The sequence below is a fragment of the Camelus ferus genome, chromosome 21 (assembly GCF_009834535.1).
Source record: "Camelus ferus isolate YT-003-E chromosome 21, BCGSAC_Cfer_1.0, whole genome shotgun sequence".
NCBI classification, from domain to species: domain Eukaryota; kingdom Metazoa; phylum Chordata; class Mammalia; order Artiodactyla; family Camelidae; genus Camelus; species Camelus ferus.
This window is the reverse complement of record NC_045716.1, coordinates 14,654,681-14,726,769: the sequence shown is the minus strand read 5'-3', so window position 1 is coordinate 14,726,769 and position 72,089 is coordinate 14,654,681. Positions and strand designations below refer to the sequence as shown.

The following is a 72,089-nucleotide window of genomic DNA, read 5'->3' as shown; positions in this document are numbered from 1 at the left end:
GGAGAAGTCTTCCAGGGTGGCCAACATGGAGAAGCCGTCACAGGAGCACAGCATCCCGGCGCGTACGGGGGCAGGGGACGTGAGCACGCACGTGGCAGAGGAAGAAGGGCCAGCAGTGCACGGCTGGGGCTCACGGGGTGCGAAGAGGGGAGGAGATGAGGTGGAGACGAGGGTTGGTCCTGAAGGGCCTGACGGGCCGTGTAATGGAAGGGGAGGGCCAGGATCAGAGGTGCACTTCCAGGCAGACCCTCAGGGGGCACGAGGATGACCACCTCACCCAGGTAGAGCTGGAGGCAAGTGCATAATCCACACACACGATCGTTCCTGCACGTAAATGGTGTTACCATAGTTTCAAATAACATTTTCTCTCTTCTTTTAAGCCAAGTAACAGCTACTTTCATTAGGAGACTCCAACTGAGAAATGACTAGAGCCTACCAGTAAGATTTATGATCTGGTAAAAAGCACCAAAGATTCACTGTGAAAGGGGGAACATAAGACTCACAAACATACCAAAACACGTTCATTTCACTAGGAGTCAGGAGGCTTCTGGCTCCGGTGGAGTAACAGGAACCAGACTTAGACTCCGTCGTAAGCAACTAAAAACACCAATTAAGATACACGTACAACAACTTTCAGATACTGGGCATCAGGCAGCTCACGACAGTGACCCCGAGAGAGAGAAACAAATGAGATGAGTCCTGCACCTGCTCCTGCCCGCTGCCTGGGGAGAGCTCTCCATCACAGCGCCAGGAGGAGGGGCCTGGGGACAGATACTCTGCGTTGAGGAGACAGGTTGGGAGCTCGGGGAGTCTGTGATGGCTACAGTCTGCAGTCTGAGGACGGCAGAGAAAAGAGCTGCACAGAAGGACGACCCCAGAAATCTGCAGAGTCCCCCTAAGTCTTCACCTGAGAACTGATGAGAGTGAGGAAACCACCCAAGGCTGGGGAAAAAACTGAGAAGGTGAAAAAATCCCCAGAACTCACACAGGGCCAGAAGTAGTTCATGTTCCTACCAGCCGGGGGGAGTAAAACCTCACTAACACACAGAGCATCAGGCCAGGTGTTCAGAAGGGTACTCGGCAGTGGGGCAAAATGAGCTGCTCTGGCCACACCTAACAAAGGATAAAAGCAAGCCTTGCAAAGGTTAAACTGATTCCAAGTAACTTCATTGTGTCCCAAAACAAAGCTCTTCAGTATTTTTTTAAGTACAAGAATATTCAGCATCCGACAACATAAAGTTCACAATATCTGGTGATAACAAATTATCAGGCATACAAAACAAAGGAACGTTATATAAACACCCAACCAGGAGGGAAAACCAGTCAACAGGAACAGATCAGAAAATGACAGATGACAGAATTAGGAGACAAGGATGTTGAATGTTATCCTAACTAGTCACGTGTTCCAGAAGGCAGAAGAAAACATGAGCATGTTAAGGATAAAGGAAAAAAAGTCATTTTATAATGATAAATGAGCCAATTCTTTTTTTGCTTCTTTTTTAAAATTTTTATTTACTTATTATTAGTTTTTTGTCTTTTTTTTTTTAAGTCTTTTTTTTTTTAATGGAGGTACTGGGGATTGAACCCAGGACCTTGTGCATGCTAAGCATGCACCCTACCACTGAGCTATACCCACCCCCTAAATGAGCCAATTCTTAGGAAGACATAAGAACCCTAAATGCTCATGCATAAGGAAAAAGTGAGGGACAAATTAGAATAATAAATTATCAGCTTTGAGTTACCACTTTTGGTTTATCAAATTAAAAATAAATTTTAATAGCAGAAAATATTTTGTTGGGAAAAAACTCTCCCTGAGTGTTCTGACATTACTGCATCAGGCTTTCTGAGCAAAGGACACTAGCAAGCTGACCGAAAAGCAAAGGCCTTGGAAGGCAGAGACAGTGTCTCCCTAAAGACAGAAGTCTCTGGAGAGATGTGGAGATACAAAGTTCTCTACTTCTGGTTCCTGGAGACATCTGCTTACATACCAAGGTAATAAATCTGGTGACACCGGAAGGTGTCCCCTTAACCCTGGAGATCTGTTTAATGAGGAACCTGTCTCTCTCCAGAGGAGAGGACGGGCAGATGTGCCAGCAGCCCAATTTTAGGGCTCCTCTCCTGTGGTGCAGCCCACTGTGTGCAACAGGGTAACATCTGGCTCTCACGGCATCACCCCAAGGGGACTGGAGCTCAGAAAACTAGTGCTAACATATTGCTCTGGCTGCTGCATTTCGCTATAATAAACTGTCACTTTCCCTAATCCAGAAAGCCTCCTGTCACTTGTCAGGATACACATAAAACCTTGCAAGTAGAGGAACTCTCCCACCCTGTTTCCGATGTAACACAATGAGGAAAAAACCACCACAGTCCTATCACTGAGAGATATCCTTGATTCAAATTTTGGGGTATAGTCTCTGAATTTTCTAATTTTCTGTAATGAGCATCTAGTAATTTTGCTTTTTAAGACTGTAAAAAAGCTGAACTTTGCATTCTCAGATGGGAGCATCTATGAATCTATGAAATCTTCCCAGGCAATTATAGTAGAAAATAAACCAGAAAAAAGAAAACTCAACTTTAAAAAAACAAACAAACAAAAAAACCAGAAACAAAAAAGAAACGTGAATTTTAAGAGTCATCAGAGGAAAAAGTAAAAAGAAACAAGTCCACAGGGTTAAAATGGAAAAGAGGCAGGCTCTAAAGAATACCTTACCGCTCCAACAAAGAAGGAAAAGAAAACCTTTCAAGGGAGATGTTACAAGGAGCCAAGAGCCAGAAGGGAATTACCGAGTGAAAGCTTGCCGTACATGCCAAGGTGAGCATATGGAAATGTTTCTCAATTTCGTTATAAAGGTAGAACCTAGTAGTGCATCCAAGTCTAACTGCAAATCATCAGAAAGAACTTGCAGAGCAATGCAAGAGGACTTCTCTGGAAGAGAGTACATTAAAACATACCCTTATTATCCTGGCAGCCTCCAAAAGGATTCGGCCACGCTCCATGCCAGATTTTTTACTCCATATTTTAAAGGCAGCCTTTGCATCCTGAACAGCCAAATTTACTTCCTTTTCTCCTGAACATGTGAAAGTAGCTATCACTCGGCCTATGAATACAGGGGAAAGTCGGTGTTATTGCAAATGGTTGCCACACATTTTTTTTAAAGTACTGTGTATCCAATTTTCCTTTTAGTGATCCACTTCTTAAGAAGGGTTTGAACTTTTGAACTAGTGACCACCCCTGCACCAGCAGTTCTGAACTCTTTTTAGGGGGTCACTGGCCCTTTTAAGAATCTAATCAAAGTTGCAGGCTTCCCTCCAGAAAAATGAACTTAACCACCTTACAGAATTACAGAGACCGTGCATCCCTTGCCTAACACACCAAGAACTATGGGCATGTCCTCAATTGGGCAAACCTCTATTTGAGTTTACTGACATTAACTTCTATCAGTTATTTCACAATTCTCCTTAACAATGTTTGAGAATCTCAGTGATCTTGCAAAACCAAAGTTGAAGTGCTCTGTCTCCTGGGTTATGAACTGATTTTAAATCATTGGCTTTTCTTCTATACAAGTCATATAATACTAGTAGTATTTGATGAGTATGGTTAATAAACAGAACATCAAGAAAAAACAGTTCAAAAAGCAAGAATTTTTTTTTCTCCAACATAGGAAAAAACCCAACCTCCTTTTTTTTTTACTTCACTGTTATTCTCTATCCCAGGCAAAATATGAAATGATGTTTTTCTAGACCTTAATCCCAAGGGTTGTGACTGACTCTACCAACAAGAATTCTCTAAAATAACAAGTCAGCAGTTTCTTTTCCCCTCCCACAAGAACATGTGAAACGGCTTTTTCCAGAGACTTTCACAAACCTTCAATTTCTGTTTCAAGTTTGAATAGCTAATTGGTAGAGGCAGTGGCTAAGGTCCGCACACTGCAGGCAATTGAAATAAAGGGCAGTGTTTTTTTCTTTTGTATCAATATCGGGGGGGGGGGGGGGGGTCAAGAGCTGTTTCCTCCTACCTAAAGGAGAGCCTGATCATGCCTGTGACCCCTTCCTGCCCTGAAAAGTCGCTGCTCTGTGATTTAGTGCAATTGGTCAAACCTAAATTCTCCAGTCCCTTGCAATCCCGTTTTATCCCTTTGGCTACACGCCATTCTGGCTTGCACAACAATTTACATTTTTCTCCCCTACAAATACTGCATTAAAGCTCAGCAAAATAAACATAAAACAAAAACAAAACAAAAAACCTTTTCCTCATTTGCTTCGTGATCTTCTGAGTTCCCAGGGCAGACCCAGAGCTTGGCACACATTAAGCACTGGATAAAGGCAGGAATTTTCTTCCCTCCCCCTGTTCTGATTCGTGTCTAGAAATACTTTAACACCAGGGGCTGGTAACAAAGTCCTCATTCTCGCTCATTAGGATCATCTGGGCGCGCTCCTCCATTTTGGCACAAGTGTTTCTTTTCACCCCCGTCCTTCTTAGAACTCTTCTACGTGCACGGTTGAAGACCTTACTGCAGTCCTAGCTTTAAAAATCAGTAATAACAACAACAGAACCTCACACATTGGGCTTTGTGGACTCTCCGTTCAGGCCGTTGTAAAAGTACTTCAGACGCCACCACGCAATTCGCCAGCTTTTTCAGGTTCCTACGACTCCCTTCCCTCCCGGTCCCGCTGCATTCGTGTTTGCAGAGCACCGTTAGCTGCCTACACAAACAACTTTACAGTCTACACGGCCACCTGCCCCCGTTCAATAAGCGTCTGCTGAACGCACTAAATGAAGGTTGAGGGCGGTAAAATAGGTGCACCGCTGCGGCGGCGGGGCGTCCCCCCGCGCCCGAGCCTCACCCCAACCGCGGCCCCCGCCCCACCGCCCGCGGCCTGCCGCCGGGTCCCCGTCGCGTTACCCGTTGCTGGCTCGAACGCCTTCTCGGTGCCGGAGGCGTCCGCCGGATCCACGCGGGCCCCGCCGCGGTAATTAAGCGGCTGCGACACGACAAAAGTGCCAGTGCTCATGGTGGCGACCGGAGCAGGCCCGAGAGCGCGGAGAAGCAGAGAGCGCGCCGCCCTGACTGCTCCGAGAAACATGGGGGCGGGCGCAGCGCGGGGACGGATGTTGAGGGCGGCGGGGAGGGGCGGGGCCGAGGGTAGGGGGCGGGACCTGTGGTGGGAGCGGGGCCGCGGGTGGGAGGGGCCGCGGGGAGGATGGGGCGGGGCCGCGGGAGGGCCCCCTGGAGGCCCCTTAACCGGAAGGACGGGCGACACACCAGAGTCTTGCGCACACGCACACACACGTGCGCGCGCGTTTTATCTCTCTTTTCCAGATCAATATTTAGTAATTTGCAAGAATTTTCGGGTACATCACTGCCTGTAATTAGCCAAGGATCCTACTCTTGATCCTTCCGCCTAAAGGAAGCGGAAGGTTGGAGTGCTAGGAATTATACTTTGGCGATTACTTCACTCCCAAGACTGTTTCTTTATCTGTATAATAATACGTTTTAAAAGTTATTGTAAAGACCAAGGGGAGGACTGTCAAGGAAACATACGACATTGTGATGTCAAGCTGATTTTTAAAGTCTGAAAGCGCTGTGTAAGTGCTATTACCGACAGGGGCGCGAGCAGAAGCCTAATACCAGGGTGTAAAGAACAAAGCGCTGGTGAAAGGGTGTGAGAAAAAAGGCTCTCTCTGCACGGCCACTTGGAGGCACTCCCAAGGGCCCATCGGCTAAGGGATCTTACACAAAAGCAGCCTTGTTCGTTCTTCATACTGAACTCCCAAGCATCCGCCGCAGAGACTCTCATGAACAGAAATTAACTGGCAGTTTAGACATTCCATTATTTCCTGCAGGCTTGTTTCTCTTCTCGGGACTGCAGTCTTTCTCCATGTTCTTTCCCTTACCTACCAGCACAATATTAGGGAGGGTGATTTTCAGGTTTGAAATAGAAATAAATTACGCTGGTCAACTTTTTCCAGAACTCTATGCCAATTTGTTAACCCTCTCAATTCTACTGACATTTGCAGGTCTTTGTCCTCAAATAGAAACACTCAAACATAGAGCAGTGTTCAAACATAGAAGACCTTGGAGCCAAACTCAGCTACTACCTTTATTATTGGCCACTGGAAACAGAACTGAAAGATATTAGGATTCCTGTAGATTTCTAGGATCATTGGAGCAAGGATGGTCATTTGTGTGTACAGAGACCATACATCTCAAGGGATTTGGGGGGGGGGGGTAGGCAATTCCTATTTATAATGTTCTGCCCCAACAAATGCATTTTGACACATCAGATCATGATTCTTGATATTTTAGACACAGGGCCATGACATCTGTTGATATCATTCACAGATTATAAAAATGACAAACCTTTGCCAAAGTATCTAGCTGTTCCCCTTACCTACCGGTGCTTTTATTATTAGTGTTATTAATATATTACTGTTCACACAACCCAACACATAGAGCTTTATAAGTTGCAAAGCCCTTTCACATTTACTTTTGCACTTAATGTGTTTCATAACTCTGGGAAAGAAAAGGAGACTAACACAGATTGAGCTAGGAACTCATACAGGGTACTCGCATGAATATCTCAGTGGCAATTCTGCAAGACAGGGTTTATCATCCTTTGTGTAGATGAGGCAACTAGCTCAGAAAAGTTGTAGTGCCCCCCACACACACCTCCCCGGAAGGAGCTAGGATGGGAGTCCAGCGCTGTGCAAGTCCAAAGCACATTTCCTCTCACTACACCAGATCCATATGTTGTCCCATGAAGACTGCCATCAAAATCCACTCTTATTCGGGTGGTCATTTATCAAAAAAGAAAAAAGAGGATTTTGAAACCCAGCAAGCTGGCCCTGGGGAAAAGATTTAAAGGACCTGTTAAGTTTCCTGGGAGGAGCTTGTTATTGTTAGCAATTCTCCTAAAGCAGCTGAGAAGCCACAGAGGGTGTTGGCCAGTTGTATAGGGTCAGGGGGGAAATATAAAGAGAAAGAGGGGAGCACATGGAGCGAGAGGAGTGCACACTCTGAAATGGGTGTGCAATGGAGGGCAGCAGTAGAGGGAGAAAGGCCTGAAGAGGGAGGGATGGGACCCTGCGAAAGAGGGAGGAGAAAATGCCTACCTCACTATTTGCTTACAGCCAGACCTTGGGTACCACAAAGACGCCTCCATAGCCTTATTTCCTTCCCCAGAGAACTGGAGGTGAAGAAAAGCAACTCGATCCTCTTCCCCCATCTTCAGGACTCCCTCAGGAGGGAGCCTGTGGAATCCCATGCAGAGTCCCTCACTCCCCACTCACTCCCCACGTCATCCAGCTTCCAGGCTTTTGCTTTGGTCGAGTTTCATCATTAGTAGCAGTCAATTCTTGGGCACACCCTCCAGAAGGAAAAGAGAATGCCTTTAGGGAGTAGCCAGTGCTTAGCCCATCATCTAGAACTACATTAAAAAGAAACGTACACACTATTTTTCCCTGGATACAATAATATGTCTGTGACTCTATTCATTCTGTCAGTGAAGAACTAGAAAATCATCTACACAAACAGATAGAAAGCGGAAAAAATGATTCAGTGCTTGCCCACATTTACAGGGACTTTCTCTTATAGTAGTTTACAGATTGAATTCCATCTTAAGCCTTGAGTCCACACATTCTTCATATGATTTTCCCACTCAAGAGTTAATAGGTTTCCTGATCTAGGTACACTGACACTATGATTAGGTCCTTAATGAATATTTGTTGAATGAGGAAATGAACAGTAATTCAGTCAGAAGTGTTGCAGATCTGGACTTTGACATACCACCCTGATAAGGATGTTATGGGATGTTAGGCATCTCTACTTGGAGAATCCAGTCTTTTCCATTTTCAGCATATTTTTCAGGCTATAATAGTCATATGTTCAAACATAGGTCTACCTTGTAAATCTCAGGTAGTATGAAAGAGGGTGTGTGAAGTTGGTCTAAAATTGGAAAGTGCTATAAAATTGCTTTTATATTATCATATTACATGCTTTTATATTATCATATTACATGCTTTTATATAATCATATTACAGTCATAGTTTACAATGCCTTTCTGGTTTGTTTCTTTTTTTTTTCCCCAAATGAAAATCAGAGTCATTGACTTTACAGTTTGTTCCTAGAGTTAATAATCCCAGAACACGGAAGACCATGGACCTTACAGAAAAATTTAGAATCCACCTGTATCTGAGAATGCAGAGTTATACAGGAATTATTTCAACTCTTTGAAATGTATAAGACACATCAGTGGTTGTGTTAGTGGGTTTTTTTTTCCTAGAACATAATAGAACTTTGATTATTTGCATGTATATAATATGTAGTCAGTTAAAAACAAACTTTAAAAACCTAAACAAGGACCTCTCTGTACTATTCTTCCAATTTCTTGACTCTCGTATTTCAAAATAAATGGTTTAAAAATTAAACAAGGAATACAGGCTCATTAATAGAAAAAAAATTCAGAGATGTTTTTAAGACTATTAAAGCAATTTTTTTCACCACCTAGAAACAATGTTAATAGTTAACCCCCCACTAAATACTATCAGACTTTACAATGTTTTACTTTATACTATCTCGTTTATTCCTCAGAATGACACTATAGGGTAGGAACTATTATCCCCATTTTACAAGCGAGGAACCTGAGGTTTGGCAAAATTGAGTAATTTATCAGATATTAGTAAGAGATAGAGCTGAATCTGTCACTGGCTTAACTATTTTCTGAGGACAGACCTAGAAGTAGAATTTCTAGGTCTAAGGGTATAATTGTTATTAAAGCTTTTGATACCAATTTGCAGGAAACCTGTTTTAAAGTTAGAGGTACTGAGGTATATGGTTTTACAATAAAATGCATTCATTTCAAAGGGACAGGTCAGTGAGTTTTGACAAAGGTGCACACCCATGTAACCATCACCCCACTCAAGATAGGTTAAGCCGTTCATTTTTTTACTATATGAGTGTGTAGATTTTAATCACCATTGAGCCATGTAGTATATTTTAATTACATTCACTTTCTTGAGCAATTTTTTTGTTTTTCCCGGAGTTCATAATTGTTCTAATTTCTATTTGTTTAGTTTTTTGTGAATCCTTGACTGAATCCTTCCACACCCTCTAGCAGCTCTGTAAAACCATGCTCCACACACTTTCTTCATGGTCAGACCTATTAGATAATGTGTTTTGTTTCCCTTGAAGAGATCTGTGTTGAAGCCTTTTGACTTCCTCGTCTACCCTGGACTGGCTGCGGTCTCAGCCTGCTGCCCAGCTGGGGCCCCGGGGCTTCCCTTTGCTGTCATCTTCAGCATCCATTCCCTGTGCATCCGCCCCGTGGCATCCTCTGCTTCCTGTCTATCATGGCTTCTTTTTTCCTCAGTGTACTTCCTTATTTTAACAAAGCCACTTTCTGGTAGTAACTTTTTGAGAAAGGATACAAGGAAGGTAAGTCTTTGAACATTGCCTGATTGAAAAATGTTCATTCTCATCTCATACATGATTCATCAATGATCTAGGTGGGGTTAAGGTAAGTACAGAATTCTAAGTTGAAAATAAATTTCATTTAGAATTTTGAAGATAACCCCCTTAGCATCTTCTAGTTTACAACGTTGCTGTTGAGAAGTCTGGTCTGTAGGCAGTTTTTCACCTATAGGCAATTTTTCAACAAGCATTTTTTTTTTTTTTGAGGACCTGTTCTGCACCAGGTATTGAATTAGATGTTGGAAAGTACACATATAAAAACAAACAAACGGCGGGAGGGATATAGCTCAGTGGCAGAGTGCATGCTTAAGCATGCACGAGGTCCTGGGTACAATCGCCAGTACCTCCATTAAAATAAATAAATATATATATAAACAAACAAACAAACAAACTTAATTACTTCTCCCCCCCTAAAAAAATTTTAAAAACTGTGAACAAACTAAACTAAACTAAATAATTAAGAAAAAGACACACACAAAAAAAGATGTTAGAAATATACAAACCTGAGTAAGCCTCGCACACAGTAAGAACTTATAAATAGCTGTTTGTGTAGCCAGCATCCAAGGTGGCCTCAAACAATCCCTGCCTCAAGGTGTTCACACTTTTATGTAGTCTCCCCTCAAACCATACTGGAGTTGGTCTCTGACCAGTAGAAAATGGCAGAAGTCATTCCAGGATTAGGTTATAAAAAAACACTGCAGCTTTCTTCTTGGCCACTTTCTCCCTCTGATCACTTGTTCTAGGGGATGCCAGCTGACATGTCACGAGATGGCTGTGGAGAGGCCCACGTGGTGAGGGACTGAGGCCTGTTTCTAACAGCCGCGCCAGTGGGATTGGAAGCAGACCCCCCAGCCCCAGTCTGCAGATGATGCCAGCTCCAGCCGATGGCTTGACTACAACCTCACGAGAGACCCCAAGCCAGAACCACCCAAAGAAGCTGCTCCTGGATTTCTGACCCTCTGAAACGGTGTAAAATAAAAATGTTTGTTGTCCTCAGCTGCTAAATCTTGGGGTAATTTTTTATGCAGCAATAGATAACAAAGACACTATTGAATTAATTGAGGAGGTTACGGTTCTCTTGCCCTCCAAAAAATTGGAGCCTTGGCTTTTTTACTGGGCCAGTGTCCCCTCCTCCTTCACTGTGTCACGTGCACCCCACCTGAAGCTGCAGGCTCAGTGGAAAGGGATGACCTTCCCCCATAGAGAAGGGCCATTCTTCCATCAAGGGTCTATGAGTACTCAGCCATAAAAAAGAATGAAATAATGCCATTTGCAGCAACATGGATGGACCTGGAGATCATCACTTCTAAGTGAAGTAAGCCAGAAAGAGAAAGAAAAATGCCATATGATATTGCTTATATGTGGATTCTAAAAAAAAAAAAAAAAAGGACACAAATCAACTTACCTATAAAACAGAAACAGACTCACAGATAGAGAACAAACTTATGGTTACCACGGGATACAGCAGGTGGGAAGGGATAAATTGGGAATTTGAAAATTGCACCTCTTGGGGAGAGATGGAAATGTTAGGTATCTCGACTGTGGTGGTGGTTTCATTGGTGTATGTATCTATCAAAATTCATCAAAGTGTACATCCAAAATATGTGTAGTTTACCATACAGGAACCATACCACAATGAAGGTGTTTTTTGAAAAAGGGTCTGTGAGTAGCCACACTCTCCTGCCAGTGGTCCAGGAGGGGAGCAATCAGGTGTTTGGATTTGTCTAGGGTGGAGGATTGATGGAGCAAGGGAACAGACGGCCCTCATGAGAGTGTCATTGAATGATAACTGCACTGGGTTGGTAAGAAAAGGAAACTAGAAAAAGAGAATGATGGGTAGAGATTAAGGCTCTAGAGGTTTTCAGAATGTGGAAGAGCAGGTCTGGTGGGCACACAGACATGGGAGAGTTGGGAGGATAATAGGGAGTGTCCAAATGTGATTTCTGTGTTCAAGATTTCAGAGTTTTAGGTGGTGGTTAGCTCAGTTCATGGGAATGAGTTGGAGTGAACTGGAAGGGAGCTTGCTGCAGTGCAGGGTGCCCAGGAATTGTAAAGCTAATAGATAGGACACATAATACAGCAAAAAGAACAATGGCCACCATTAAATCTTGGCTCTGTCCCTTAGTAACAAATGAATGGGAACACGTTGCTCAGCCCACTCAGCCTCTGTTTCCTTATTTATTAAGAAAAGGAGAAAATAATGCCTATCTGGTAGGAACAAGGTGAGCAGACAGCATATGAGGCGTACGTGGCACAGCGGGCTCAGTGAGCGGCAGCTGTCATTATTGGATGGGTCGGCTCTGCGGATCTTATAGATGCCTGGAGGGACGGCGCAAAAAGGACGAAAAAGGGGAGAACAGGCCAGATGATGAAGTCCTCCGTGAAGCTGAGGAACAGACTTGCAAGTTGCTAAAGGGGAGATCGTGATCTGAGAGATTGCTGAGAGGGTGGGTCTTAAGAGTTCTCAACACATACACACACACTCACACTCTCTCTCATACACACACAGAGAGAGAGAAAGAGAGAAAATGCTAACTATGTGAGCTATGTTAGGAGATGCACCTGTTACTTAGCTTGATTATATCACAATGTATATTTAAACATCATCATATATCTTAAATGTATACAGTTTTTCAATACAGAGGTTCCTTAAAAAACTAAAAATAGACTTACCATGTGATCCAGCAATCCCACTCCTGGGCATATACCCAGAGAAAAATAAAATTCAAAAAGACACCTGCACCCCAATGTTCATAGCAGCACTATTTACAATAGCCAAGACATGGAAACAACCCAAATATCCATCAACAGATGACTGGATAAAGAAGATGTGGTACATATATATAATGGAATACTACTCGGCCATAAAAAAAGACTAAAATAGTGTCATTTGCAGCAATATGGATGGACCTGAAGATCGTCATTCTAAGTGAAGTAGCCTGAAAAAAGAAAGAAAATGCCATGTGACATCACTTATATGTGGCATCTAAAAAAAAAAAAAGACACAAATGAACTACTTATTATTTATAACTTAGGTGATTGATTTCTTGAATATGTGTAAGCACATTTGACTGTCCTCTATGATTGGATTACCGCATTCTGTTGATTCTTACTTTGTGGTTGGCTTTATTCCTTTGATAACTATGTAAGTTTATAAGGCTAAAACTCTAATCTGTTCTTAGAAACAATGATCAGAACATATATGTAAACTAAAAAAAGTGCAGTATATTGTATAAATGTGTTTACATACAATATAATGTATATGTGCAGTCAAACTATAATAATTCTACCTAATAAAACTGAAAAAGGAAAAAAATGTATACTTTTTTCTTTGCCAATTATACCTCAGTAAAGATGGGCGGAAGAGGGCGGAAGACCTGAGAGAACCCAGAAGATGTTAAGCCCCTGACCGTGGTACTTCTGTATCCACCAGCCTTATGTCCTCATTTGAAGTGGTGTGGAGACTTCTCTTCCGACAATGATGGAATAACTGGGGCCAGGTTCATCTTCCTGCCTTAAACGACTAGAAAACTGGACAAAACAGAGGAAACAATGCTTTACAGATATTGGACAGCAGGTAACATAGGGCAGGGATCTCTGAGAATGAGCCCTTCAAATCTCCCAGCTCACTGCCTAAAAAGAGTTTCACAGCACAAGAAAGGGAACCCAAAGAGAGCCCACTCATCTTCCTGAATTAAGGAGACATCACTCAGAGTAGCTAGAAAGGAAGGAGCTGTACAGAGAGAGAGCTTTGGAGATCTGCAGGGAGTCCCTTGATTTGAATGAAGGCTGTGTGCTGATCCATGTTACTCAGTAATGAGGAAGCTACCCAGGGCCAAGGGAAAACCCACCAGAAAGGACAAGGCAGAAAAAAAAAATCCCTTGGCTCACATAGGACTGGAAATCGTTTTTCCACCAGCCAGAGTGGAAAGACCTTAAATTACAGGGTATTGTGTAGGGTCCTCAGAAGGACATTGCCTCAATAGGGGGGCCAAATTAGCCCTAGGCTAGTGGCTGCTCCGGGATTGACATAACAAAGCATAAGCAAGCCTCAGAAGAATCAAGTCAATTTCAAGTGAATTATCTGTGTCCCGGAAAAAAAACCCTCAAAATATTTAAAGGAATACAACAAAGCCCTGACAAAGTAAAATTCACAATGTCCAAAAGCCAATTAAAATTATCAGGCACGCAAAGAACCTGAAGGAGTATCAGTCAAAAGAAAGACCCAGAAACCACGTAAGTGTTAGAACTATTAGATATGAATGTTAAAACAGTTATTATAAATGTACTCCATGTGCTTAAGAAGGAAGAGGAAAGCATGAAGGTGAGGAGAGGGAAAATTTGGAAGGTATATAAAAGACCCATATTAAATTTCTAGAGACAAAATACATTAACATCAAAAATTAAACATACACTGTATGAGATTAACAGGTTGGATATTGCAGAAGAAAAGATAAGCAGATTTGACGACAGCTGTAGAAACTCTCCAAAACTAAATACACAGAGAGAAAAAGACTGAAAAACACAATGAATAGCATTAGCAACTGGGAGGCCGTATCTAGTGACCTACCATGGATGTAACCGGATTTGCAGAAGCTGGGCAGATCGACAAGTGGAGAGAAAAAATATTCGAAGAAATGTGGTCAACATTTTTCCAGATTTCATGAAAATGATACATTTACCCACCCAAGAAGTTCAGTGAAACTCAAACAGAAGAAATATTAAGGAAACGACACCAAAACACACCCTAATCAAACTGCTGGAAACCTGTGAGAAATGGAAGTCCTAAAGAAGGCGTTAGGGAGAACTATTCAGCTTTTGCATCCTGATTTCACAAATTTGGGAGCTGAGGATTTGTTTTATTTCAGCAAAACTTTTTTTAGGCCAGGCTTCCTGTGGCTTCCTCACGGAGATTCTCACTTTACAAGCTCACAAGGCATTTAATTGTCTTGCTTCTCTCCAGTTCCAGGCGCCAGGGGCCGGACCCTGGGTTCTTTTCTAGACAGAATCCTTAACTGTTTCAGTGTTTTGCTTCCTTGCCCTGAAGCTTCTTCTTTCATGCTTTCCTCTACCTTCTTAAGTTAGTGGCAGTTGCCTTGAAACCATCTGAAACAATTGGGTGAAACTGAGCTGAGGTCTTTGTCTGACTGGGATGGCTTAATGGGAAACCTCTGAGCGGTAAGTCTCGTTTCTTTCTGACAATGGTAGTGAAGCAGCTGCCTTTTCGATGTCCTCAAACTCCCAAGGTTCTGGGCTCTTTATTCCCTTCTTCTGCTTGCAAACCAGTGGATTCTGGTCTCAACTCATCTCTTTTCTTGTCATACCTTGCTAGAAACAGTGAGCAAGCAGCCAAGGCACACATCCTGACTCATTCCAACCACGTTTCCTAGGAGAACTGGCACGACAGGGGTGTGCCTGCCTTTCAAGTCACCGCAGCACCAGTCCTGCCAAGCCTTTTGCTATAACATAAGAGAAGACTCCATCTTTTCAGCCAGTGATATCAGTTCCTAACATCCTCTATGTGCATCTACTAAGCCAATGCCTATACTCTAGGTGTTTCTTTTAAATAGCACTCACTCCACTTCAAGGTACCAATTTCTCTATCAGTCAGGGTAGGTTAAATTAGCTTATTAAACAAATACAAAATGTAGTAGCTTGAAAGGAGGCGGAGGGTAGAGCTCAGTGGTAGAGTGCACACTTAGCATGCACGAGGTCCCGGGTTGAAAAACACGAGGCTGTAGCAAAGTCTAAGCAAAGAACAGGGGCTGTACAGGACTCGGTGGAGAGAAAGGGGGTAGCAATGAGGAAGCCGGGTTTGGCTGGATGGAGACGGGCACTAAGAGAATGGTGGGGCGACCAGCAGGATAAGGGGAACCCTACTAGGACCACCTGTTTCTCTTTCTCCCCTGTTTTTAAGAATGTAACCATGTCAAGGAAGAAACAAACTTTTTTGTTTTTATTGTTGTTATTGTTGTTGCTGTTTTTCATGGAAGGATATTGAGAGGCTTGGGGAGTGGCAGGAGAATCCAGGAAAGGAAAAAGGTAATAATACCTGCCATGAGCCTATGAGGTCTGTGCCTTCATGCTCAACAGGGAGCCTCCCATTAGCCCTATTCGAGCACCCATTCTGGAATCCTCTCAGTGTGTGGTCCATTCTGCCTGCCTCCTTTCTGCTGTACCCTGGACAAGCGGCTCCAAGGAACACAGCATCTCATTCCCTTGAAGATCTTGCAGGACCAGTACTCACCACGAGGTGGCACACACATATAAGCAGTAGGTTGAGCGGACAGAAGAACAAGTTAGACAGCTAGAAAAAGCAAACCCATATAGTACAGGTCTTCAACAATGAGGTCCACGGGTTCAAAAGTCTGTTGCATATTTTAAAATCTTCACCACCAAGTGGCTTTTTCCAGTGCCCTCAAACTTGAGGCTGGATGCTTGGAAAGACATATCTCTGCACCAGGTGGCAGCAAATAGCAAGATACAGAATCAGAGAGGCTGACGACCCACCAAGGGCCAGGTTGCCCCCGAGGCAGCCCAATTCTACCTTGAATGGCCCCTCTGAATCGTTATCCCCACCTCTTAAGATTTGTATCCTACCCGAAGCCGTTTCTCCCTTTTCCCAGGCGTACAGGTCCTGGATTTTGTTCCAGTGTCTAACTCACCACATTAACTAGGGCAGAGCATGAGTAGATGAAGCCAACAGGGTTGTCTTACTCCCCTTGGCACTTATGGGCTTGGGGATGAGCATGTGACCCAGATCCAACCAATGAGCACTGGAGAGGCTGGGCATCACCTGGGAAAAGATTTCCCAGCTCTTAAAAACAGTAAGTCTCGATATAATAAGAGCCCTCATTCTTTCTCCCGCTAGTGAGGAAAATAGGTTTGCCTAAGCAAGGAAGAGGTTTACCAGAAAGTCAGAGAAAGAGAAATTTTTTTTTTCTCAGTGGGTGGTGGTCGGGGAGAAGCAGTGAAAACAGGGGGAGGGGGGTGCTCCCAAGCATGGATTAGCTGAGCCTGAGCTGTGGCTGTGGCCCTCTTCCCACCCTTCCTTCCTCCATCTCCCAGTTCTCCCCAGGTGGGGAGGGTGCTGCCAGAGCCCCAGGCAGCCTCAGTGCTGATACAGAGGAAGCTGAGCAGGGGCCCAGCCCCCCAGAGCTCTTCTTGCCCCCCTCCCTTGTTCTAGTCCCTTCTAAGGTGCACAGAGACCCAGCTATGCGACCCCGGCTAATCCATGGGCCCAGATGCCACACATGAGCTCCGTGACTTATTTAAGCTACCTCTTCAACCTTTAAACAAATCCAAGTGCCTCTCATCTGAAAATAACGGTCCTGGGGGGAGGGCAGAGCTCAGTGGTAGAGCGTGTGCTTAGCACGCAAGAGGTCCTGGGTTCAATCCCCAGTACCTCCATTTAAAAGAAAAATAAAGTAACAGTCCTCTTCTACCCTACCCACTTATCTCTCTCTCTCTCTAGCTGCAGACCTCTCTCCCTCCTCCCTTCCAAACCAAACCAATGGGAAAATAGTACACCTGCTGTCTTTACTCCAGCTCACATTCACTCCTCAATCCACTGTAACCTCTCTACCACTCTAACGAAATTGCTTTGGATAAGGTATTAATAGGATCCATATTGCCAAATCCAAAGGCGGCTCTCCTGACCCTTTTATGTTGACTTTTTTGGACACTATTGACCATTCACTCATTTGTTCAGCAAATATTTGTTAAGTCCTGACCATACACCAGGCATTGTTCCAGGTGCTGAATGTACATTAGTCAGTGAAACAGTCCCAAATCCCTGTCTTCATGAAATATCTACTCTGGTAGGAAGAGACAGGCAATCAGGTAAATTAATAAGAAAATTATATGGTACATCAGAATGTGTTAAGAGAAAGTGTTATGGTACATCAGAAGGCGTTATAAAGAAAAGTAAAGCAAAAAAAATGATAGAGTGCTAGAATGATCTGAATGTAGAGTGTTACAAACATAAGGGCCATCGAAGGCCTTACTGAGATGACCTTTGAGCCAAGACCTAAAGGAGGTGATGAAGAGATCCATGAATACATCTATGGGGGAGACTTTTTCAGGCAGAGGAGAAAGTAAGTGCAAAGGCCCTGAGGTGGAGTGTGCTTGGAACATCCTGGAAGTCCCTATGCCAGGACCAGAGTGAACGGCAGAGAACATTAGGGGTTGCTGTCAGAGAGTAAGGAGGGGTTGGGGTGAGGAGGAGAGTGGGGAATGAACACATCTCATAGGGTCTTGTAGAATCTTTGAAAAGACTTTGAATTTCACTCTGACTTGGGCAGTGTTATGGGTTGAATGTTGGGAGTCATAACCCCTGGTAACTCAGAATATGACCTTATTTGAAGATAGTCTTTGCAGAGATAATCCAGTTAAAATGAGGTCATTCATGTGGGCCCTGATCCAATAGGAGTATCCTTTAAAAAGGAGGAATTTGGACACAAAGACAAGACACAAGGAGAACACTGTGTGAACCCTGCAGTCATGCTGCCACCAGCCAAGGAACTAGCAGACGTTAGGAGAAAGTCCTGGAACACATCCTGTCCTAGTGTCACAGGGGGAACACGGTCCTGCTGACACTGAGCTCGGACTTCCAGCCTCCAGAACTGTGAGACAACGAAGTTCTGTGGTTTAAGCCACTAAGTTTGTGGTGCTGTGTCATGGCAGCCGTAGCAAACTAGCAAACGGGAGCCAAGGGAGGGTTTTAAGCAGAAGAGTTACACGATCTGGCTTACTTTTTAAAGCAATCACACATTGTTGCTGTGTTAAGAATAGAATAGCAGGGGTGGGGGAGGGTATAGCTCAGTGGTAGAGCGTGTGCTTAGCATGCATGAAGGTCCTGGGTTCAATCCCCAGTACCTCCATTATAGATAAACAAATAAACAAATCTAATTACCTCCCTCCCCCCCCAAAAAAACCCCAAAACAAAACAAAAAAAGAATTAGAAGAAAATAAAGAATATTAATAAAAATAGAAGAGCAGAATCAAATGGGCCAGTTAGGATGCTAATGCAATAACGTAGGTAAGACGTGGTGTAGGACGGGGTGGTAGACCAACGTGGCAGAAGTGATGAGAAAGGCAGAGCCAACGGAACATGCTGATAGATTGGGTGTGGGGACTGTGTCTGTGAGCGAGAGAGAAGAACAGAGAGTACCCACTTCTTAAAATATTAATTCATCTTCAGCTCATAAAGCCTCCCTTTCTCCTGGGTTTTCTCTTTCTTATTCTATGTAGGCATGTCTGCCTCTGTTTCTTCTGTAACTGATCATGCTCCCCAGGATTTGTTCTTCTTCCTTCATAATCTGTAGGTTCTCCCACAATCTATAGGTTCTCCTCATAGATCACAACCAACCCTAAGACTTCATCTTTCACTTGTGTTCTGATCACTCCCAAATACGTAATTTCATCTTTGATTTCCCTTCTATGCACCAGAAAGACATATCCAGACCCTATTATAAGGGATTCCCACCTAGCTACCCCACAAGCTTCTTGCACTCACTTTGTCTGAAATTGGACTCAATATGTTTTCCCCAAAGCATGTGCCTCCTCTGGCTGTATTCCCATCAGTGGAGCTGTCAAGTTCAAAGGTGGCTTCAGCTTTAGGCACAGTTAGATCCAGGAGCTCAAACAATGTCATCAGCATCTTCCCCCGCCCACCCCCACCTCTCCTGTGCCACTACTGTATGTTCACTGGATTCATTCTCTTGTTCTCCACATTTAGCAGGAAAGAAGGTTAATGGTTCAAGCTTATATACTTACTGTAGCTTTTGATCCGAAAGAATGAAAGGCCCTCTCTTTCCAGCACCCATGTATCAAACATTAGAGTAGTTCCTGATTGGTTTTGTTTGGCCCACATGCCCAGCCTGGAGCCTAATCACGGGGCCAGGAGGATAGAGCGTTTTAATTCACTAGTCTTGGTTTATATGCCCCCCTTTTAGGAAGAGGGGACAATGTGGCTGACAAACCACCTGGAGTGCAGCAGGTGAGGTTCCCTGAAGGAACCTGTTGTCAGAAGGAAGAAGGAATGCCAGGCAGTCAGCAACAGCAGATACATGAAGTCACTCTGCCATATTCTCTCCCAGTGATTATTTAGAATACTTCAACTTTGTAATTATGTGTTCATTTGTCTGACAATTAATTCAACACCTACTTCCCCCACTGGGGTGGGACTTGATGAAAGTGTAACTCTGCATATTTTTGATGACCACAGTACCCTGGCACACAGTAGGCACTTAATAAACATTTGGATGGATGGTTCCTAACCTGTCCAAAGGCTCACCTTTTCTAATCTCAGTCCACCCTGCCACCAGAGTGAGCTTAAAATGCAGATCTCATCATGCCCCTTCTCTGCTTGTTATCAGTGACTTCTTGAAGATTTCAAACTAAACTTCTTGGCTTGTCATGAACTGGCCTCATGGCTTACCAGTTCCCCATGTACCCCCAGTGCTCCAGTCAACCTAAACTACCTACTCTTTCTTGACTCTTTTTTTTTTGTACATTATTCTGTCTACAATGCTTTTTCTTCCAACTTTTTCTCAGCCAACTCCAGTAAATCTTTCAGAATTTGGCCCTTGTCACCTTTTTCAGAAACCCTTCTTGAGCCTGTGTTCGATGACTTCCTCCAGCACTGTGTTCATCTCTGCTTGTCACACTTGGTTCGTTCAGACGCTGCCCCCACCTCTCCTCTAAGCTCTTTGAAGTCAAGGGTTCTGTCTTACTGATTTTTGCTGACCCGTACCCCTCGTTCTCCCCAAATAGCATCGACGGTTTCCTTCTCTCTGTGGATCTGCCTCTACTGTAGCATGCACCACAACCACTAATGCTGCTCATCTCTGCTCCTGGAGGGTACTGACTGTGTACTATTAGCACCTAGCCTGGTGCTTTTGGTTTGCTCTGATGTAACTGAGAAGAATCACAATGGGGAGGCAACAGTCGCATTGTTACAACTTTTCAGGGTTGAGTCTTACCAGAGTTACACAGATTATGCCTGTAGCCATGTGATTTTTTAAGAGCAGACCTAATAGTACTTTATGTTATTTTGAAGTCTTCTGGGTGTTTTCTAAACCTTTGTTGTGCATCCATAAATCCTATCTACTAAGATAAGCAGGAAATTGGTGTATTATTGTTTATTGGAAGATAAGATTTTTTAATTAAATCATCCTGTGGACAGGGGTACAACCAAGACTAGAAGGAAAGGAAATCTGTTCACCTGCAAGTGTAGTTCTTTTTATCAGCAAGATTTTACCAGATAAAGCTAAAGCTTTTAGACAAATGAACTTCAGAAAGAAAATCTTCTAGCTACAACCTGGAGTCCTTTTAAATGGATGATTAAAGCGGGAGAAAGAAAAATAAATTGTCAAATGATTGCTCAGTATATATAGAAATAAAACAAGTGAGCATTTTACTATTCAACTGTTTCTAGTAACGTTCCCTTGTCATTTACGAGGTATGTATCTATTTTTTTAAATTCGTTTTATTTTTTCAATTTTTTCCTGAAGTATATAGTTGATTTACAATGTTGTCTCCGCTTCTCATTTCATCTTAATAACCATTTTGTGAGTAGCAGGAATTATCATCCTTTTTTGTTAGATAAGGTAACTAACACTAGTAGCTACGCGCTGTCACTTGTTTGAGCAGAATCCTGCTCAACTCACTTTTGTGGCCACTGTACCCCCAGCGCAGGGTCTTGCACAAAGGTGGTGCCCTGTGTGTGGCGTGGCGGACAGGTGAATGCACGTATGTGATTACATCCTGACACGGACGTCAGGTTCTTGGTTCTTTCTGGGATTCCAGGAAGTGTCATTTCAGCATATGTGAGGGAAAAAGTCACACTTTGGCTAAATCCTTTCTAGAAATTTGATTGTTCTTCATTTTTAAGAACAAATTATCGATTAACATAATACAGTCAAAGTCTTAGATGAGTTTATGACATCTAATTGGAGCAGTGTTCTCTATTGCCCCAAATCCAGCTTTGGCCAAATCTCCTAATTCAAGTTCCAAAGAGATCTCTCTCTCTCTCCTTTTTCTTCTTCAAACTACCTGGTACCACCCATTAGTATATGGTAAAATTAGTGGCTTGTGACCAAAATTTTTTTTTTTGTAGATACAGTATTTTTATAGATTAAAATTAGAAAAATTGGTGTGAATGTGGAGAACAAACAAAACTTTAGAGGGATCTCTTCAGCAAGTTGACTTTTCAAATGTACTATCACATTTTTGTGTTTTAAATACCACCCCTGAGTCAAGAGATAGAAATGGAAATAGGGAAGTGGAATTTCCATTTTCCTGCCCAAGCTGACATTACTGTTTATAACTGAGTGTTCTCGGAGCAGTGTTACAAAAAAAAAAAGAGTGGAAATGCCATTTAAAGGATTTGACCAAATTTTTTGAAAAATAAAAATAGTATGAAATTATCGAAGTGCGTACAGGAGGAAAACATGGTTTCTTGTCTGGGTTACAATAATGAAATGTATTCCTTACCATGGGCTGTGGTCAAAAACATTTCAAAACCACTGCTCTGAAGTTACTGTCCCATTCTGCTTAAACATGTGAAATTTCCTCCAAAATGGAACAGTCTGTCACCACCTCAAGCAGGTTTCAGGCTTTTCCAACCTTCTTGATATGACCTGTTTATGATCAAATTGACTCTGTCCAGCAAACAGTTGCAGTAATTAATTACAAACCTAAAAATCACTTGTGTTAAAAAATGGCCTTTGCTTGTATTCATAAGCAGCCAGATGGGCTTTGGATGCAAATATAATTTTCTGGATTAATACATGTGTTTAGCCTCCATCTTCAGAAAGCAGCCATTCAAAACACCATCTCTTAGTAGACTTGAGTTTATTTTCTTCCATATTCATCAGGTGACAGCTAGACAATTTCCTAATTGATTTAATAATTTAACATTTTCTTCTAAGATTCAAAAAGTCTCGTTAATATGTACCATTCAGATGATGAAATAGGAATGTGGGGAAGTTTTTTTTTTAGAGGGAAAACAGTGATAGTCATTTAACCGATCCTCCCTGGGAACCCCAGCTTGTCTTACATGAAGACATTCTGCACACACGGTAACAAGTCCAGGTAGGTTTCCAGCTCAGCAGTTTCACAGTAAAGCCCCAATGAGTCAGCCTACTGGGGGCTACAGCAGAAAGAGCATGGACCCTGAAACCTCAGGATCTGGGTTCTTCCTGGTTCTGCCACTTACTGTGCTCCTGGATACATCACTTAATATCTCAAAACCTGATTTGTCATATATAAAAATCAGGATGATAAAAAACCAGTATCCTATCTACCTTATAGGACTGCTGTGTTTGCAGATCCAATGCTTTCAATATGCCAGGCATAGATCAATTGCTTTATATAATCCATCAAAGACACTAAGGGAAAAACCCATTGAGCTCATGTGACTGGGATCAGAAATTTGCAGGTTAATCTAAAAACAGAATCATGAAAAAAATTCGTATGTACTTCAGACACTTTTATTTTAACTTAAAGGGAAAACACAACAAATATGTACCCGTTCACTTTTGATGTAGGGCCAAGGCTTCTTCCTTGAATAAGAGTCTATTATTTGGAGTCTCGAGTTTTTTTGTTATTTTTTTTTTTTAATACCCCAAACCCAAAATGTGTCCCCTCTTTTTTGTTTGACTGTTTCATCATGACTTGCTCATTTATTTCAAAGAACTCTTATCTTTGTTTTCCATGCATAATTTTTAGCAGAAATACAATAGAACCGAAAGTTGGAAAAATTTAAATAGAATTTACGATGAAAATTCCACATTTTGTGCTGCTGCTTCCCTAAAATAAAATGTTTTTAAGACCAAAATGTATCACCTCTGATTTCCAGTGCTGATTTCTTTAAAATGGAGTATGAACTAAAACACTACAAGAACATGAGGGCTGAATCTTTCTAAATTTTTATTACCTTTTTCAATCTGTTATTTCACCCACATACAAGTCAAAGCAATAATTTTTAGCAATTTGCTTTTATTGAGTCATTCCAAACCATTCAAATTGGTTTTCATGGACATAATTGTCTTTTTTTTTTCATTCATATTTCATTAATTTACATAATACTTAGTCTATGTATATAATTAAAATTAACCAATAGAACAAGTAATGTTATCCAGTCCCCTGGTGAGAGCTCAAGTACGTAAGCGTGGCTGAGCGTTCAGCGTGCCTGGGCATCAGTCAGCATGCTTTGCAGAGGGAACTCAGGGAATCCAGCTGCACTCAGATAAACTGGGTGTTGGATAAGGGAGTTCTGACTGGAATAGTAATCCCATTATCCAGATGAGGCAGAGGGAGGCTTAGAAAATTCAGAGATCTGCCCATTTAAAAAAAGTGACTCGTATATGAAAGCTAAAACTGAGATACAGGGAAAAGGAAGCCAACACGGCTGCATAAAGGTCAGAGAAAACATTTCTGAGGAGATGCCTGAGCTGAATCAAGAAGGAAACAGGAGAAAATCAGGCAAATAAGAGGAAGGATAGTCCAGGCAGAGAAAACAAAGGTAGTAAAGGCTAAAAAGAATGAAAAACGCAGAATGTAAAAATCTGCTTCACTAGAAAGCAGGATGTATGCGAGACAGGGGTGGGAGAGACTGGAGATCCATGCCAAAGTTTAAATTTACCTACAGGCTACTGGCAGCCGTCGGACAACTTCCCTTGGAGAAGCAACACAATGACATTTATATTTTTAAAAAGAGTATCACTTTTACAGGATGGCTGACGGAGTGAAGCTGGGAGAGACCAGAGTAAAGGTGGCTGGCTACCTGGGAGGCTATTCAGGCAAATGAAGGGGACAGCCAGGAGGACCTGAATGGGTTCGTGTTTGCGATGTCCTCCCATGGTATTCTTTCCCCACTGGGTGTCCTCCCTTTATTCAAGTGTGGGGAAGAACAAGAGGGCAATATCACGGCAGGAAATGTTTCTGGTTTAAAATAAAACTGTTTCTGCTAATACTCTGTACCTGCCCATCTTTCCACACATTTGAGAGCTTATGAGTGGGGTTATGCCCATAAAAGAGGTATGATAATTGGTACTTAGGTGCCCATGTCTACGTAGGATTAAATATGCTTTTATGTGAGCTAGCCTGGAAACCTATTAAAACACTATGTGCCATTTTTTATAAGGTAAAATCAAAGAACATGCCTTAATGAAAATAAAATCAAACAAATGTAAATGGTGGCATAAACTCACCAGATAACTTGAAATCTCAGTAATTTGTGAACCCAAAGTGGGATGTATTTTAAAGACTCTCCGTCCCCCCGCCAAAAAAATACTATTTTCAGTAATCATATTGTTGGTAGTAATGTTGGTGTTGACAGTCTCAGACTTTTGATTGGATATTGTGGGATTATGCTAATGACTAATTACATGATATTCTATCATTTCTGGCACTAAAAACTGGAATTCTAAGCATGTGAATTAAAAGAGACACAGGTCAAAGAAATCAAGGAAAAACTCTGTAGCCCTGAATTTAAGTGAGAAGTAGAGTATTGGAATAGATTCACGATGTATTTTATCTTAAAACAACAACAAAACATATATTACCTATCTTAGTCCACAAAAAAGGCCTCGAAAGCTAGCAACCTAGTCTCAGTGACCATTTTACTGCTGATTGTGATCTCCAAATAATTTCCCAGTAAAACAACCCAGGTCTTCTTGGAGAAAGTGTTGTTTTCAGGTCAGGCAGGAAATGTGAGATGGCCCTGGGACATCTTACCATCATCATCATCATCACTTGGCAAGGATGCTACCAGTGAAAACTACGGTCAAGTCAAATAGACCCAGGAGCCAACTTAAAGAGCCCCTCACTGGCCAGAAATGGGACAACCTGAGCATCCACAAGAAAAGCAACTTCAGTGAACTGAAGTGAATCAGGTATGTTTAAATCTACAAATTGCTAATAACACACATACTCACACACATTGTTCACCACTGGAGATAGGAGTGAACAACTTATTTTGAAAGCGTTTATTCTGCCTTTCCTAAAAAATTAAACATTAGGTAACCAAACAGTAGATGAAGGGAAGTTTCTACCTATAGAGGCATTTTTCCTCATAAATGAAGGGATGCTAGCATTACAGTATCACTTTTCAATCTCCAATGAATTAGTAATTAGTAACTAGATTAGCGAAAGCTCCTACCACTACAAAAAGAGACAACCAACCAACAGTGTGTAGAACAGTCATGCAACCAGCAAAATCCAAACTGAGGGAAACCCGACAGGGTCAACAATGCAGTTTCTTCAACAAATAAACTGCAGGAGGGGGAATGAAAGAGAGACGGTGGGAAGTAAAACGTGAGTGGACTTCAAACAGGCCAACATCAGTGTCACCGTGGGATCTGTTAGAAATGCTAATTCTCAACCTCCGCCGCAGACTCAGAATCAGAAGCTCTGCGCTGGGGCCCAGCAGTCTCGTGTTTTAACAGGCCTTCCAGGTGATGCTGACTCATTCTAGCTTGAGAACCACTGCGACAGATTAGCTTTACAACACTTATCAACCAACTGCAATAAGGTTCTTACTTAGTGCCTGATTCCAAGAAACTAAAAAATTTTGACATCTATAGACAATTATGCTGTCAAGGGATTGTCAATTTTTTAAGTGTGAAAACAGTATTAAGATTATATAGATATATATATTTAAAGCCCTGAAATACTTATGAATAAAAGATACAACGTCTAGGATACAGTGTCTTTAGAATAATGCAGGAGGGGAAAGAAGCAAGTGGGGGTAGACAGAAGACTGGCCGTGACTTAATAATTGTTGAAGATGAATAATCAGTATCTGGGTATTCTTTATACTATACTTTAAAAAAACACTTTTACTGATTTTTGAGGTTTTTTTCCATTCTAAAAAGTTTAAAAACTCAAAGCAAAAAGTAACTTCAAACAAAATAAAAAACTATAACTTAAGCAGAATTAATCCCTGAATGGAGAAAGTATATGGTGCCTTTACTTAGACGGCAGTACTGAAATTCACAAAATAAGTTTAAGTACGTTGAAAAAACCCTACTACACACTAGCATGTGACACAGGATTTTGATTTGGATGTAAGGGAGTTCGAATGCTCATCAACCCACTGAAGTCATTTTAAACCCCTGATCCTACTGAAGAGAATGACTTACAAATGGGAGAAGAGGGAACACAATCTGGTCAAAGGCATCTGAGCACACACCTTTGCTTTCCAGCTTTCAAACTGGCTTAGATTTTGAAATGTTATCTGTTAATAAATTCAGGTTTACCTGCATTTTTTAAAAGTTTACAACTTAAGTATACAATGAGGACAACCTGAGTGGCCTAGTGCAGATATTAATGTTTGATTATTTTTAACTAGAAAGGGGTCAGTCTATCCTTTACGTAAGCAAAGTAGCCAAATTATGTGTTTTGAGAGCTATTCAGAGGCTCCTCTGGCTTGAAATGTCATCTCCATTAATTCAGTGATGGTCTGGATTTAGAGTCATCAAAATGACTCGTCTGGAAAATTTTACAGGAAAGTAATTAACAAAAACGAATTGTGAGGCTGCAGTAGCCCTTAATATCTCCTTGAATTTACACTCTTGTGATGTGATAGCTTTATTTCCTCTGTAATACATCCTTGCTATTGTGTCCTTTTAGGAAAAGGGTGAAAGGATGTTACCTTTCCTCCTTCCTTCTCCCTTTTTACTTCTCCCTCTGATTCACCCTCTTCCATTGAAACACTTGCTGAAAGCTTCAGCCATAGGAAATCTGATTAGGAAGCACCAGCTTCAAAACTGAAGCGGGCGGGTAGTAGGATGAACTCTATACTTTCACTTCAAAAGCGTAATGGCAGAATTTTGAATGTGGTTCCTTTTCTTTTTATGCTTTGTTTTAATAATTCTACCATTTTGTCATCATTGTTGTCATAATCATTTCCCTCACTGTCACCCTTTTAATTATTATTTTGCCTGGAATAGTTAATGACACGGAGAAAAGACCATTAGAAGTCATCACCATCCATTATCAGGCATCTTTTCTGACAAAGGTAACCTTGAAATAGAGACTCCGATTCCATTTCATCTGCTTTTAATGAGCCCCTCTGTACTCCCACCCACACGAGGGGTTCAGGGAAACAAGAAACAAAAAAAAAGACAAAGCCCCAAGTTCAGAGCTCAAATGCTCTAGCCGGGGAGATGAGGGAAGGTGATGGGAAGACACTCACCACCACTACACGGAGAGTACAAGAGAACATAGCATCTGAGGGCCTGGACGGTACAGCTTTAGACTGCTTGCGTTCAAATCCTAACTCTGCTCCTCCCTAGCTAAGTGAGGCTGAGCAAGTTACTGAACCTCTCCTGCCTGCTTCTTCATTTGTGAAATGAGGGGGAGAACAGTCATTATTAACCTTATGGGCTGGTCTTGAGATAATCCTTCAACTGGATAATCCATAAAACATTTAAATGTATCCATTTATTTAATCAATTTTGGTGTTGACCATTGTTTCTTATACCCCTCATCTTCCTCTGGTTTCCTTTTTTGCCCCCTGAAGCGTATCGCTTAAAAATTCAATGATCTTGGATTACATAGCTCTGAAAATCTTGTCCCCAGTTTTGTCCCCAAACTTACGGTTTAGCTGTGCATAAAATTCTAGGCTGCTAATTGTTTGCCTCAGCTTTGAAAATACTATCCCACTGTCTTCTGGACTTTGCCTTGAGAAGTCTGCTGTTGGTTTAACAGTCGTTCCTCTGCAAATAAATGCATCTTTCTCACTGACAGAACACATGCATCTAAGGACACTACTGATAAATGTATATATTTGTCACTAGGGTTAACACGCCGCACAAGATTCCCAATTGCGTGGATCGGGGGAAGATCGTGGTATAAGCATCCTCTCACCCGTTACAAAGGAGCATGGCAGCACTGAAGGCCATTGTGACTACAAGGACGCGCCGTAAGATCAACCACGTGTAACTATAACCTTGCCTCCAGGGAGTCTGCCCAAGAATCCAATAGATTGTACGAGGGTACGGAAGAAACTGCTGAGGACCCTCATGTTTATACTTCCATGAGTTATTACTTTCTTCTCCCCTCATTTCAATAACAGGACAATTCTATATTTTGAGCATAAGAGGCGAACATGACAAAATAGTACATTTAAAACATTGCCCCTTCCTGGCCTATGTTTACCCTCCTTATGGTTCAGGGGATTTAAAAACATGTATCTAGAAAAATGGCAAAACAAAACAGATCTCTCCTTGTAGATGAAATAGCTAAAATTTTGGCCTCTTTATTGATCTCAGGTCATACATTTGGCTTGGAAAAAAGCACACAACAAATAGTTTCTATAAACTAAATGCTTCCTCCAGATCTCTATGCGCGTGGAGAGCCAGCTTCCCTGGGACACAGCACAGAGCACGCACTTGAAGGTCGATCCCACAGAAAATACTTGCGTAAGCAAAACAAGAATTTGTTTCTCATTATATACACACATCTGAGCGTACCTAATCAACACAACTGTTTTTAAAAAAAAAAAAATTAATCTGTGACCAAAAGCACTATCGAGTTTGCTGGGTGCCATTCTCATTCGAATCATATCCAAAAAGTCTAGAAAGAACTCAAAACTAGAAAGTGGCCCAAATGCTAAGGCTGCCTATGGCTCTCGCTGAAAAATAGTTGCCGGTCTGATTTGAGTGTCTAAAAAGAATGACAGGAATTATCGGGCTCTTCCTGATTTCAAGAGAACTTCCCAGAAGGAGGTGGAGGGCCAAGAAAGCCACCTGCCTGCTTGGTGGCCGCTCGTGAAGGGGCAAGGCCAAGAATCTTCTGGATGTTCTGTGAAGAAAACAATAAAAATTGGGTTTTAATATGAGATATAGAGAAAAGTGTTTTACAGAGACCTTATAGACAGAGAAGACATACAGATAAAAAGTACCTCTGTGACCTAAAATAGGATGATTACCACTGTGCTATTTTTAAAAGGTCTACGATGCTGTGGAGATCACTGAACAGTAAAAGCCCTCTTACCTGATGGGACCCTGGTCTACTAACTAAAGAAACTGATTTTTTTCAAGTGGAGAATCATAAAAAAAGATAATTTTTTATTTCAACACAAGGCATATAAAACATATTCAACTTAGCTGCTATTTCTTGTAGCAAAGCCTTTTCTCTGAATAAAGGGTCTTATGGCTGAATTTAGTCATTATTGTACCATCTGAAGTTGAAACTAAACCAGTTTCAACGTCTTCAAAGGTGTGAGAGATTTCAGAATCTTGCGAAGCAACCTGAGTCCAGAATCCTCCTAGATTTTTAGCATTTCCCCTCATCTATTTCAGTTGTCTCACTTATATCTAATTCACTAGTTTTTCTTTCAGAAACTCAGCTTTATTAAACCAGTTTTCATAAAAAAACAACTATTTTTATACTCAGATTTCATCAGTTAATAACATTAAATTACATCACATAAATACAACAAGTAAAACCCAGCATAAACAGTTTGAGGGTAAACACAGCTGACTCTTGACAAGGCAATGACTCAACTTGTGGGAGCCGAGAGGTGCAGGCGTACTAAAGAGCAGTCAGGAGCGGACAGTGTGATCTGGGGAGGGATCGGTGCTTGAGAAGGGGAAGGAAGGGGGCTCACGAGCAGAGATTAAGTACAGGTCAGTTAAGGTTTTGTGCAGCAACTGTAAGAGCGAAAAACCTTAGAGATCATCTAATTATTCTTCCTCAATTCTTTCATTTTATATTTGAGAAATTCTAATTAAAACTTGGAAGAGTAGAATGGTTTGTCCAAAATTACAGTTAAGTGAACAGCAGAGTGAGAATTAAAACCTATGTGTTTTGAGTTATAATGTAAAGGATTCTCTTCACACTACTTCCTCTGTTAAAGTTCTGATCTTTAGAACAAACTGTATGCCATGGTAGGCAGGTTAGCTTGTATGCATTCACTTACTCAACAGTTACTAAGTACCTGCTGTGCATAAGGTACTATGAGAATGTCCATATCCATGCTTCTTACGTATACTCTCCCCTGAGCCTTTATCATTAAGAATGATGATTGCTACAGAGGCGAGTGTTTAGATTTCTGAAATAGTACTCTGTCAGAATTTAACAGAATATTTAAATATGAAGGCACAACTTTAAAACTCATTTAAATTATATGTACCATAAAATATTCATTCATTCATTCACTCACTCACTCACTCTCAATACTATAGATCATGCTTTACTTTAAAAAGAAATCCGGGAAGGGGTGGGTCGAACTCAGTTGGTAGAGTGCATGCTTAGCATGCACAAGGTTCTGGATTCAGTCCCCAGTACCTCCATTAAAAAAAAAAAAAAGAAAGAAAGAAAGGAAGAAAGGAAAGAAAGAAAAAAAGAAAGAATGAAAGAAAGAAAGGAAAGAAAAGAAAATAGAAACACAGAGAAAGAAAAAAAATAAAAAAACAAGAAGAAAAATCAATCATTAGTAGCTCAGATTACTTCTCCTCAGTAAAGCTGAAGACTGTTTTTATTACTTTCATAATAAAAATAGCTTCTTCATGGCCCCCTCTAAAAATTCACTGCACGAGGCATTAAGAAGACCAAATGATATAAAGTCACTAATTTCCCAAGTTCTTTTATTTAATCACTAAGTATTTACTGACCACCTACAAGTATGCTGCATTAAGCAAGGCATTGTGGGAAATTAAAGATAAAATTCAAAATAATAAGACATGACAGAAATAGCTGCTGATAAACACATTTGTCTAGTTAACAAACACAGTAACACAGTCTAGACAAAATACACAAGGCATCACAGCTCAGTTATCCTGTAGAGACAGGGGGTCAGTTAAGGGAGTCCTTATCATTTTGGAAATAAAGACCAGTGTAAACACCTCTGATGCCCTTTAAATTACAGGTTTACTATCATTTAAGGAAGACAAATGAAAGGAAAGTAAGAAATACTCTGAAGGGCAGGCCAAAAGGGTAGACTGTTGACAGTCTCAATACGAATTGAAAACATGTAAGTGACTGCTGGACATAGGCCAGGGCTCTAGATGGAAAACAGCCCTAACGGCAACAAAAACGTTAAATGTTAGTAACCAAGGCTGAAGTTCATGGAGATACAGGCAGTTCTATAATGTGTTCTCCTTGTGGCTCCTGTCACAGGCTCCCTTTGGGAACACTAAATCAAATTTATCACTGGTACATTACCCAAGTATTTGTATTTTAATGTCAAACGCTCTGCATTCTCTGTCATAAATCTTATCCTTTAGTGAAGTTCTAAGTAATCAGTTTAAATTCCTAAAATCTCACAAATGAACCCATGATGATTTTTCTTAGATAAAACTCCCCCGGATTCCCCGTCTGTGAAGTCTTCTCCTCTCAAACACAGGTGGGAAATAACTGGTGGTCTCAAGATGCAAAAGACGTAAGTAAAAGAGTAGAGGTCACTATTCTGTCCACAGTGGTAATAACATCCTATATTTCTATGCACTTTAAAGTTTGCAAATAGTTTTAAGGACTAGGTCTTGGTCCATAGTTGTCTTGCTTTTGAGATGACAAAGCTGAGGCAGAGTGAGGATATAAGTCAGGATGTGAACTGATACATAACTCAAGGCAGTTTTCCTCTACTAAACCACAACTTTCTAAGGGACCTTCATCTTAGGAGTGATAAATCTTGTAGCAGGCCTGGCCTATAAAAAATTCACAATTATGAAGACCATATATGAGCATACCATAGAAAAAATATGTTATATTGTTAAGTGAATTAATGCATATAATTCAAAACCCACAGGCACCAAGAGTGAACACTAATGTAAATTAGGGACTGTGGGTGACAATGATGTGTCAATGTAGGTTCATCAATTGTAAAAACTGTGCCATTCTTATGCAAGGTGTTGACAGTGGAGGAGGCTGTGTGTAAGTCGGGGACAAAGAGTAGATGGGAAATCTCTGTACCTTCCAGTTTTGCTGTGAACCTAAAACCGCTCTAAAAAATAGTCTTAAAAAACGCATACAAAGACTACAAGAATATATGGAAAAATAACAGTTGTATTAATAATAGTTGTATACCCTTTTCTCATTCATTGCCTCCAACTGTTTGCAATATTGCTAAAAAGGACAATTTAAAATGAAGATAAATATTTCCGTAGGTACCATCTCAAAGGACTTTACATGTATATTCTCATTTAATCCTCACAACAACTCAATGGAGCAGCCTTATTATTATCCTTCCATGAACATAAAAGAAGGAGATCCAACTGCTAGGCTGTAATTCAACACATACTTGCTGAGCTTTACACTGTGGGGCAGGTATGTTTGTATTTATTACCTCCTTTATATCTTTCAACAACCTCATCCATTAAACTTGACCTGACTGCTCTCCTATGGTCTCTCAATTCTCCTCCAGTTTTTCAGGCCTTCTTAATTAGCAAGATTTAGTTTAGAAATACGTATTTTGCTAAAAGACAGGAGTTTTAACATATTATGGAGATGATATGGAAGAACACAACAGAAATGCAAAATATAAGGTACGGTAAGGTTTTAGAAAAATATGAAACAATTATTTTGGATTTCTGTCCAGTCCTATAATAGGGTAGCAACTGAAGACTGTATGTCAGAAGGGAAAAACAAAGGAAAAACATTTTCCCGTAATCATGCCTTCTATTGGCAGGAAACCCAGAAAAATACCACTACAGGATTTGCGTTCCTTCCTCCCTGTAAAGGATAAGGACCGGTGATCAAGAAAAGGAAGTTGTTGGTTGCTAACTGGATATTTTGGGAAGACTCAGGTCACTGGCAATAAACACATTCTGCTAAATTTTATTCCTTAGTCATTTAGCTAAAATAACTCAGCCATGGCAGTCTCAGCTCACTCTCTGTTAGTTTCTCTGGCATCTGGTTACTAGCCTTCGCTTCCAATTGATTACAATTACCCATCAAGTTCCCATAACATAATCTTTACTTTATCCATAATGCTGTGTGTAAAATCCAATCACCTTAAATGGCCCCATCCAATAATCCCAGGATTTTCACATTGTATCTGAATAGGCTGATTGGGAGAATGGTGTACAGATTAAATTTTTACTGAAAAAAAAAATGACAGTACAACATGGGTATAGCTGAAATATTACTGGGTTAGCCTTCAGGAGACTTATTTCCAGTACTGGCAAACTAAGGAAAGAAAACAATAAGCATTCTCTTTCACTTTACCAAATCTCAATTTTCCTTATGTTTAAAAGAAGGGGGCTCATGAGATCAATTGTTTTCAGACCCTTTAGCTACAGAATCCTTTCTTTCTTTTTTTTTTTTATGAGAATCCACAGAATGTAGTAATCCAATCAAAAGGACAGTCAAATGTGCTTACACATATTCAAGAAATCAGTCATCTAAATTATAAATATTAAGTAGTTCATTTGTTTCCTTTTGTTAAGGATTCCACATATAAGTGATATCATACAGTGTTTTTCTTTCTTTTTCTGGCTTACTTCACTTAGAATGACGATCTCCAGGTCCATTCATGTTGCTGTAAGTGGTACTATTTTATCCTTTTTTGTGACTCAGAATCCTTTCTTTAAACAAAATCTCACTTAAAACTCCAACAAATAAAACAGAAAAAACAGTGTTGGGAACCTGAAGCCCCTTGCTGGGCCCTTCAAGCTTCCCCAACAAGCACCTTCAAGGAGCCACAGTCCTATGGCTACGAATGTGTTTATATTGCAATAAATTATATTGCAGACTTTAACATATATTCTCCAGAGTGGAAATCAAAATTCTGAAAAGGAGGATGAGAACATAAATCTGCACAAGAGTAACTCCACTTCCTTTGTAAAGCTGAATGACTATTTTCTGTCTGGGACTGTCCAAAGGCCTCTTTTGTAATAAAGGTCTCTTTTTTGGGGGGGAGGGGGTAAGGGATCAAGTGACAATTTCAATCTCTCTCTCTCTCAACCATATTTCCAAAGAAAATTTCCCTATATCTCTTATTTATCCCCTATTTAAGGATCAAGTCAAGGAAAATGTTCTGAATTTTAGTTAAGTACAAGAAGAAAAGATGCTTTATTCTTTTAAAATCTCATAATGGATAGAAGAACCCAGCTGGCACTGTGTAGGGTATCTAAAACTCAGAATGAAATTGCAGCCTTACTAGTTTGAAGAACCAAAGGACAGGGTTGAGAGCAGCCATAACAGCTGAAAATCAAGGGGGAAAAATCCTGTAAAACTGAGAGGAGTTCAAAATTCTACATCTAAACCCTGCCCACATCTCTGGCTGACTCAAACTATGCATGAGTGAGGTTGCCTTCAAGCAGCCCAGCTGAGACTAAAATAAGAGACTTCAGGTGCTGCCTACCACAAAGGAGAAAGAGTTTGGAGTTCCAATGCTAAGTTAATTGCCCATTTAAACAAACAAACAAACAAATGAACAAAAACATTCTTTTAAAGAACAACAAAATCCAGAGTCTCTACAGCCTATCAGTCACAATGCCCAAGATACAAACCAGAATTACTAGACACAAGAAATGGAAAGAGGGAAGGGCATAGTTCAAGTCGTAGAGCACACGCTCAGCACTCAAGAGGTCCCGTTCAATCCCCAGTACCTCTTCCAAGTGGAACTCAGTGAAGAAACCTAATTACCTCCCTCTCAGAGAGAAAGGGGAAAACATGACTCATGCTACAGAGAAGAACAGGCGACAGACAGGGTTCAACCTTGAGATGATCCAAATTTTGGAATTAGTAGACAAGGTTTTCAAAGCAGTTAAATAACTATGCCTAAGGACATAAAAGAAAATATATTCATAATAAAGGAACAAGTAAGAAACTTCAGCAGGGAAAGAGAAAAACCAAAAAGAACCAAATGGAAAATCTGCAGCTAAAAAATACTATATGAAAATTTTAAAATCATTGGATGAGCTAAGGGTTAATTCATATTAGAGCTGAAAGAGGAGTCCTTGAACTTGAAGACATGTTACCAGAAATTATCCTATCCAAGGAACAGAGAGAAAGAGACTTTAAACCAAACTTAAAAGGAAAAAGCCTGAAAGCAGACAGGGAAAAGTGACACATCATCTACAGGTGTACAAAGATATGAAGGACTTCCATCAGAAACAGTAAGAGGCCAGAAGGCAGTGGAAAGGTACATTAAACAGCCAAAAAGATGAAAACAAAAACAGTCAACCCAGAATTCTATATCCTGTGAAAATATCCTCCAAGAATAAAGATTAAAAAAAAAGAATAATGATAAAATAAATATTTTTTGATAAATGATTAAGAGAATTTGTCACTAGCAGACTTGCACTATAAGAAATACATGCAAAAAAAAAAAAAAAAAGAAAAGCAAGCAAGCAAAAAAAAAAAAAATCGCTTAACGTTGTACTGTGAGGTAGAGACATTAAGCAGTAACATGCTTCATCTCCTGTTATATCCCACCAGTCACTCTGGACTCAGTGGTCTCTATACTCACCACATACTTTCAGGCCTCCATGTTTTTACTCACACTGCTTTCTATGCCAAGAATGTTCTGATAAGACTGGAAAAGTCCTACTCATCCTTCAAGATACAACTCAGTTGGCCCTCTTGTACAAAATCTTAGTTTCTTAGAACTAATCCGTGTAGCATTTCACTTCCATAGCATGTTTTTCCCTCCTATACCATTCTGAACATGCACACATGCACAAAGGGCGTCAGTCACACGCTCCTCTTACTCATGGGTCTGTCTGCCCACAGTGATTGTGAGTTCCACAAGGGGAGAGAAAATCAGTTTTTGCTCTTGTATTCTTAGCATCAAAGAATAATTCCTGGCATAGTATAAGGACTTGAGTCATTCTTCAGCAACAACAGGGATATTCTAAATAAAGCCTTGAACTCACGTGCTGAAACACTTCACAAAAGGATCAGATGAAGATGATGCCTGAATAAACTGTTCTTTTCACTCGGTAGTTAGCTATCACTTTCTGAACCCATGCATTCTCCCCCTGATCTGAAGTGAAGTACTACTGCTTGCAGATGAGCTATGTCAAAATTAATGAATTAAGTTCTAAGCCTTAAATAAAGTGACAAAAATAATGATGAGGTGCAGGAGACGGCAGGCATCTATCTGGTCCTTCTATCATTTTGATGACTTTAAGATATACTGGCATGACATAATTAAACTCTCTTTCTATGGATATACAAGCCACATCAAATTTTTTTTTGCCCTAGTAAAGCCAAAAGTGTGAGAAAAAAATAAAATTTACTTATTTCTATCACTGTTTTGAGCACATATACCTGTTGAAGGAGACAATAACAAATTCTCACTGATACTTTTTCGGATTACAGTCATACATCCATAATGTGGGTGACAAAAGAAAAAAAAATTCTTTCTTGCACTTTTCCTCAGAACTACTCATCTTTCTCGCTTTCAAAAAAAAAAAAAAAAAAAAAAAGGGAATTCTGTTCATAGCTTTTACTGTCATATAAATTTATAAGAATAGACCAGTTTTCCCTTGGCTGTTTACCAGGTAAGTTTGCTTGGATTTTCACTAAGATTTAGAGCACTTTCTATAGAGATCACCATTTACTCAACCCACTACAGACTCAAAAGAAAAAGAAAAAAAGCAAGTACTTGAGTTTTGGAGTTCAGAAAACTTCCTTTTATTCTTAAATTCCATCACTACCTTGGACTAATTTAACACCTCTGATAAAAGCTGGCAGATCTACCATTTCCACTGCTACAAATTCACACAAAGGAAACAGCAGTGTGAAGGTCAAGGCAGCTAATCATTCATCACTCAACATTAACGAAGTAAACAAAAGGGGAAAGAAAAAAATGAGGAAAGGTAATTAGATTTGTTTTCAGTTAATATGACATATCACCATGTTTTAATCTGTGGAAAGAAACTTTGTCCTATCTTGGACTGGGAAACAGAGATTAATTTTTACAATACCCCAAGGGTTGGGGGCAGGCACTAACTGGTTAAAGAAAGTATCACCTTAAGAAAAACTGCTAATGTTCTATCACTGTCATCTGATTATCATAACATGGTAATGTGGTGAGGCTGTACACTGAACCCCACTAAGACCCAGACAGGTTATAAGATTTTCCCAAGGACGCTTAGCCAGTAAGTGGCAACAAGAATCAAACCTTGGTGTTTTACCTCCAAATACTGTATTTCCTTAACCTTACAATGCATTCCTACTCTATCCTCACCATTTTAAAGTTTCTAAAGTAGGAATATGTCTTAAAACCTATTATATGATCCGTATAGTATTATTTCTGCTTTTTCTTGAACACTCTAATGGTGAATCATATAATCAATAACATACTAGAATGTGAAAAAATATGTAATAGATGAAAGCCAGACCCTCAAACACGTCTGTGAATTAGTAAAATGTCATAAAATTGCCTTAGTTTAGGTTTAAAAATAATCTGCCTCTACTCTGAATGATCAGTATAACAGAAATAATTTTAAATATACTTCTACACTCCATATTTGATAATGATTTTTTTAAGTGAAGCTGTAAGTGGGGAAAATTAACCTTTTTATTTCAAAAAAAAAAAAAAAATTTAAGTTCCAGAAGGCAAGGGCCATAATTATATGTCAGTTTTGTCTGCAACTGTCTTTTAAGCACCCAGCACAGACCCTGATACATGTATGTGTCCAATTTTGTTAAACGAATAAATGAACAGAGGACTCTATTAATGAATTATTACTAATGTGATAATAATAAGTTCTTTTAAAGATAGGGGTCAAAATTACTGGAGCAGATAGATACCCTTAATTCAACGTAACATTACATCTCTATCATAATAAGGAGGGCATGTTATAATTATCAGATGACAATGATATAGAAAGTTAGCACTTGTTCTAAAGGTGATACTTTTTTTTTCACCAGCTAGCACCCCCATCTCCCTGCCTCTGGGGTATTGTCACGAAAGGACTAGAGCTAGTTGGTTTAATCATTCCATTACTCACATTTAGTAAAGGAAGTGGATTCTGGTTAATACTGTAGAGGTGTTATTAACTGACGTATGTAAATGTGGTCACAAATAAAAGGAGTTAAAAACATGAATTCTGAAAACCTGCTGATGAAATAATCTACTCTTTTCAGCAAGTAAACTGTTGACACTTTAAAGACTCTAATAAGAGAAATGCTCCCCATTCTCAAAAACGCTCTGTTCTGATTTACTATAAGACTTCCCCACTAAAACAAGCAATGCCATTCCCTCATTGCTGGAGGTTAACTTGAATAAAATATACTTTGTTTTTACATGTTTAGCATGAACATCAACCCTGAGTGAAGGAAATTACGTTTTTCACTCATTGAAACAAAAGCATGAGAAATTACTTGTATCCTTTTAAAAATGGTCTCAAGTTGGTGGTGAACTAAAGCCTTAAGATTAACAGTACTGGGTAAAATGGAGTGTAGCTATGGAAAACAGTACGTTGATTCCCCCCCCAAAAAATTAAATATAGAACTGCAGTATGACCCAGCAATCCTACTCCTGGGTCTATTTGCAAAAAAGAAATGAAAACAGGAACTCAGACATTTATACATCCATGTTCATAGCAGTGTTACTCACAAAAGCCAAAAGGTAGAAGAAATCTAGTGCCTTTTTGACAGATGAACAGACATTCCATACTACGTATATACCATGTCTGGTTTATCTATTCACCCCGAAAAAGGAAGGAGATTCTGACACATGCTACAATATGGATGAACCTTGAAAACACTACGCCAGTTATAAAAGGATAAGTATCGTATGATTATACTCATATGAGGTCAATCAACTTCACAAAGACAGAAAGTAGAATGGCAGCTGCCAGGGACTGAGGAGGGGAGTGGGTAATGCAGAGTTAATTAATAGGCACAAGATTTTCAGCTTGGGAAGACGATAAAGTTCGCGAGATGGATAGTGGAGATGGCTGTACAATAATGTAAACTGTACTTCATGCCATAGAACTGTACAGTTGAAATGGTTAAAACAGTAAAGTTTATATCTATCTTATCATCATAAACAGAGATTAACAGCACTGGAATTACTGAATACAGGAAACCAGAAAGTAGTTTCTAGGCATAAGAGAGACTGCCTTGAGAATTCCTCAGGAAAACTGCTATCATGAGCAGTCAGCTGACAAGTTTAAACCTTGAGACTCTCCAGGCATGACACACACATGTTCTGACCCACTCTTCCATATTCTTTCACTCTAGAGGTTCAGAACACACTGCTTAGCCTGCCCTGTATATTTAACACCAGCACATTCCAAAAGACCTGATTATCTAAACAAGGTGTGAAGAACGTAGGAGTGTCCCTAATTAAACACTTGCCACTGGATCTGAACAGACTTTCAAATTTCAGAGAGGAATTCAGCCAAGCACTCTAGAGAGAATACTCAGAGCAGGCTGCTGACAGGGATTCAGCAATTCAAACACACACCGCATTCAAGAACAATCATTCACCGCACTGCATTCTTTTCACCCTCTGGCTTCTTCAGTCTTTGAAAAAAGGGGTAGGCAACCTTTGATCTCAAATGAATCCATGTTTTTACGTTTCCCCTCACAAAAATCACGTAGTAGTTGGCAAAGTACAAGAGAGCAAAGAAAGAACAAATAAGGTACACTACTATCAGCGCCAAATGGGTCAACTCATGCCTTAAATGCGAGGCATGAAACCAGAAAGTTCTCAAAGAAAACAAGGGTGACTTTCTTTACAACTTTGGTGTAGAGAGGAACTTTCTAACCATGACTAAAAATCCAAAAGCCATAAAAGACTAATTAATCTGACCAAAAAAGAAAAAAAAACCCAGCAAATAAAATTTTGCCTGGACAAAAACCATTCTAAGTAAAACTGAAACACAAATAACCATTTGCAAAAATTATCTGCAACTTACAGCATACAGAGAGGGCTAACAGCTAAAAATTAAGAAAAAGACCAACAACCCAAGAGAGAAATAGGCAAAAAGCATACAATCTCTCGACCACCAAAGAATGAAAAAATATATAAACAGCTCTCAGACAAATAGAGACGCTAGATGCAAATGCAAATTGAAACTACAATGAGATATCGATTCTTATCTATTAGATTGTTAAAACCCCAGAAGTCTGATAATTTCTATTGGAGGTTGGGGAAACCATGAATTTTTCATGCATAGCTCTAGGGAGTGAAAAATGGTAAAACCCCAATTTACCCAGTTTATAAGTTTATACTTTGGTGACGCATCCACTGTTTGTTTAACATGTGCTTTTCAGGTACATACTATGTACCATGCATAGGAACTATAACGGATATAAAGACAATTAAGAAATTACTACCTTAATACAGACATGGAAGCTTATCTATGAGATTGTTAGGTGGTTTAAAGGGTGGGTTGGGACATACCTAGAAGCATAAAATAACCTTTGTGATACTGTTTTCTCTTTTTTGAAAGTTGCACGTGTCAGTAAGTAGATACATCAGTATTAAGTATTGTAATATTGAGGAGACTGTTTCAAACTATTTAAAAAAATTACTACCTTAAAAGAGTTGGAGAGGAAAGGAGAAGAAAATAGATGAAAATTAGAAGCAGACAAAAATAAACAAAAAATCCTGTAATATAAGGCAGAATATGAAAAACTGTGATGGAAACTTGAATCATTCTATTTAGTTCCCTCAACTTTACAACCCAAAACAAACAAATAAAAAACCTAATTCATATGTTCTCCTAAAATTACTTTATGCTACAGTGCATATCTGAAACCAAGTGACCCATTTCCTTGCCTGAGAATGACCTCATTGAAGAAATCATAGTACAGTTTATAATCTGAAAGCCTCATATTTTGACTGTTCATGTCGCAGGTATCTATAGAGTCAACTGAGATGTAACCTAAGATCCTAAAAAGTAAACAAAACGACAAAACAAAACATGGAAAGAGCAAGCTGATAAGCATTTTAAATCAAAAAAAGAAGTACATATCCCCTAGTAACACTTCAAATGCTCAGGTGTTTCGACTGGATACAAGTTCATAATCCTCCAGTATAAAAACTAACAACCAATAAAGAACAGGTACAGAAACTATTTGCAGCTAATAAAACAAAAATTATAGAAATAGGTCATTTCAGTGATTTTCCGAAGATCTTTAATATCTCAGAATACCTACACTATAGCTCTATATATTCTTCTCTTATTAATATTGGTGCACGGAGCCAGGCAAGCAGAAGTGAAAAATGTGAGTATACATCCTCATTGGCTGCAAACAAACACATGGGATTCTTTTGTGTTTTTCTGCTGCCCCTTCCCTACCCCTGCCCTTTTTTGTATTCAATACGCAATTATTTCACTCAGCCCTACCAGTCTAGTATTTGTGGATGTTCCTACTTCACAGCGCATGGTGTACACTCTGGCCCTCAGGGGTTAGCATAGCTGGTCTGCTGCCTGTTTTACTGGAACACAGCCACACTCAGTCACTTGCATATTGTCCAGGACTGTTTTCATACTGTAATGGCAGCAGAGTTTGTGACAGTCTCTGCCTGAACCTTCAGGGATTAGCAGGCTATGGCTGGCCTGCTGCCTTCTTTTTTCCTTTTCTCAATAAAGTTTTACTGGAACACAGCCACACTCATTCATTTACATATTGTCTAGGGTGCTTTCATACTACAATGGCAGAGTTGAGTAGTTGTGATAGAAATTGTACGGCCTGAAAAATAAATACAAAAATATTTATTATCGAGATCCTTACAGAAAGTTTGCTGACCACCATGGTAAATGACCATGGCATTCCTGGTAAAATTAACTGCTAGACATACGCCTCACCAGACTTTCTGAAATAACTGGAAGGAGTTTAAAGACCAACTTGAGCTGAACTTTCTGAATGATCATTCTTAACATTTATTTCATTTAAAAAAACTCCAGTTTCAGATGGTGACTTCTAAGTACCAGTGTCCAGGGAGCAGTATAAATGGGGCATCTAAAATGACTACTGTAAAAAAAATAATAAAATAATAAAATAATATAAAATAAAATGACTACTGTGAGCCATCACAAATAAAGCAGTAACATCTGCATGTAATTAAAATACAATTGCTCTTTGTCGCTTAAAATAGAAAGTATACATCACTGCATTTTATTAACATTTCGACCCCAGCTTCAATTTTAAAACTTCCTATTTAAATAATCAGATTTAAGAGCAATAGTCTACATATCAACGGACCTCTGTCAAACCAACAAAGAGATCTGTTGTCACTGTCTTGGCTTCCACCTTTGGATAAGCCAAAATGCTAAAGCATTTCACAAGGTGCAGTACACAGCTTGGCTACACAAGAATACAACTTCCTGGCGGACATACCAACTTGAGGCCCCACAAAGTCCTCAAGCAGCAAGTCTTCTAACCAACCTACTCCTCTTTCCTCTATTCCCATCCTTCATTTGGTCACCAAAGCCGTAATGTGGGCGTCACCTTAGTTTCTCCTTCACATTAAATCAATCACTAAATTCTACTGGTTCCCCTCTATGTATTTCTCAACTTTGTCCCCTCCTTTTCATCCCTCTCATTGCTGTAATAGCTTAGAACATGATTTTTTGCTAGGCTACTACAACAGTCTTCTGACATTTCCACATCTGGGCATGTCCCTTTCACATTTATCCTTCAGAATGCAGTAGGCATCCCAAAATGATTCCAAAAAGCCTTGAAACTTAGTTGCATTTAATATGCAGAAGGTGGGAGGCACCCAGATAGAAGGGAGAGCAGTTCACAAAAAATGAGTGGCATGTGGAAACTGTCAGGCAGGTCAGAATGGCTGGAGTGCTGGATGAGATGGGAGATGAAGTATTAGGCAGTAAGAGCATGAAGATCTTTGAGAACTTCAGGCTATAATTCCATCTCCTACTTATTCCCACGTGCCAGACCAACCAAAACGCTGCTGTCACAGACAGTATTCAGAGGAAGAAGACGAAAGACAGCTGTGAAAGAATCACTTATGGAACAAACATTGAAAGAATCATGGTCATACTTAATGCGTGTGCCAACCTCCCCACTGCACTACCTGCTGAATGACAGTATGTTCAAAAGCTGAATAATGCCCTGGAACATAGAGTTCCTGAGCCAGTGCCTTTAACCCCTCTTACTTGCTAAAGTCCCATCTCAGAAGCCACTTCACTCTTTCAAACTTTCTGCCTGAATCTTCCCCTACTAACTGAATGTTACGTCTCTCTCCCAGGCTCTCACACCCCTATACGCCTCTATTCGCTCTCACTCTTTCACTACGAAAGTCTGATCATCATGTTGCTCAAATGTAAATTCCAGACTTTATCTCAACTGTGAACAACTTAGAGTCACCAAATCATTACGCTTACTTGTGTTCCTGAAGAGCCAAAAGGCACTGGTGTATAATAAAGGAGAAATGACAATAGGAAGACAAAATCCTACTCTACTTTTCTATTTAGATAATTGCAATAAAGAAGAAACTTGAGAGCTCTAAAAATAGGATGTGGAACCATGTTTGGTTTTATGGCTACTTCCCATCCCTAAGGATCAGTAATCTAGACCTATATACATTTAAGACAGCTTTAGATGATACACTGGAATTCTAAAATAAGCAACTGGAAGATCTCAGTAGCAGCAGGCAGACACTTTCAGTATGACAGAACCAAACACTAATTTAGGATAGAAGAGCAAGGAAGGACATATACATTAAATAGTGGATGTGGTCACTCACCTGTCTAATCGACATGGTACAGAGAATATACAGGAAGATGAAGGAACAGTCTGTGGTGTCATCCCCCAGCAGATTTCGATGAGACAGTCCTTGGATGTAGGAAAGTGGAGTGAAAGGGAGTTTTGCCACCACTCTACCATCAAATCTAAAAAGGAAAAAACAAAGAATTGTTATTTTTGGAAGACTGACAAGCTTCTTAGTTCCAGAGGAGAATCTGGGACAGAAATAGAACTTCAAGTCCCTTGATCTCTAAAAAACAAAGAAAAGGTGATATTCTGAAAAGAGACCTGGAGTACCAGAATGTACGGAAAGACCTAGATTTTTTCCATCGATCTTTTTCTAAACTAGTGGTTCTTAATTTTTTTCAGTATCAGGATTCCTTAACACTCTGAAAAATTATTGAAGACTCTAAAAAGGTTTTGTTTAGAGGTTATATCTATCAATATTTACTGTGTTAGAAATTAAGACTGAGAAATGTTAAAATATTTATCAACTCACTTAAAAGGTAGAAATATTCATTATAAGTATTTTTATTAAAAAAAACTATATCCCTATAGATCCAATACAATCTCTATCAAAATTCCACTTTTCACAAAAATGGAAAAAAACAATACTAAAACTCGTATGGAACCACAAGAGATCCTAAACTGGCAAAGCAATTTTGGGAAAGAACAAAGCTGCAGGCAACAACTTTTTGATTTCAAACTATATTACAAAGTTACAGTAAACAAACCAATATGATACTGGCATAAAAACAGGCATGCAGACTAATGGAGCAGAATGGAGAGTCCAGAAATAAACTCACACATATAGAATCAACTAACATTTGACAAACAAGCCAAGAAATACTCACAGGGGAAAAGGATAGTCTCTTTAAAAAACAGTGCTGGGTAAACTGAATATTCATAAGCAAAAGAATGATACTGGATCCCTATCATACACCACTCACAAAAATTAACTCAAAGTGGATTAAGGACTTATATATGAGACCTGAAACTGTAAAACAAAACAAAGAAGAAAACAAAGGAAAAGGCTCCTTGACACTGGTCTTGGCGATGATTTTTTGGATATGACACCAAGAGCATAAGCAACAAAAATCAACGAATGGGACTACATCAAACTAAAAAGCTTCTGCACAGCAGAAGAAACAACAAAATGAAAAGGCAAATTATGGAGTGGGAGAAAATATCTGCAAACCATATATTTGATAAGGGGTTAATATCCAAAATAGATAAGGAATTCGTACAACTCAAAAGAATAATAATCATCATCATCATCATCATAATCCAATTAAATAGAAGGTATTCTAAACAGAAGGGCAGAGGGGAAAAAAAGTGGGCAGAGGATCTGAATACATATTTCTCCAAACAAGACAAACAAATAGCCAAAAAGTACATGAAAAGGTGATCAACATTACTAATTATCAGGGAAATGCAAATCAAAATCACAATGAGATTTCACCTCATGCCTGTTAGAATGACTACGAACAAAAGAATAAGAGAAATCAAACGCTGGCAAGGATGTGGAGAAAACCCTTATGCACTGTTGGTGGGAATGTAAACTCGTACAGCTACTATGAAAAACAATATGGCTATTGCTCAAAAAATTAAAAACAAAACTATCATATGATCTAGCAATCTCATTTCCAAGTATATACCCAGAGGAGTTGAAATAAACTACTATCTCAAAGAGATCGGCACTCCCTTGTCCCTGAAGTATCATTCATAACAGCCAAGATACAGAAACAACCTAAGTGTCCATTGACAGATGAATGGATAAAGAAAATGTGGTGTGTATATATATATACACTCCATGTACAATGGAGGTTTTTTCAGACATAAAAAATGGAAATCTTGCCATTTGTGGTAACACAGATGAAACCTCAGGGCATTATGCTAAGCGAAAAAGTCTGACAGAGAAAGACAAATACTGTATGATATCATTTATACGTGGAATCTGAAAAGGCTGAATTCATGGAAACAATTAGATTGGTGGTTCCAGAGGGTAGGGGGTGGGGGAAATAGGGAAACACTGGTCAAAGGGTACAAACTTTCAGTTTTAAGATGAGTAAGTTCTGGGGATCTAATGTACAGCCAAGTGGTTACAGTTAATACTGTATTATATACTTGAAAGTTGCTAAGAGAGTAAATTTTAAGTGTTCTCACCACAACAAAATGTTATTTACATGAGGTGAAGGATCTGTTAACTTTATTGTGGTCATCATTTTGCAATACATATGTGTATCAAATTATCACTCTGTACACCTTAAACATACACAATGTTCTATATTATATGTCAATTATATTTCAATAAAGCTGGAAAAAAGCTTTTAAAAAAAAGCTTATGTCCTGTAAGTTATTCATTTATGTGAAACTGAACACTTACTATACATGAGACCTTAAGGTAGCCACAAATATGAGGGAAAAAAAGTCAAATCAATTTTTCTAGGAGACTAGAAGTTTGCCATAGGAATAGCTTATGTGAACTGGTGTCTAACCTAATAATGAAGAGTTGGAGCGAGAAGGAAAAAGGTGTAAAGAGAGGGATGGCTTATAATAGGCCAACTATTTCTTTAAGCGCACTTTGTGCAGTTTCAGACGGCAGGACCACTGCTCATGAACAGGAGAACAAGGAAGCATATTTTGGCACATTAAAAGGAACCACTTTCAAACCCTAAAAACTACTCAGTAAAACTGTATAATCTAAGAAAACATCAAGCCCCTCATCATCGAAAATAATTAAAAAGAGGATGGAAAATTATCTGCTAGAGGTATTATTGGAGGGGTTTCTGTACTGACACAGAAATAATGGGTTAAACGACTTTTAAGATCTCCTCTGATTCTGAGATTATAATGTTTCAGCTTTATGGAAATGATGCAGGAAGAGAAGCCAAAGAGAAGTAAATCGCTAAAATCAGTGCCTTCTATTGCTTCTCTGGCAATCTGGGAGTTCAAGTCCTTCCTATCTTAGCCTAACCTGAAGCTTTTTTCTTGTCAACAAATTTTAAAACTAAAATAGATATTAGAGATAATGTATTCCAGTCTACAGATGGTAAAGGTGAAACTAAGAGAAATTATGCTGAAGAATGAATAGTTATTGTTCAATACAATCAAATACGTAGTAGACTTTTAATTTCACATGCCAGCTTATAAAAACAGAGATACAGCCTTTAACTTCCAGGTGCTTGCAGTAGTCTCAGACAAAAGAAGTATGCATTTTTTTAAATGTACGGGGCACAAAGACCAGAATAAAAACACGAACACAGTCCAGCAATTGTGCTCCTCGGTATCTATACAAAGGAGTCGGAAACTATGTTCATACAAAAACCTGCACACAGATGTTAACAGAAGCATTATTCACAACCGCCAACTGATGAACCTATAATGGCACCTCATTATCACCCAAAGTACACAGTTCACATTAGGGTTCACTCATGGGGTTTTGTTTTGTTTCATTTTAATTGAAGTATAGTTGATTTACAATGTTACGTTAGTTTCAGTGTACAGCATAGTGATTCAGTTATACATATATATATTCTTTTTCATATTTTTCCATTATATGACTTTATTTACAAAACAGAAAGAGACTCATAGAAAACAAACTTATGGTTACCAAAGGAGAAAGCAGAGAAGGGATAAACTAGGAGTCTGGGATTAGCAGATAATAATTTGGGGTTTTAATAAATGTATAGCAACATGTGTCACTATTAAGTATCATACAGAATAGTTTTACCTTGAAAATTCTCTGTGCTCTGCTTATTCATCCCTCCCTCAAACCTAATCCTTGACATACACTGATCTTTTTACTGCCTCCATAGTTTTTGCCTTTTCTACGATGTCATATAGTTGCAATCAAACAGTATGTGGTCTCTTTAGGTTGACTTCTTTCACTCAGTAACATGCATTTACAGCTCCTCCCTATCTCTGCATAATCAATAGCCTATTTCTTTTTAGCAATGAATAATATTCCACTGTCCAGATGTACCACAGTTTGCTCGTTTACCTACTGAAGAACATCTTGGTTGCTTCTAAGTTTTGGCAATTAACAATAAAGCTGCCATAAACATCTGCGTGCATGTTTCTGTGTGGACATAAGTTTTCAACTCAATTGGGTCCACTTTCACTTCTTATTCTGTATTATTCCATATTGCTTCAATTTTTCAGAAGTTATTTGTTATCACTAGTATAAGAAAATCATTTTTTTAAACTTTGATTCTGATATACATTCCTGGTTGTGCTCTACTGCATAAGCTTTGGGACGCTACCTGATACACCATAAGCAAATCATTTCAAATCATCAGAGAAAATATATATTATTTATTCACTACCTGGTATTGACAATGGCTAAGAACTTTGTAAAGTTGGAAACTAAACACCAAAATAAATTACAGATGAAACAAAATTTAAATATAAAAAACAGAAAGTCGAAAAAAATTATATAATCTGGAATGAGAAAGGCATTATTTATATAACAGAAAAAAGAGTAATAGATTTGATATAAAAATTAATATTGTCTATATATCTCCAAAAAGAGTTTAATAATTTCAATACATAAAGAATTCTTGTAAATAAAAAAAGGAGGGAAGAACATGAACTAGAAATTTAGAAATGGAAAAATATAATAAGTATATGAAGAGATGCTAAATCTCATAAAAAATACAAATTTAAAAAAAATTACTTTTCAACTATTAGATTTTCAAAAATTAAACCGATACATAATTCCCAGTGATACCAAGCATACAGAGAAAAGCCGCTCACCAGCACTGAGGGCAATAATCTAAAAATATACATTAATAAAACTTTTGTGGAGAACAACTTCCATCAAAAATTTTACCCAAGCAACACTTCTAAGACATACCTGAGGGAAAAAAAAGTATATACTAGTGTATATAATTCCTGTGAATATCTATGTAAAGATTATAGAAGTTAGGATACATCCATTCAATGTAATACAGACACTAAAAATGATTATGTAAGAGCTACAAGTACTGAATCTAAAAAAATTATCACAGGTAACTACAGCAGGTTACAAAACAACCATTTTGGGGTATAAAAACCAATATATACAAGCGTCTAAATGTTTGTATATAGACAGGAAAAGGACAAATCTTGAAGGACATGCACTCCTAACTGAGGAAGGCAGAGTGATATTCAGTTTATTTTTTCAGTGGAGGTACTGGGGAGTGAACCCAGGCTCTCACGCATGATAAGCACATGCTCTACCACTGAGCTACACCCCACGCCCTCTACTTTATAGTTTATACATTTATATACTATTGGAATTTTTCCAGCAAGAATGTATTACCTCAAAAATTGGAGGAAAAAAATGTGATAAAAGAGGTTCCATTAGGGGAAAAATATGACACTGGGAGAAAAATATAATTCAAGTAGATGTCCCTCCCATAGATCAGACTTTCATACCATAATATGTTCACAAATAATATTAAAAAAGGGAATCACATGAATATAAGGCAGCATTACTACTGTTAGAAATTGCCACCGTTCTTTCTTTTTTTTTAATTGAGGTATAGTTGATTTACAATATTACATAAGTTTCGAGTGTACAACACAGTGATTCACAATTTTTAAAGATTATACTCCATTTAGTTATTATAAAGTGCTGGCTATATTTCCCACAGGTATTTCTTAGTCAATTTCATTAGACTCCATCTGCACGTAAGACTAAGGAATAAAATCAAATGCTGAACTTTAAGCAAAGCAGGGATTCAAATCCGTTACCGTCATCACACAATAAAGCCAAGACCAACAGGAATAGCTACACACACACACACCACTAACTTATAAAAATATTATTCAAAAAATCAGACTATGAGAAAAATAAGAGGTAAAGCATCAAATTAAAAAAAATACATATATAGATGAGTACTTAACCAGCTGCACACTGCCCAGAATGTGACAAATTTAAGAATATTTGTTGTACCAATGGAACTTACTAGATAACTATAAAGTCTTTCAGTGTTTGGTCTACTTGGTAATCCATGGTGATATATACCCAAGAAATGAGAGAAAGCATGGCAGTGAAAAAGAATACTGAGTTTAGAATTTTAAGTTAGAAATTATGAGACTTCTGGATACCCTGGGGAAATTATTTAATCTCCCAAAGGTCTTTTTCCGCTCTAGAGGTCTATGATTTTAGTAATCGTTAGTTAACTGGAAATTCTGTATTAAAACCATTTTGGGCAGTCTCTCTAGTCCCTCACCTAGGTAAAAATAACCACTCCCTTCTTTCCCCTACTACACAGACAGACACACACACACACATACACACATACACACACACACATCTACTATAACATCCATTTATTTGTTTATCTGTCTTTTCTTCCCATAAAATTTTGATATTACTAAGGGCAGGAACACAGCTTACTTGTTATATCCTGATACCTAGCACAAGGCCTGGCACAAAGTAGCCCTTAACAGGTGGTGAGAGAAGGACAGACTGGAGGTGGGGGCAGGGGCTGAGTACCAGGAGAGGCAGAGGGACAGACAGAAATGAAGCAGGGAAGAACAGGAGAAAGGGAAGGAAAAGAGTGAGTGAGGACAATTCTAATAGGTGTGGGATAGTTCAGGTGAGCTTTGAAAGGTAATAAATGACTGCCTGTCGTCTCTGGATATCTTCCTAGCTTCTGTCAAGAGCAGGACCACAATTACTCAGGTCTGCAACATGCTAGTTTAGACAATAGTAATTTACCTTATCATTCAACAAAATTATAGTCGTTGAGACTATTTTAAGAGTCAAAACATCTTTATATGACTACCTTCATTCTGAAGCAGTATGCTCCTAAGTAACTTAAAACTCAGAGGAATATTAAATTATTTTTAGAGGCCCATAATACCTTAGCCTTTGCCTTATACATAAGGTATCCTCAATATTAAGAGGGTGAAAAAGTCATCATATAATTGTATTCTATCAAAATTTAACTTCCTTGATTTTGATAATTGGATCGAGGTTAAGTAAGAGAATATCCACGTTCTTCGGAAATACAACTTTAGCAGTTACAGATAAAGGGGCATGAAGCCTACAACAAAATCTCGAATGATTAAGAAAAATATACAAATAATGTATGAATGAGTACATATATGATACGGAGAAACAGAGAAAAATAGAAAGAAATGAGGGCAAAATATTCACAATTGTGAATCTGGATAATGAATATACTGTTCTTGCAACTTTTCTATAAATTTGAAATATCAAAATAAAATATTACTAAAAAAGTTTAAAGCTCACATACACACACACACATAGAGCAATAGTTAGATTAAAAGGATACAAAAGGATACTCACATAGAATTAAACATTCCCATTAGGGCAGTAAAGCAAAAGCCAATTGCAAACATGGACTTCATTCGAACCTGGAAGGAGACCAACAAATTGTCATTTCACGTGAAAGACAAACCAGCACTAAAGCATACCCCAAAAGTTTTGGTTTCATGTCCTTTTTAAAAAGTGCTCCTTGGCAAAAAGCTATTTATTGGCTAACCCACCCTCTACCTCCAAGGCTTCCTCTCCTTGCTCCTTTCTGATGAATAGTATTGAGGTGACCATGTGACCCAATTCCAGCCAGTAAGTTATAAATACAAGTACTAGCCAGGACTTTTTAAAGGGACAAACTTGAATATATATATTCTTTAATTACATAAATTTAAACTGGCAGACATTTAAACATCTGTGATTAGAATTTTTTTTTTTTTTAACATTTTAAAGGGACAAACTTGGTCAGCATCCCTTTAGGCCTTCTGCCCGGTCTTCTTGCCCAGAATGAAGAATACGATGCCTGACACAAAAGCATCATCCAACAACCAAACGACTGTAAACTAAGGCAGGCCAGCCTGACTCCTTAATGACGTTACTGCGATGCCACCCAGCCCACGAGGACTACCGAGCCCTGCACTCCTTGAGCAAGTAGCAAAACCATTACATGTTTAAAATATTGTTTGTTAAATACCCTGTTACTTGCAGCTAACTTTTTTTCTTAATTACATATACCATAAAAATATAAACAAACCAAAGATCATAAAGATGTAAGATTAACAGTTTATCAGCAATTTTTATCCCTTGTTTCTGTAGTTTTCAAATCTGGTCTCATGAACATGTAGTGATTGTGAAAACAGAATAGCTTTTTTAAAAAAAATGCACTTCTAAATTATAATCTTTCTTAATAAATGTTTCGAGAAATAGAAGATAAAATAATACAGCAAAGGTCTCTCTGTAAGCAAAAGACAATTGTTGCACAGTTCACATGTCCTGTGTTAAATATCCAGAAATTAAGCAGAAAAATGAGTCAAGCCACATAATTAGCCTACCTATGCCTCAGAAAAATAGGCTTGAACAAACACTCCTCTTTATAAATAATGAGTAAATGGCTAATAAAATCACTTACACTTTATGATGTGCCTGGCCCTCAGAACAAAAGACTTCTTAAAGAGCAAAGGCCACAATGTAGGCCATCTATAATGCCAGGTCACCATAAAACCAAAGACTCAGCAATAACGTGAGGAAGAAAAAGCAAATAAGCTATTTCATTTGAAAACATAAAGGGAAGCTAATAAAAACTGTGTTAAAAGGGACAAATTATGACCTCTGAGACAGCCTAAAAAAGCTATTTATATTACCAACATGAAGCTTCAGCCCAGAAGCATATTTTCATGTCTACTTGGCCCAGGAACACTCATGACACTATAAACGGCCTGAATAAACTATAAATTTCTGAAAAGGTAAGTGCAGTGTACTTGATACAAATCAGGGTCTTTTGTTGAAAAACACATGGTTTATGATGAAGTTATATTTAGGACTCTTACCATTGATAAATCTCTGTTGTTATTCTTCAGTTTCTCTTCTTGCCTCTCTGCAAAGAATCAATGAACCGGTTAATACACATAGCGCTGAGCACAAAGCAGATGTTAAACTGTCACTGACTGTGACTACAAAAGCCCTCCGGCCTTGGTATCATTTAACAAGATAAGCTGCAAACCTGGAATACTGTATGCTTTGTACTAACAGAAAATTCAAATGCTGCAGAGCACCAAAAGATTTCATTTTAAATTAAAAATCTTTAAAGTTTAATTTTTTTAAAATTACCTCTAGCACTAAGTGTCTTAATTCTATACATTAAGATACACTCTTATATTACATCAATGGAAAATGTAACTATAATGACTGTACTTAGGTTTCAAATATTAATTACCCACTTCTCAAGTTTTTTCCCTCTTTCAGTTTCTTTGAGAGCAGAGTCTAAAAGTTAAAAGCCAATTAAGATGAACTTAAGATGCAAGTTCTTTCCTATTACAGTCTACTCAACTGAAAAATAAGCATAATTTCATAGTTCAGGCACTGAGAAAGCTAGGAAACTTGACAAATACCGCAAGGGAATTGTTATATACACTGAAGTCTCAGCTGTACATTAATGCCCTTAATTTACTGTACTCCATCAACATAAGGGACTTCATGGTTGTATCTATGAAGCAACTGAAGCCCAGCGAAGGAGAAGTGACTTCTCAGAGACCACCCAAGTCTTTTATGGCAAAGGCAGGACTAGAATCCAAGTTTCCCGACTCCTAAGCCAATGATCTCTATACATACTAGGCTACTGCTTTCTCTGATCATGTATTTTTATCACCAGGATCAATTTATTCAACAAATACTTACTGATTACATACATATATATGCCAAGCACTTTTCTGAGCACTAGGGATAAATGAATGAATAAGACATACACAAATCCCCACTCTCATAGAAGATTATGAAATAATATAATACCGTCCAAATAAAAAAAATATCCCACTGGAATACATTAAACTGGTGTGAGGGCTGACAAATTCAGGCAGGTAAAGGAAAGGGAGGAACAAGCACAGACCCACAGGAACTGCGGACTGGACTGCAGTTTCCAAACAGTACATGGTGGGATGAATATACGACCCCTTGTCCTGAATGTTCCTGTCCAGTGTGTTCTCCCTGGGAGGAAAGAATACAGGCAGGAGAGAGTGGGGATGGTGAAGATATATGGAAGAAAATGAACAAAATGGGAGTTTGAGGATTAGGGTAAGAGATAACTAGAAGGTAAACAGACATAAAACTAGAAGTTCTGGGTTAAAGGACTACCACTGAGACATCAAAAGAAAAGGTACAGAAAAGCATCTGTTAGAGACCTTGGCACATCCTTGACTCCCTAATGTCTCATCCAAACACCAAGTCTTATTAATTATACCTCATAAACACTTGTGAAATCAACCTCCTCTCCTCCTTACTACCACTTCCTCAGTTAGGATTTCTAACATAACTTACCTATATTATTTCAAGTCTCCTAACAGGTCTCACTACCTGCAAACCTGTTCTCTCAAATCCATCTTTCACATAAATGCCTGTCAGATGTACCAACAAGGCAAAACTGAACAAAATCAGGATGCTCCTCAGCTTAAAATCCTTCCACGCTTTTTCATCCTTACAAGATCATGTTCCGGTATCACTTACAAGTCCTGTATCTGGCCTCTGCTTACTTCTGCAACCACATTTCCAACCACTCTCATGAAATTTTATGTTCTTACAACACCAAACAACTTCAAGTTCCTCTATCCAGGATGCTTTTCTCTTGAGTCAGTGTTTTTATTCACAAAGTCTCTTCTACCTTGGGTGACCAACTGTCTCAGTCTTCCCCAGACTGTTCCAGTTTTAGCTCTGAAAATCTCACATCCCAAGAAACTCCTCGGTCCTAGACCAACTGGGATGGGTGGTTACCCTACTTCTACCTAGAATGTTTTATCCCACCCCTATCTGGCCCTTTCCTGGCTAGCCTGTACTCAACTTTTAAGCCTCAGCTTTTGTGTCACTTCCTTTTGAAAATCTTGATTCCTTTGGCAATACTGTTCTAAAGAACTTTCTACGATTACGAAAATATCTATAACTATGCCGTCAATACAGTAACCACTAGCTACATATAGATACTGAGCAATGAAATGTGACCAGGATGACTGAGGAACTAAATTTTTGACTTCATTTAATTTTAATTTAAATTTTAAAACAGTCAAACGTAGCTAGAGGCTGCTGTATTGGACAATGCAGTCTTAGACACTGGCTTAGAAGTCCTCTATTTTGCCTTCTTCATCTTTGTATCCTCAGTAACTGGCATGTAGTTAGTTGCTCACTACTGAGGTATATGCTCAATATTGCTTCATGAATGAATCGGCAATATAATAAAAGCTGATCTGAAGATAATAGTACACCAAAAGTCCCTTTCCAGGGACAGCAGTCCTTCACGATAAAGCTGGTGGCCTGAATAGGCACATAAAGCCCAAAAAGGCTGAAAGTAAACTAAAGTGACATAGTTTTTCTGAAATTCTATTCTACTCCCCCCACCTTTGGAAAGATTTATTTATTTATTGAAGTTCAGTTACAATGTGTCAATTTCTGGGGTGGAGCACAATGTCCAGGTCATGCATACACATGCATATATTCATTTTCATATTCTTCTTCATCAAAGGCTATTACAAGATATTGAATATAGTTCCCTGTGCTATATAGAAGAAACCTGTTTTTTATCTATTTTTATATATAGTGGCTAACAACAACAACAAAAAAAACAAAGTTTAATACCCAAACAGAAACTGTAACCGTAAGTAGCATCCAGGTAGACTATGTATGCATGGCTTAGCCGGAATAGAGCAGTACAGGTTTACAACACATTCCAACACTACTGTATATGGTTTTTAAGGATTTTTCAATTCACATTGCTATTAAATGCCTATCGTATATAAAAAGTAGGTTTCGCTGGTTTCAAGTAATCCAGAAATAAGTTAATGTTTACTTGGCTTTGGAGGGGGTGAAAGAAACACAGGCAAGTTTCTCAGATGTTTGCCTTCACTCCTGACTTGCTCTCATAGACTCACAGCACAGCACCATCAGCTACACAAGATCTAGGTAGACGGTACAGCAGAAGTGAAGACTAATTCTTAGCACAGGTATTTTACTCATGGATGAATAACAGGTGACTGTGTCTGAGGTGACCTGAAAAGTGTACGTTATATGCTCGCAGTGATTTCACTTTTCAATAGGGACCATTTCCAGTAAAATAGAACAAAAAAGGTATTATATAAAAAGGTAAAGTTGGTTTAAAAAAAAAAAAAACCCTCTGTAAAAAAAAGGAGGAGGGGAGCAAAAAGTAGAATAGAATAAAGGAATAACAAACTAGACAGGTATATTTAACAGGGAAATATTATACACTTGATCCTTGAACAACATAAGCTTGAACTGCACGGGTCCACTCACATGTAGATATTTTTCAAAAGCAGTACTACAGAACTACACAGTCTGTGATTGGCTGAATCCAGGGATGCAGAGGAACACCGGATATGACGGTTGACTGTAAATTATACACAGATTAACCCCAAAGTTGTTCAAGGGTCAACGACACAAGCAAAGTTTTGTCTGAAATGAACCTGATCTTTTTAATTGGTAAGAAATGCTGAGATGCCTCAACTGGCATAAACACTATAAAGAACTTAATATTAAAAGCCCTAGACAATGTAAGGGTCTTCAGAAATCCAAAAATGGCCATTTGGGAAAGAGCAAATCTAATCTAATGGAAGTGTTACCAATAGGGAAGCAATTTCAGGTACTCCCCAAGTTATGAACAATAAACTTGTAAAGGTCTCCATAAAGCCACAGTTAGCTTTATATGCTCCCTTCCTCCCCCCAAATGAATGATGCCTTTAAATAATTGCTAGAAGAAATACATAATCTAAAGTTTTTCCATTTTCATTTTTCTTCCTTCCTAGCTTAGTTAACTACATCTCAGATGCTCCTATTTGCTCACTCTCGCTACTCATGTTTTTTACCTTCCTTTTTTTTTTTTTTAGGTCTTAGAAAATTATTAAATTTTTTATCTCTCTTCCATTATGACTACCAAACCCTGACTCTAATAACTGCTAGACAAAGATTTGTCTTAATTATTCATTATCATTATTTTAAAATATAAGGTTCAAGTTTTGCAAGGATATCCTGTTAGACACAATGAGAAATGAAACGTTTGAGTTCTTAAAAATATTTAAAACATCCTCTTAGAGTTTCTCTCTCTCATATTCCAATCAAATCTACTTTCCTTTAAGCCTCAATGATTTAAATTAATTTTTAAATGTCATTTCATATCCTATTTTGCTTTTAATCACCAGCAATACCAAAAAAAAAAAAAAAACCCAAAACAAAACACAATACCAACCATTGTCCCTAAATATAAAGTTTTTATGTTACATTATGGGTTAAATAAGCTTATGAAGACTGATCTGTCAATACAACCACCATGTAATACATGGTTATATGAGAATAATCCAATTTCTAATAAACTGCATTGAAAAAGTATCTTTTTTTTAAAGAAGCTGATTTTCCCTTAACAAGAAACTTTGTTTCCCCAGGTGAATAATTTCTGGGAAAGCTACATTAATAGCTGAAATAAGTGCCAACCATTTATTTTGAAATGATGACTTACACTGTTTATTAGCAAGAACTGAATATTTGAGCATAATGCTTCATGTAATTAGAAGAATAGTTTTGACCGAGATGATGCAATAAATGCTAGCTATTCCACTGCTTGAAATGCTTAACTTCCAGTACCCCAAATAGTTGAATTCATTGAAATAAGTATAAGTGGCTGGCTCTCTCTATCGCTCTGTTAGCCGTTAACTGTTAGTGGTTAACTAGTATAAATCTTCTCAAAAAGTTGTCTCTTGGTTCCAAAAAGGTAAGGAAGTCATTGTCTCAGTCTAATGTTACTTCCATCTTGGTAGTGTGTTACTTACAAGTATAGCTAGTGAACTTCTCTCCTAAGGTTCACTCAGCACCTCCTAAGAGACAGCTCAACATCTAGAAGCTCAAGATTCCCAAGATGCCCGTGCTTCCCAATCCATCTTTCAACTGTTACTTTGACTCAGGAGGGTGAAAATGTGTGTCTAAAACCTTCTACACCTTCCTTGAAGATTTAGAATTTAAAGGTGCCTAGTGCTGGAAATAAACAGCATACATCATTCAGTGTTCACTTGTCCTGGGTGAACTATTTTTTTCTATACACCATCCAGAACCTCAGGATTTAATACAGAGGAGAACCATAACTTAGTCCCTCCATGTGGAAGGAATTCTATGCACTCTCTTACTACTGAACTTTTGGAATACAACCTCTATGAAATTTGAGGAAATTTCACAGAGAGAAGAAACTGGAAGTATGAAGAAGACACATTTATATTCTAGAATGATATACTATCTCAGATGACAAAGGGAAAAATTAAAATTCTAAAAGGGAATACTCAATTAAAAAGAGGCTACATTTTCTTGTAGCTATTGGAATAAACTAGTAGCAATGATGACATCCATTCTGACCACAGTGAACAAACCCCAAACCAATCTATTACACATTTTTATTTGACAGCATTAGGCTTTGTACAACAAAATAATATAATTTAACTAAGAAAGGAACATGTCATCATTTACTTTAGTCAATAACCATTGTTCTTTCTGTCAAAGAATATAAATCAAAGTACTCAGGGGGCAACTGGGTAGTCTGATCCAACCAGTGGTCTGGGAGATGGAGAACATTTTCAAACAAGGAAGAGATGATCAAATTAGCAGATGTTTCTCTATAGATTAAAAGAATTAGGTATTCCATGGCAGTTCTATATTCTGAGTTGTCTTGAATGGAAGACTAATTATTAATAACATGCCTTCAAAATTTAATGTAGTTTGGGAGAAGTAAAATTTAAATGAAATGACTGTTACAGTCTTCTTTTATGGAAAATCCAAATAGCATAGACAAAAGGCCTAGAATGAATATATAAATCCAGGGCCCCAAATAAATTAAATTTCAAAAATGTCCTCCCATCTTTCCAAGTCACTAAGAAAGGAGATACACACCCATTCAGTGAAGCTTCAGAAAGCCTGCCCTCCCTTCCCTGGCCACTTCCTGGGGATATCTGCCTCTCACCATGGTCCTTGCTGAGGTTCAACCTTACGAAAATTCCTAACACCCCCTGCCCTGCCACTACTATCCCAAAAGGTAGACAATCCATAGGCTTTCCCATGACCTGTGGTGTGAAAAGATGAGCTGAGCTCACTGGAATTCCTTCTTTCAGGAATTTAGACCAGGAAACCTTGGGAAAGCAAGTCATTTAACTGTGGGAGCAGAAACAGACAAATTATAATGTAGCACTGCCTCTCAAATTTTAGTTTATTTAAGAATTACCTAGGCAGCTTATTTAAAAAGTAGGCAGCGGGATCCCACGCCCAGAGATTCTGCTTCCGTAAAGTCTGGGAGTAAAACTCAGAACCCTTCACTTGTGACAAGCATCTCAAGCAATACTGACATCGGCGGCCCAGAGAGCACATCATGAGTAATACGGATGAAGAAAGGACCACAGGACACAAGCCAAAGTTAGGTGTGACGAAGCCCAAGTGGAGAATCTGAGCAAAGGGAAAGTAAGGTTGCATAGTAACAAAACTGTAGATAAGGCCAATCTACAGAAATACATTTAATTGGTCTTATAAAGTTGTTGGTGATGAACAGCAAATCTGACAGCGGCCAGTGCAAAGCGGGAGGCAGGGAGAGGGGAACCATCATTTCAGACACAGTGTCAACAAGATAAAAAAAAAATCAATTATTTATGAGAATCACTGCTTTTCTCGAGGCTGAAAACTCTAGAAAGTTTCCATAATTTCTCATCAAAGGAGTATTGTCTGATGTTGTTGGTAATGTTCTCAAAAGCATTCCATAGTAGTACTACAATAAGTTGTATCTGGCTGAGCTTTTCATGACAGGCCTGACAGTGCAAATGTCAAGGCAAAAATAGAGTAGAAGCAATTTTATGAAATCCAACTTAATACAAGTTTAGGTTTACAGATTTCTGATAGTCTGGCTTAATTTAAGAGTAAAATTTCTAAATCTATAGGATAGGTAGGATGTTTGTCCTTCAAACAACTCCTAATAAATATTATGTCTTGTAACGCCTGTTAAGATTGCTTTTTCCTGATAAGATTTTGATAAGCAACTCTTCATAAATATCATTTCTTTACCTTCTGATGACATTCTGCTGAGCACACAATTTAAGGTTGCAATCCATGTTAAGATAATTTGAGTTTAGATACTTTGTGTTGTCAACTTAAGGGCAGAGGGTAATGTCTCCCCCATGTTTATATCTTCCCTATCCTTTACAGCAAAGCCACTTGAAAGAACTGTCCATGTTCCATGTCTTCACTTCCTCACCAAGTATTATCTTCCTAATCTATACAATCTGGCTTCTGTCCCCCATTATGCTACTGAAAGCCTTCTTGCTAAATCACCAGTTATCTTCGTTTTGCCTTTGAGATACTTAACACACACCTTCCAACCTTTCCTGCCCCCTGAGAGTCTCCCCTCAACTTCTGTAACACAATTCCTTTCCAACTTCTCTGGCAATGTATTTGCAGAGCTCCACTTCTTCTGGGACCCTTTAAATTTCTATGTTTCCTCAAGACTCTCCAACTCAGCCCTTTACTTGTCTTACTCTATATCGTCTCCCTGCGTGATCTCATTTACCTCGTAGACTCAATTACTATTTATAAGCATATGACTCTAAAATCTATTCGGAGCCTTTATCTCTCTGCCAGCCCCAAACCATACATCCAACAAAAACTTTCCACACTATGTCATCCAGGCACTACAAATCCAACATGCTCAAACCTGAAATCATCCTCTCTTTTCTTCCCCAGCCCAATCTGTTACTCCTCCAATACTCCCTCTCCTAATGAGAAATCTGGGCTTCTTGCCAGACCCATGCCTCTCTCCATACCCTACATCTAAAACATCAAGTCCTGTTACATCTACCCCCTCTGTATCCACTGAATCTGTAACACCTCTTCATTCCCACTGCCACCACCTAAATTCAGGTTCTTGCCATTTTTATGTCTGGGATACTTAAAAAGCCTCATAATTTCCCTACCTCCAAAATGATCCCCACTCTGATTTATCCTCCAAACTACTGCCAGAGTTGTCCTCCTCAAAATCTGACTTCAAACCTCTGTCTAAATCCCTTAATGGTAATGGGAAGCCTTCTGGATACAAGTTAATCTCCTTACCTTGGTTTATTTAATAAGGACCTTTATGAACTAGGCCCTACTTACTTCTCTAGCCTTGTCTGCCTGTACTTTACACATATTTTCTTTCATTTGTTAAACTATAGTTTCAGACACACACCTTGCTATTTGATCCTCCTCTGCTTTTATATATGCCTAGCCTTTGCCTAAAATATACAAGCCTTAAAAATGTGGATTCAAAAGCTATAAATGAGCAGGTTCAAATCCCCTCTTTACCACTGACTTAATTCCATTATACCACTGGACATACAATTCTGAAATCATTCATGACACTGAATGACCCAGAGCAAGTTATTTAACTTAAACCTCAACTTTCTCATCTCTGAAAATGAGGTAACATCAGTCACGACCACATACAATTAAGAGAATTAAAAAATTTGTAAAGTGTTAACCTGTGTGTTGCAGGCGATAAGTACTCAATAAATACCGACCAGAATTTTACTTATTTACATTTTTATTTAGCTAATTCACACTAAAGCCCCAAGGTTCAGCTAAAGCGCTCTCTTAAAGAAAAATCTGACCCCAAGGTTGGTTTGACTATTCTTTCTCTTTACTTTTATAAACTCAGAATGTATCTCTACAAAAGTATTTACCGCACTGCACTGATCTGGTTTCCTTCTCTTAAAAGACAGAATTTTCTTCTACTTTGTTTCTCCAGTGCCTACCGCAATGACTAACACACAGATTAGATGCATAGTAGCATCTTGCCATGGAACTAAATAAGTGGGCCATTTAGAAAACATGATACTGCTACACTATATTGAAAAGCTTTAACCAGAACAGGACACTGCTACAGTCCAGCCTGGTAGAGTCTCTCCTGGGATTTAACAGCAGTCACCTAGTTGCTGAACCAAATACACAGTTTTACAAATTTTTTCCTGATTTCAGAATCAGAAAGCATCATAAGGTATAAATGCAAATCATATTCCAGTCATTTATAAATTGTCTTTTTGGAACAGAATTACAATCTGTAATTAAATTCTAAATCACACCGAAAAAAACAATGACATTCACACCAGGTAAAATTACTCGGCAGAAAATTTCCTACGCCCTAGTGGATTTCCATCACCAGTCAGTTCTCAGTAAGGAAGCCATGGCAACAATAAACACAAGTAACTCAGACTTAACTGGAAATAATCATCTCAGATAAGAAGAACAATGCGCTTTACAAACTATGCCAAAAACTCTCAGCCAAGTTCAAAAGCCATGACTGTCAACATCATTCTACTAAAACTGGAATTTCAAAGCTAAGGGCAAAAGGAACAACTGCTTGAACTTGTCCTACAAAACGGTGAAGAGAGAGTAAGATGACGTGTGCAAGTGCTCTGTAAGCCATAAACCATACAAACACAAGTCAGCACTATTAAAAACTTTACTGTGTTTTCATCATCTAAGAACTCATTTTTCCCCAAGAAAACCTGAATTTTGTGTATACCAGTAACTCATCTTACCTATTTTCTTCTTTTGCTGTCGCCCAGCTGACTCTGTTATTGTTTCCTTCTTCTTTTCCACTGTAAACAACATAGGAACACAGTTAAAATTAATTATGCCTTACACTAGAGAAACAAAGGATGCTTTATCACAGCTAAACCAACAAAAGAAACATAAGAAAGTTACACACTGGCTTTGATCATGGGGGTGGTTAAGTTCACTGGTCTTGTTCCCACACCTGCTGACAGTAAAGGGAGACACAATATTCTAAATGTAAAACAGTAATATCATAGGCACCATTAATCAAATACCCATTTTGTCAACACAAAGTCATAATAAAAACTGAGATGATTTTCAGACTGTTACCTGAGGGTGATTGCCTCAGGGAGAGTCTAAGCACAATTTCAGAATTCTGTTCTCTCAGATGAATTAACTGTAGTTCCATTCTCACACTCACTAAAGAAGGTGAGAATTCATTCAGTTATTGGCTGCCAAAGTAACTGGCACGGTTCTGGGTAGATAAAAAGATAAACACAATCCTTGCCCTCTAAAAAGAAATCTAGTGAGGGCAGATAATCAAATAACAATTATAATATAGAAAGCTGGCACGACAGCCACATGCAGAGTAGGAAGACCTGGGGAGCCAAAAAAGCTACAACCAGCTTTTTCTGATGCTTTTGAATTAATATGATGATAAGGTAACAGTAAGCTTTTGAAGCCAAATAGCGCAACATGTTTCATTTTATATTTACTATCTTTATTCACCTATGAATGGACAAGCAATAAATACATCAAAAATTACTTTCATTTATGTTACCTGCTCTAATATTATCTTAGGACACTTCCTTTACTCGCCAGTAGTACAGTACACGTATTATTTCTAGAAGTTGCATTAGAGAGAACTGGCAGGTAGGAATCTTTCCCTTAGCACATTAAGTATGCTGCCTGAATTCTAAAAGCTTAATTGGTGTTAGTCCTTTATCAAAGAGATGGAAAGTTCTATTTAATCTCACTGTTACAAATGAAATGGTAAAGTTCTCACTAAAATAAAACATGAATATATACATTGGGTGTTTAAGTACCAAGTACTGTTCCAGGTAGATAAAAAGATAAAATATACACAGGGGGAGAAAGAGAGAAATTTAGAATGAACTACTAGTATGAGATCATAAAAGGAAATTAAGTCAAACTCTACAAGATGTTATAGAAATAACATTTCAGAAGACAGAATGGACAGAAAAGTTGATGCTTTACTCTTTATCATTATTAATTTTTTTCTTTATCATTATTATTAACCAAAGAAACAAAAAATATTTCTTTCCCACCCCAGAAGGACTATAACACAACTACTTGGCATTTAACCATAACTGCATAAAAAAAAAAGGGCAAAAAAAAAAAAAAAAAAAAAAAGCCAGAAAGCCAGAAAACAGAAACATAAGATGATACTATGAACATTAACCTGGTCTTCTAGCACACTGGATTGAGACTAGATCAATCTTTTCCAGGGATAATATAAATTAATCTAATTTTTTTCAACCTCATAAGGTTGCAAAGAAACTCTTTTTCCTAATATTTATTCACCATCATCTCACCCCATAAGAAGAGGTGGAGATGTTAGAATTGACAAAAATAAAAGATGTCTACTCTAAAACGTATTTTTGCCCATGACCTGGTATTGCTGCATTCTGAATTCCATAGCTGTCAAACAGTTTATAATTCACTCTAGAAGTTTTATCCCATTTCACTGTAAACAAAAGAAACATTTCATACTTCATAATAATTTGCACTTAATAAATGCTCTCAAATTATAAGAATCCAATTACATACAGGACTTTAATCTTTCTCATTTACTGAAGTGCTCTTTCACTAGTCTAAGTTACAAAAGTAACACAATGAAAGAAGACTTACTGATATTTACAGCACACTCGTAAGTCTACAGACCACCTGAATCAAACAACTTGATACCTTCGAGAAAGCATCTTAAGTCAAGGTCCCACTACAGTAGGACAACTTTTTAAATAATACCAGCATTGGAGGGAGATGGTATAGCTCAGTGGTAGAGTGCATGCTTAGCATGCACGAGGTCCTGGCTTCAATTCCTACTACTTTCATTAAAAATAAATAAACCTAATTACCTCCCTCCCTCCCAAAAAACGCCCATAAATAAATAAATAATAATACCAGTATTCTTCAAATAATGCCTAGGACCAGGTCTGCACAAGAAAAGAAATCTACATCTAATTCTGATTCAAATCTATTTGTATTTCTTTACATTCCTCAAAACCCTACAAATTTCTCTTGCCTAGATCCTGACCAAATTTTGAACAGAGAATGTCAGAAGGGGTTATGTGTTTGCAATTAAGACATCTGTTCATATATATATACACATACACACACACACACACACACACACAAACTAGACACCTGTTCAGAGAGGGAATTTACCTTATTTCTTCCTGTTAAATATCCCCCATGCTAAATATAACAGCTATCCATTTAATTACAGATATCTAGAAGACAGGTATTTATATCTATGCCCCTCCATTCTGTACTGCACTCATCATGGTAAACTCTACATAGAGCAAGCAATCATATGCATCAACTGATTACATAAATGAAAAGAACACATGCTCACTGAGTTTTGATAGACTACCTAAAGTGGAGGACCTGAGACCATAAGAAATGCCATGAGACATTCCAATCATCATCAGCCTACTTCATACTTACATTCAAAGCAAGCACATCAGGCAATTATATTAAAAACTACATTAGGGAAGCTTTGCCTAGCAACTATATTACTTTGAATTTAGGTGTCAAGTGAAGGAGACTTAATTTATTTCTATAATATAGATAACTAGAAACAAGGCAATTACTTATGGACACTAAAGAAGCCCAAAATCTATAGAGGAGATTCATATTCACTTAAGAATTTAAGGTATGAGAATATTCATCCAAACTTGAAGCTAAATGTGTTGTGTATTTCAGAAGACTACTCCACGATACATGTGACATGAAGAAATGTGGATAAGGCTGCCACTGTGTGCTGGCTAAATAGTTTATGATCATAGAACAATCCTCACAAAGAATATATATGTGATGCTATAGAGATAACTTATTCTTCCATCTATTCAACACACTTTTCTCAAGTATTGAATCTTAGCCAGGCAGTGTGTTAAGTGCTAGAGATACAATGGCCTTTGCCCTCCTAGAAATTATAGTTTAGTTGGGAAAAGGACATTATTTGAATAATAATAATCATATACAGATAAAACTGCAATTAAGACAAATTCTCTAAGGGGAAGTATATGGATAAATTAATGCCCATGATAGGAGATCTCACCCTGTTGGTGAGACTAAATAAGGCTGTGAGATCTGAAGAATGAGGAGGAGTTTACTGGACAAAATAAGAAGGGAAAATTATTCCAGGTAGAGCAAAAGCAGATACAAAAACTCAGCCCCAAAGTAGGAAAAAGCAAGATTAGTCCAGAGGTTGGAAAAAAAGCCCGAGCGGCTAGAGAAGAGAGAGCAGGGAAAAACATGACATCGATGTAATCAGAGGGGCAGGGAGGGAGGCACCAGACCATGCTGGACCCAAAGCAATGGGAAGAAATTGCATGTTTTTAAGAAGGGCAAGTAACACAATCAGATCTGTGTTTTGAAAAATTACCCCAGGTGTAACTGTAGAGAATAAATTTGAGGGGCTGCACATAGACCAGTGAGGATGCTATTATAGATCAAATGAAATGTGATAGGAGTTTAGACTAGGTGGTGATGGCAGAAGTGAAGAGATGTATAAAGACTGAAAACTCTTCAGGAGAACAACAGTATCAGAGCTTGACAGTGGACTGCACATACAGGGCGAGAGAAGAAAGTATTCAAATCAACAAATATTTATTAGACATTTATCACGTGCTAGTCACTGTTCTAGGTGTGTGGGATACACCAGTGAATGACGACGATAAAAAAAAAAAATTCTGTCCTAATGAAGCATTTATTCTAACAGGTGAATAGGAAAAAAAAAACCAAAAACACAGAACAAGACAAGACAGATGAGGCACAGAGGTAGAGGAGGTGGGCAGACTGCAGTTTTAAACAGGGTACTCAAGTTAAGATAAACTGAGGTGAGCTCTGAACAAAGATTTGAAGAAGATATGAGGGTCAGCCAAGCATTTACCATAGAGAAGAACATTCTAGGTAGAGGGAACAGCCATTAGAAAGGTCCCAGCAAAGGAGTGAGGCTGATGTGTAGTGAGGAACAGTAAGCAGGTCAGTGAGGGTGGAGCAGAGTGAGAGGGGGAAAGAATATCGAAGCCGTAACAGGGAAAGCTCTGTAGCCACTGGAAAAACTTTGGCTTTTCCTCTGAGTGAAAATGGGACACGATCACAGGGTTATGAGGAAGGAAATGATCTGACACACTTTTTTTTCTGATGCACTTTTAAAAGGATTAATCTGGCTGCTATCTTGAGAACAGACTACAGAGAAACCCAAACACTTGTTGGAGGCTATTACAATAATTCATGCAAAGGATGATGGTGGCAAGGACTATGGTAGTTATCAGTGGAAGTGATGTAAAGAGGTCAGATTCTGGATTTTTCTGAAGGTAGCCCATCAGTACTGGATGTGGGCTGTGAGAGAAGAGTCCAAGGTAACACAAGGATTATGCTCTGAACAATACTTAAGATAGAATTATCACTGGCCAAGATTGTGAAGGCTACAAATAAAGGAGGAGTGGAAGTGAGGATCTAATATTCTATTTGGACAGGTTGGGTTTGAGATGTACATGAGACATTCCAGTGGAATTAACAAATTGATATTTGGATATATGAACCTTGCATTAAGGAGAGAGGGCTAAGGATGTAAGTTTGCAGGTCACTGGCAAATAGAGCACATAAATGAGTTCACCAAAGGAGTGAGTAGAGAGGAAAAAAACAAATTTGGGGTCATCCTCAATAACACAAGGTCACAAATAGGAACCAACAAGTAAATTGCAAAAGAATGACCAGCAAGATGAGAGCAAAATCAAGAGAGTGTGGCATCCTGGAAGCCAAATGAATAAAGCATAGCAAGATTGCTGGCATGCACCACTGGAAACAAGGAAGTCCCATTCACCAAACAGAGAAACCTGGAAAGGGATCACATTTATGAAAATAGAGATAATGGGCTTGGTTTTAAATATGTTCAGGTGCATCATCAACACTGAATAAGTAAAGGAACAGTAAATTGTAATTTAAAAGGCCTGAGCTTAGTTTGTAATTCTTTGCTCTGTGACATTAATATGTTATTTAACCTTTTTGAGCCTCACTCTCCCTTTTTATAAAGAGAAAACAATATTTATACAACTGACTACAAATGGTTGCTATGTGGATTAAATGGGATATTGTAAGAAAGAAAACTTCAAACTCTTACAAAGACATAAAGAAAAGTGATAGAACACAAAAAGTCAGAGGAATTTGAAGATGCAAAAGCTAGATTTCATCTTTATGAAGCAGAGAAGGCTGAAAAATCAAACCGATAAGGAACCATTCACATTATATCTCTAGCAGCCTCCTCAGCTGTATCCTGTAGAATTTGTTTTATTTCAAGGACAACAGACTCGACTCATACTTAACCTTGTCCTCAAATACTCCAGCCACCTCACCCAACTGAAAGCTGGCTTATCCCAGAAGACACTACTTACGTTGATACCAATCCTAATGGTCTGTTGTTCTCCAAACACAGCTTACTCATTATAATTTCCCTATTTTTGCACATAAGCTATTTCCTTTGCCTTGAATTCCTTCCATCTCACTCCTTATCCAAGTTCTAACTATCCCTGAAGGACTCAAGGCTATCTGCATCACAAAGGCTTCCATGGCCCCTCACAACTGCATGGGAACTCTTCTTTAGAACCACCACACCACATAACAATTACTGCTCCTGTCCCTTACAGCCCGGTAGTTTGTATTATACATTTTGCATAAAAGTCTTACATTTCTAAATAGACTTCAAGTCGGATTCATCTTTGTATTCCTATAAAGTTTTTACATCAGTTGGTGTTCCTAAAATATCTACTGTGAACTCAGTGAGCTTGATGTGTTGAAACTATTTCTAAAGGATGTTGCCGTACTCACATTTTTTACTCTGTTTTTCCACTTCTGCCTTCAGTCTCTTGTACTTGTCTGTCCTGTAAACCAGGACCCAGGTTATACCTGAAACATTGAAAGCAGCATGCTAATAGGGAAATGTCTGAAACGGTCACAACAGCCTTTATTAGTGGTCACCATTGGATAAGAATGGATTTCAACTTTTTCCTGTACATCTATCGATAGCTAACTTTTTTCAAATGTGAAAACAACTGACTCTTCAACCAAAACTGTGACATGATACGAAGGTGTCTCCAAACACGCAAGTGAAATCTACCCTAGACCAAAGAAACCTCGGCAATCGATTCCACACGATCTCTCCCGACCCAGGAGTAGAATAAACCCCTGCCCCCACCCTTAACAAAGGAAGCAAGGCTCGCGACCTCTCCCGTGGTGGCGCGAGGGACCCCGGGCCTAGGAGCGTTCCCCTCGGGGACTGATCAAACGTCAGAAAAGCAGCCGCTCTCACCCTCGGCAAGCAGAGCCGTGCACACGGAGATAAAAACGATAAGCAGCGTGTCCGCGAACATGGTGCTCATCTCGCGCTTCGGTCTCTGCACTCCCACCCGCCAGGGCGGAAGCGCTCGAGAGCCAGGAAAAGTGAAGCGAAAACAACTTTCCTAGATTTCACGACCACCAAGCAACACACCGACTCTGACAGACTGGAAGCCGCACTTCCGCTTCCTGGGCGCAGCGCCGGAAGTGATCGTCCCGGCGCGCCGTCTGGCCCCGAGAATCCTGCGGAAATCGAGCCGCAAGTCTCCGGGGCTGATGGGCTGGCGCTCAGGCCGAATCTCGCGAGAGTTGGAACTGGAGCAGCTGAGACCGAGTATCGGCGACGTTGACTTCGTTTTGGGAAGTGATTGCGCCCGGAGGTGCGGCTGCGCGACTTCTTTTCGGCCAGGATCCACTTGTTTGGACTCGTCCACACTTCTGCCTCAGGCCCACCTCTATGGCCGAGTAGATAGTTTAGCCTAGGTTTGCGTAAAGTGGGGAGACTGACTTCCGCAAATACTTGCTGAACGCCTCTTTCGATGCCAGGCCACGGATCTGGGACTGGGGACGCGAACATCAGTGAGTCGTGGGCCGCTGGCTTCCAGTAACTCACGTCCTAGCACAGGAGGGAGACTTGTACATGCGGTGTGATTAGGGTTTTAATAGAGGTACGACCAGAATGCTGCAATGACCCAGTTGAGGGGGTGGTCAGAGAAAGCTTGTGAAAGGAATTGAAGCAGTGACTTCAAGCAGTCAGTGCTTTTGGAGAAAGCAACGGTCTTTCTAAACAAGTGAAAGGCAAATCACGGGTGCTTTAAATACCTGTTCTGTAATTGAACAGTGAGTGGTGTGTCTGGAGAAGGGGCCCTAAACTCAAATGCATACCGTGGTCAGATACAAATAATCTTACACAGGCTGGGCATAAGAAAATGATGGGAGGTACTATGAGGAATAAGGGAGCACTAACTTTGTGTGAAAGGAGCAAGTGATAACACACATCCAACCAATTTCCCTCGGGGAATGAGCATCCAGTTTCCAATATCTTCCCACTTTTCAAGAAAATCCAGAAATCCTGACTTTCTGTGATATTTCTGAAGTTCAGTTTATAAATGCTGGTAACTCATTAAAATTTTAAAATACTATATAGGTTAAAGAAGTTGTCTCAGCAGCTTGATTTCAGCCTCTTCAGCTTTCCCAGACTGATTATGTCTGTGTGTGTATGTAAATCTGGAAGCTGGCTGAACTGTCTCGCCTTGACATGTACTTTCTATCGTTGGTTCTTTTCTCCTAAACTCCAACATAGATTATTTATAGTTTTCTCATAACACTATTTTTGGCCTTTATTAGTTATATGTGCATTTCTTGTCTTCTCTTGAGTCTTAGTGGCAGTGACCCTCTCTCCTTTTAACAGAGCTTCTGTTAAAAGGAGAGCTTCTAATTGAGCTTCTAATATGTGTCAGAAACAGTGGTGGGCACTGTAAGCTTCAGAGCAGGTGATGAAGATACTATTCCTGACTTCTTTGGAAGCTATAGATTATAATAAGATATAATAGAGGTATTCATAAAATGTTATGGGAGCACAGACAAAGGCAAGACTGGGTCTTTCTGGAGGAGTTGGGAGAACTTCATCACATTGAACTAGACCTTGATTTGAGTAGAAGTTCAGATAGGGTGGTTTTTATTCAACTTTGTATCACCCATGAATAATGTTGAGGTGCAACAGAGCATGACCTTTGAAGTCAGACCTGGTTTTCAGTTCTCACTTTGCCATTTAATTGAGCAAACTGAGCAGTCCTTGAGCATATCGCTTAACAGCTTTGAGCCTTTTTTATAAAATGGTGACACCACCACCAGCTTCATAAAATTGTTATGAAGGTTAAGTTAGAAAGAGTATGTTATAAAACATTTAAAGCTGTTCGCGGCACAGTTCATTAAATCCAGCCTGCTACTATTGATTGTAAGATGCACTATTATTTTATATACTACTAAGAAAAAACTAGTTAAACCATGACACATCATTGAGTGTAAGATGCATCCCATTCAGAGGTATTAAAATGTTGGGGGGGGATGGAGTCTTACAATCAGGGAGATACAGTAATAAAAAGCATTTCAGTTACTCCTATGTTAATGTTTACTACAGAACTGTAGACTGGTAGGATAACATTTCCTTCTCTAGGGCAACAATATCATGGCCCTAAGCCCCTTACAATGCTGGAGGCAAGTTCAATGATATCTTTACTTTACTACTATCTTTACTACATGCTACCAGGTGGGTATCATGTCTCTAAGCTTTCAGTTGTACTAATTTTTAGTACATAAAAAGGTCACAATAAATGTTAACTATTATTATTATTGGTTCTTATTAAACCACCTAGCACATAATCCTTGGATGAATTTTTTTCTCATTCTATTCGTTTTCCCTGTGACCTTGCTTTCTTCAGTACCCTCAGTTACCATCTATCTATTGATGATTGATAAAATAATATCTATAGCCTAGTTTCTTTTCTGATTTTCAGACCTAGTATCTAACTGCCAACTGGGCATTTCCGTCTGGATATCCCAAATAGAACCTAGCCAATTCTCTCACCCAAACTCCAATTCTGTATTCCTCCCTTATTCTCTTGATAAGTAGCACCATCATCTACCTGGTTTTTCAAGCCAGAAATACAGAAACTATCCTTAATAACACCCTCTTCTTTGTCCTACATGTCTAATCATCAAGTTTGATAAAGTCTTCCTCCTTCTTATCTCTTTTTTCCATGTCTTTCAATCTTCTTTACTACACTTTATTTTAAGCCATCATTGCCTCC

At 38.9% G+C, this 72,089-nt stretch overlaps 2 protein-coding genes across 3 annotated transcripts in view; both read right to left on the bottom strand.

The window, feature by feature from the left end:
* Nucleotides 1-5,102, bottom strand: part of ALDH9A1 (aldehyde dehydrogenase 9 family member A1) — a 21,900-nt gene extending 16,798 nt beyond the window's left edge. The window contains exons 1-2 of the mRNA XM_032463828.1: nt 4,905-5,102; nt 2,953-3,098 (exon numbers count right to left, since the gene is read on the bottom strand). Coding sequence (XP_032319719.1) covers nt 2,953-3,098; nt 4,905-5,085 — 327 coding nt within the window. The 5' untranslated portion in view covers nt 5,086-5,102. The remainder of the gene's footprint in view (nt 1-2,952; nt 3,099-4,904) is intronic.
* Nucleotides 5,103-23,391: 18,289 nt separating this feature from the next.
* TMCO1 (transmembrane and coiled-coil domains 1) lies at nt 23,392-69,524 on the bottom strand. Of its 2 annotated transcripts, XM_006175929.3 has the most exons (7): nt 69,254-69,524; nt 68,773-68,850; nt 62,682-62,741; nt 52,926-52,972; nt 51,412-51,479; nt 44,107-44,251; nt 23,392-29,285 (listed from the first exon to the last, which is right to left on the bottom strand). In XM_006175929.3, the coding sequence occupies exons 1-7, from the start codon at nt 69,321-69,323 to the stop codon at nt 29,187-29,189; spliced, it is 567 nt and encodes a 188-aa protein (XP_006175991.1). In that variant the 5' UTR covers nt 69,324-69,524; the 3' UTR covers nt 23,392-29,186. The 2 variants fall into 2 exon arrangements, with proteins under 2 accessions (XP_006175991.1, XP_032319718.1); XM_032463827.1 differs by lacking the exon at nt 44,107-44,251 and having other exon boundaries at nt 69,254-69,511.
* Between the last annotated feature and the right edge of the window lie 2,565 nt (nt 69,525-72,089).

What these genes read in the sequence shown, in the direction of transcription:
- TMCO1 (XM_006175929.3), bottom strand. Translation starts at nt 69,323, where the DNA reads ATGAGCACCATGTTCGCGGACACGCTGCTTATCGTTTTTATCTCCGTG. An exon ending in ATGGGAATGTTTAATTCTAT is followed by an intron (nt 44,252 to 51,411) that starts GTGAGTATCCTT and finishes TTTCCTTTTTAG; the next exon opens with ATTTGATGGTAGAGTGGTGG. An exon ending in GTACCATGTCGATTAGACAG is followed by an intron (nt 29,286 to 44,106) that starts GTGAGTGACCAC and finishes TTTTCTTCACAG; the next exon opens with AACATCCAGAAGATTCTTGG.